The sequence below is a fragment of the Anabrus simplex genome, chromosome 1 (assembly GCF_040414725.1).
Source record: "Anabrus simplex isolate iqAnaSimp1 chromosome 1, ASM4041472v1, whole genome shotgun sequence".
NCBI lineage: Eukaryota > Metazoa > Arthropoda > Insecta > Orthoptera > Tettigoniidae > Anabrus > Anabrus simplex.
In genome coordinates this window covers 620387016-620459104 of record NC_090265.1, presented here as the reverse complement: position 1 = coordinate 620459104, position 72089 = coordinate 620387016, and the positions used below count along the sequence as shown (strand labels likewise).

Genomic DNA, 72089 nt, shown 5'->3' with positions numbered 1-72089 from the left:
ATGAGACTGAGACACATCAATGAAAGTATCAAATTTGTTGTATCCCACACCAGATCACATAGTGCGCTGTAAAAACTTGGTCGTGCCAGCAAAGGCATGCTGAAATCAAAAGCCAGTCGAAAATCAATGTTCTTTGTTGTGTCTCTCATTCATTGTTGGGGTGGGAATTACCTGAACAGTCTTCATAAAAGGCACCAGATCGTCTAAACGTGGAAACAATTACGGGGGCTGCGAGCATTCTCTTCATCTGAAAGGATATCTACAGTACAAGTAGAAAACCAATTATTTTCGAGAAGTACCTATAAATAACTGATGATTTTTGTCATCCTGGCATCTTTCTTCAAATTGAAAACTTAGATGGTATGCTGTGCCAATATTTTACACAATCCTGCAATTTAAATTCTTCGCAAGGCTCTTGAAAATTTCCTTACTATAATTCAAACGAGTTTGTTGCTGAACTAGAAGATACATAATAATAATAATAATAATAATAATAATAATAATAATAATAATAATAATCATACAAGGAAATAACGCCACGGGAAGTGATGTTTTACATTACGAGTGAGATACGGCTCGGCTGGAATTTCGAAACAGGTAAGGTAATTTTCTCACTTAAGTGGCTGTTCTGTACGACAGTTTATTGGTTACGTCTCAAAAATCTTATCTTTACTAAGTTATTCTGCTTGGTATCATCGAGCAGTACACAACATGGAATTCACTACTTCGCAAAAGAGTAAACCAAATTTAATGTACAGCGGTTACAGGTTTCATAAGCTGAGAGAAAACAAGTCGGACGAAACAGTATAGTTTTGTCATAAAAGACTGTCATACACGTGTTATAAATGCAAATGACAGTAGCGTTTTAAGTGAAACAGCCTACCAATATGTACCTAATGTCCGTGGGTTTCTCAACCTCCTGTCACGGGTACTTAGTACGATGTTACATGACAGGCCCACCTCTTGATGAGAGAGGTGCCAGTTACAAGAGGGCACGCAGTTCCGGCTGGCGCTAACAAAGGACCTTTCGCACAAATCTTATTACATGTTTAAATATTTAGAGTCGTTGTGTGGATAGGGTGGGCATTATCCATTCAAAGTAGAACTGGCCTGGCTCGTGAGTTTTGAAACTGGCCCAGGAACCTACTCTTACTAATCCTCTTCTTGGAACTCGTGAATTTTGATACTCGTGAGTTTTAAGACTCGTGAGTTCTGAGACGATACTATTTTATTCCATACTTTGGATCATCATAATTATCGTAAATCGATTTACTCATTTCTGAGTGTCGTGACCCCACTGGCTTTGCTGGTCACATCTCCGCAGTTGGTTCGCCATCCCGCATGATCTTCACTTTTCCTCAGGGCACACTAGAAATATAAACCGGTGATAGTCTTCACTTGTTCTGTTCATCTGTTCCTGTTCTTCTCCGTAGTCTACCGCCCTCAACATCCCCTTCCATGAACAACTTCTCTGAATTTTCCCGAGGGCGTCCCGCAATGCGTCCAAGGAACTGCAGTATTCTCTCTATGATAAGAGAAGAAGGGTAAGGTAAGGGTTATTCTGCCCGAAGGCAGGTCCGAACCTCCGCACAGGTGTTCCCGAGCCGGAGTTTACGTGCGGTAGGGTGGCCAGTTCCTTTCCGCTCCTCCATTCCCTTACCCCCCACCAACAGCGCGTGGCAACCCATCCAACTCCTGACCACGCCCAATGTTGCTTAACTTCGGAGATCTCACGAGATCCGGTGTTTCAACACGGTTAAGGCCGTTGGCATAAGAGAAGAAAGGCGTTTTAAAATCTTCAGCTCCTGAATAATGGACGCATTGGTTCTTCTTGCGGTGCAATGCACACGTAGCGTTCTATGCCAGCACCACGTTTCAAAGGCATCGATGTGTATTTTGTCCAAAGATTTTACGGTGCAGCTCTTACAGCCATATGAGAAAACATAGAATATAAGGGTTTCAACGAGACGGATATTTCTATTATTAGTAATTCCCCGGACGAAACTAATTTATCTTTACATCGGTCTGTTTCCAGACCAGCTTTGCTTTACGGGAGTGAAAACTGGATGGAATTCATATATCTTATTCACCTACTTGAAGTAAAAGACATGAAAGTAGCAAGAATATTTGCTGGTACAAACAGGTGGAAACAATGGCAGGAGGGTACTCGAAATGAGGAGATAAGTTAGGAATGCACTCGATGGATGAAGCTGTACGCATAAACCGGCTTCGGTGGTGGGTTCATGTGTAGCGAATGGACGAGTACAGGTTACCTAGGAGAATAATGGACTCTATTGTGGAAGGTAAGAGTAATAGTGATAGACCAAGACGACGACGGTTAGGCTCAGTCTCTAATGATTTAAAGATAAGAGGTATGGAACTAAACGAGGCCACAGAACTGGTTAAAAATAGAGGATTTTAGCGGCGGTTAACAAGTTCACAGAGGCTTGCAGACTGAACGCTGAAAGGCATAACGGTCTGTAATAAAAATGTACGTGCGTATGGAATTCACCTTATCTTCCAGATCTTAGTTAATTTCGTCATACTTAGGATAATTTACTTATTTTGAATTAACTATTTTATTGTACATAATTCTGACACGTCACCACCCAAATCATTCATGTTTGCCTCTTGTAATGATTTATTTGTGTTGTGTGTGTTGTTATGAAAGATGTGAGAGGTAGATACATGGAGTTACTGTATCTATCTATCTATATATATATATATAAATAAATTAATGTTTGTGCGCTTGTATGTACGTAAATGACACATCTCTTCCTAAACTCCGGAAGCAAAACCAATGAAAAGTGGTCCACTCATAACTACCTGTAAAAGAGCACTCTGGGGGTAAGCCCTCCCAAGCACCCTTAGGAGTGGGGGTCAGGTGCGTTATATATAAAATTAATCTAAAATCGTGTCGAATACATAGTTTTCAGGTTCGCTGAGATGAATAGTGACACTCGGGATATTTTAAAAGTGCAAGTTCAGCCCCCTTCGTGATGGGGGAGGGGTGAGGGGGAGTGATATATAAAAATAATCGAAAATAGTGTCGAATCCATTGATTTCGGTGATTGCGAGGTGTTTAAATTTTTCATTTTTACTCCCGAAAAATTTCGAAATATTGTGGCAATTTTAATGACGGTTCAGATAAATAGTAACACTCCATATTTTTAAAAGTAAAACTTCAGCCTCCTATTGAATGGGGGGCCGAAGGGGGAGTGATATTAAAAATAATCGAAAATAGTGTCGAATCCATAGATTTCGGGGTCGCTGAGATGAATAGTGACCCTCCGGATATATTTAAAGTACAAGTTCGGCCCGCTTTGGGATGGAAGGCGTACAAATATTACCTACTCTCTGGAAAATATACTGTGAGGGCAAGACGCCTAATGTGATCCAAAATAAATTATGTTTCTAGTTCCTCATTATCTGAATTATTCTGCAGTACTTTATTTAATCATATAACCCTAGGAGAGCTGGTGAAATATAATCTATATTAAGAAAGGGAAGGTATAAAAATTAAAATAGACGTGAATTAATGAGGCACACCCAGGCATCTTAGAAACGTAAAACTTGGTACCAGGGAAGCTGATGATTTCAGGATACCTAGAATAATCGAACATTTTCAAAATACCCTGAGGGGGTCTCACTGGAAGTCTCAAATTAGGGGCTCAGCATAAGAACACAGTCGGATATATTTATCCGAAATGATAACCTATAGGATTCATGGACTTAAACGTTTCCTGAAAGTCCTAATTTTAACCCCCTCCCCGAAATCAAGATGGCGGCACAATCTGCCAGACTAATTTTGGCAAAATTGTGGCTTTTAGCCTATCCGGTCCCGCGGTGTAGGGGTAACGTGTCCGCCTGTCACCCGGCGGCCCCGGGTTCGATTCCCAGCCATATCAGGGGCTTTTATTTGTAAATGAGTAATAATCCTTGGCCTGGGGACTGTGTGTTTGTGTCGTCCTTAACGTTCCTTTCCTCACATTCAACACTTTACACTTCCACCATTTACATAATACACGTAGGTTCCTCACATATGGTGCAAGTAGGGGCAAAAGATCTTCATAGGTCGACGCCCCGAACAAATAGCAAAAGGAAAAAAGAAAAAAAGCTTTTAGCCTGTAGAAAAAATTGCGAGGTGTTTAAATTGTTCATTATTACTCCCGAAAAATTTCGAAATATTGTGGCAAATTTAACGATGGTTCAGACCCTTCTTTCGAGGTATTTGGTGGCTAAACGGTAAGTCGTATCACAAAACGGATGGCACAACCTTAATTTAATATCGAGTGATCTACAATCGAAACCGTTAGTACGTGTTGAAGAGATGTTAAATACAGAACAAAAATGGCCAACCGGACACCAGTGGAATCCGAACCCACAACCTCCCGATTTCGCGTCGGTTGCTGTACCAATTGAGCTATGGTGACCTAGGCCCTCTTTGTTCTGTTGGAAAGGATCCTAGCTAAAGGTCTGGCACTACTGCCAACACACTGTAGAGTGCGTTTAAGTCGCCCGTTGAGGGCCAAGCCAATGAATATTGAATTTTTACGACCGTATTTTAATCGAAACCGACTTTCAACCTATTAGGTCGTGTTACGTACATTTAGTACACATGGAAGATGCAGCCCACCCTCATCCGAAGGTCTGCCTTACAAGGGCTGCACTCGGCTAGAAATAGCCACACGAAATTATTATTATTATATGTTAAATTTGGCCCTATTTCTGGATTGTACGTAAATTTTGCCCTTTTTGCATGTGCAATTATTAGTTTGATTCATTTATCTGAATTATAGTATCATCAAATTCTACGCGAACACTGGCCCACCCAGTAGCTATATGCTAGCCAAATTCTATGTTTGTATCTTTCACGCATGTATCCGAAAAATAATGCACTCTGAGAAAATCTTATCCAAATGCCAACCTACTCAACGTTTCTAACTAATTATTACCCATAAATAGATATGATACGAGAAAATTTCATAGTACAAGCTATTTAGACAGTTATATGATGCGTGTTATCGTACAATCCGTTTGTCCATATGATGTACCTTTTAGAGCAGTTAATCTTTAAATGAAGGTAAAAATGCACATACTTTCCTATGTCAATCTATATTTATTCATTGAAGTCGATTTGTAGTCATCTAGAAAGGGTGTGTGTGCCATTGGAATTAATACTTTACAAATCGATAATGACTCTCAGCAGGAGGGCGTCTGCTATTGTAATCAGTACTCCCCACATCGACTTTCACTTGCAGTATGAGTAGAGTATTCTACAACTCTTGTGTGCTATTGTAATCAGTACTTTCCTTCTCGATTTGACTGGCAGAAGGCTAGGGAGCATACATTATTTTCAAAACTCCTTTACCCGATTGTGTCTGGCAGTAGGCAAAGGAGTCCGCCATTATAAACAAATTTACCTATCTAAAAAGTGATTGACGTTAGGTATAGTGGCCTGCTATTATAAATGAATCTCACAAACTCGGTGTGACTGGCAGTAAGCTGACTGGTATTAGGAAAAGGGTCCCGTCATTGTATTGTTAACAGTACAACTCAATTTTAACTGACATTATGGAAGGTGTCTGCCATTATAATAAAAATTCCTCAATTATTATCTACCCTGAAGTATGAAATGGGGCCTGACATTGCAACGAAAACTCTCCAAATCGATTGTGACCGCGCAGCAGGCAATGGGGCCGCCATTATAATGAAGTTCCCCACTCGATTGAGAATGGCAGTAAGCAAGTGGACCTACCGTTATCGTCACAACTCCGCAACTCGCACTTTACTTTGGAAACAACGTATGTGGACCTCCCTATGGTGTTTCTGGGATAACGCTAAGAGATATAGAATTTTAAAAATCTTATTCACTGCATGTACAGTAATTTACTTCGATATCCGTATACAATATAGAATATCGCAGAGAAGCGCGGGTCTATTTTCTAGTATGGTAATAAAAGAAAAGCATTTTTGTTTGAAACAGTGAACTGTCCACTAAACTACCAGAGTTGTAAACATGTTCCTCCGTTCCTGGATTAATTATGGTGATACTAACGTTATGATATGTTGTGATATATGTGATATTTGTCTGATGGAAATGGGTTAACCTAGACAATAGTCAAGATGGTGATGATAGCAGATTACTTGAGATGAGAATGCAGAGACGGAACCACATTGCTCTGATCAAGGGGAAGAAACAATTCAACAAGGGTAAGTTTAGTGTTTGCTGATTCATACAGTTATATGGGAAATAGGATAGAACGCAAACGTATTTGAACAAGGTGCAAGTATAATCTAGCCTCTCTACAATTATGTGTGAGAGTTGCGTAAATTTTAGGGTTTCTGATAGTTCAGATCACCAATATTTATGCAATTCTCACTGCAGAACTGGTGTGTCGGCTAGGATACCCTTGCACCTTGGTTTCTGACGTATTAGTGCCTAAATTTCCGTTCCCTTTTCGTAATTCAGTAATTAACAGCAGTTTTTATCCTGTAAAGGGTTGTAGGATAAAAAAAATAGAGTACGACTAAGTAGTATTGTAGTGTAGTCGTAAATTATTGTTGTTGTTATTGTTATTGTTAATGTTATTGTTATTGTTGTGTGATCTTTCAGTACTATCCGAGACAATATATCCTTCCGTTCATTTATTATTTTGCAAATAAGTTATATTATTTTTATTTTCATTTTTCCGTAAAGAATGGCTAAGGAGCGCGAGTGTACGAACTGTGGGTGTGGCGAGGCATTGAGGGGTATGAGGGAGGAGTTGGAGAGTTTGAGGGAGGTAATTAGGATTCTCACAGAAGACGGGAAGGAAGATAGGACTCCCTCAAATAATGTACGGGTTACAGTAGGTGTACAAGAGGGAGGGGAAGGAAAGGGGGGAGTTGTAGAAGACAGGTGGTCAAATGTTCTAAGGGGAAGGAGATTGCACGCTAAGGGCTCTATTCAGGATCAGAATTCAGGACAGGTGTCTGTGCGAAATCGGAACGAGTCACTCCAGGTAGAAAAACAGAAGGAAGATGAGGGACAGGGAACTGTTGCTGAGATGTGTGGAAGTAAGAGGAAGGGAAAAGGTAGGAAAGGGAAATGTAGAGTAGGGGATAGGAAAAGACAGGTGGAACAGGGTCATGGGAAGGAGAAAAGGGAGGAGGAAGTAGCTTTTGCAGCTATCAGGAAAGATAGGGCTGACCAGGAGGGGAGGGGATCAAATGAGGTGGGTGGTTGAGGCTCTGGTCATGGGGGATTCCATTGTTAGACATGTGGGGAAAGTGTGTGGAGGAAAGGGAACCAGGGTAGAATGTTTTTTTTTTTGCTAGGGGCTTTACGTCGCACCGACACAGATAGGTCTTATGGCGACGATGGGATAGGAAAGGCCTAGGAGTTGGAAGGAAGCGGCCGTGGCCTTAATTAAGGTACAGCCCCAGCATTTGCCTGGTGTGAAAATGGGAAACCGCGGAAAACCATTTTCAGGGCTGCCGACCGTGGGATTCGAACCCACGATCTCCCGGATGCAAGCTCACAGCCGCGCGCCTCTACGCGCACGGCTAACTCGCCCGGTAGGGTAGAATGTTATCCAGGAATTAGGTTGAGGCAGATGTTGAGGAAAGTAGAAGAGAGGGAGGAGGGGAAGGAGAAGGAGAAGGTGGTAGTGTTTCACGTTGGTACCAACAACGTAAGGTAAGCTGATATAAGTGCCAACATACTGTAGTTGGAGATGTGTGGGATCTGGTAAATGCAGCACGGGTGAAGTTTAAGAAAGCGGAGAATGTTATTAGTGGAATACTGTGTAGGAGGGATACTGACTGGAGGGTGATTGGGGATTTAAATGAGACTATGGAGTGGGTATGTGGGACACTGGGAGTGAAATTTCTAGATCCTAATGGGTGGGTAGGGGATGGGGATCTGCGCTTAGATGGCCTTCACTTAAACCGCAGTGGTACGAATAAGTTAGGAAATTTGTTTGGAAGGGTAATAGGGAGGTACATTCAGGGAAACGGAGTGGCCTAGGGAGCGGGGAACTGGAAATCAAGTGGGGATGACATAAAATTGTTAGTCTTGAACTGTAGAAGTATTGTAAAGAAAGGAATAGAATTAAGTAATTTAATATATATATTTATTTACCAGATATTGTAATAGGAGTTGAATCATGGCTGAGAAATGATATAATGGATACAGAAATTTTCTCACGGCACTGGAGTGTGTATCGCAGAGATAGGATAGGAATGGTGGGAGGGGGAGTGTTCATTCTGGTGAAAGAAGAATTTGTAAGCTACGAAAAAGTTAAAGATGAGACACATGAAATTCTAGGTATAAGGCTCATTTCTAAAGATAATAGGCAACTCTATATATCTGGAGTGTACAGACCGGGAAAGGGTAGCACTGACACGGATTCAGAATTATTTGATAAGATAATCAGCTATGTAGGAAACGACATGGAAAGATACGTGATTGTAGCGGGAGATCAGAATTTACCAGATGTCAACTGGGAAGGAAATGCGAACGGCAGAAAGCATGGCCAACAAATGGCAAATAAGTTAATATGGGAAGGACAGCTGATTCAGAAAGTGATGGAACCAACCAGAGGGAAAAATATCCTGGATGTGGTGGAGATAAAACCAGATGAGCTCTATAGAGAAACTGAAGTAATAGATGGTATTAGTGATCATGAAGCTGTTTTTGTCGTGCCGTAGTTAAAAATAAATGTGATAGAAAGGAAGGTCTTAAAAGTAAGACTATTAGGCAGTACCATATGGCTGATAAAGCAGGCATGAGGCAGTTTCTAAAAAGTAAATATGATCGGTGGAAAATGGTAAATAAAAATGTAAACAGACTCTGGGATGGGTTAAAAGAAATTGTTGAGGAATGCGAAAAAAGGTTTGTACCTTTAAGGAAGGTATGGAATGGTAAAGACCCACCTTATTATAATAGAGAAATAAAGAGACTAAGAAGGAGGTGCAGACTGGAAAGAAATAGAGTTAGAAATGGCTGTGGATGTAAGGAGAAATTGAAGAAACTTACTAGAAAATTGAATCTAGCAAAGAAGGCAGCTAAGGATAACATGATGGCAAGCATAATTGGTGGTCATACAAATTTTAGTGAAAAATGGAAGGGTATGTATAGGAATTTTAAGGCAGAAACAGGTTCCAAGAAGGACATTCCAGGAATAATTAATGAACAAGGGGAGTGTGTATGTGAGGATCTTCAAAAGGTAGAAGTATTCAGTCAGCAGTATGTAAAGATTGTTGGTTACAAGGATAATGTCCAGATAGAGGAGGAGCCTAAGGCTAAAGAAGTATTAAAATTTACATATGATAACAATGACATTTACAATAAGATACAAAAATTGAAAACTAGAAAAGCGGCTGGAATTGATAAGATTTCTGGGGATATACTAAAGACAATGGGTTGGAATATAGTACCATATCTGAAGTACGTATTTAGTTATTGTTTGGTCGGAGGAGCTATACCAGATGAATGGAGAATTGCTATAGTAGCCCCTGTGTATAAAGGAAAGGGTGATAAACATAAAGCTGAAAATTACAGGCCAGTAAGTCTGACATGCATTGTATGTATGCTTTGGGAAGGCATTCTTTCTGATTATATTAGACATGTTTGTGAAATTAATAACTGGTTCGATAGAAGGCATTTCGGTTTTAGGAAAGGTTATTCAACTGAAGCTCAACTTGTAGGATTCCAGCAAGATATAGCAGATATCTTGGATTCAGGATGTCAAATGTACTGTATCGCGATTGACCTGTCTAATGCATTTGATAGGGTGGATCATGGGAGACTAATGGCAAAAATGAGTGCCATTGGACTAGATAAAAGAGTAACTGAATGGGTTGCTATATTTCTAGAATATAGATCTGAGATAATTAGAGTAGGTGAAGCTTTATCTGGCCCTGTAATAATTAACAGGGGAATTCCTCAAGGCAGTATTATCGGACCTTTATGTTTTCTTAAATGATATATGAGTAAAGGAGTGGAATCAGAGGTAAGGCTTTTTGCGGATGATGTTATTCTCTATAGAGTAATAAATAGGTTACAAGATTGTGAGCAACTGCAACGTGACCTAGATAATGTTGTGAGATGGACAGCAGGCAATGGTATGTTGATAAACGGGGTTAAAAGTCAGGTAGTGAGTTTCACAAATAGGAAAAGTCCTCTCAGTTTTAATTACTGCGTTGATGGGGTGAAAGTTCCTTTTTGGGGATCATTGTAAGTATCTAGGTGTTAGTATAAGGAAATATCTTCATTGGGGTAATCACATAAATGGGATTGTAAATAAAGGGTGCAGATCTCTGCACAAGGTTATTAGGGTGTTTAGGGGTTGTAGTAAGGATATAAAGTCTTTGGTAAGACCCCAACTAGAGTATGGTTCCAGTGTATGGGACCCTCACCAGGATAACCTGATTCAAGAATTGGAAAAAATCCAAAGAAAAGCAGCTTGATTTGTTCTGGGTGATTTTCGACAAAAGAGTAGCGTTACAAAAATATTGCAAAGTTTGGGCTGGGAAGAATTGAGAGAAGGAAGAAGAAGTGCTGCTCGACTAAGTGGTATGTTCCGAGCTGTCAGCGGAGAGATGGCGTGGAATGACATTAGTAGACGAATAAGTTTGAGTGGCGTTTATAAAAGTAGGAAAGATCACAATATGAAGATAAAGTTGGAATTCAAGAGGACAAACTGGGGCAAATATTCATTTATAGGACGGGGAGTTAAGGATTGGAATAATTTACCAAGTGTGATGTTCAATAAATTTCCAATTTCTTTGAACTCATTTAGGAAAAGGCTAGGAAAACAACAGATAGGGAATCTGCCACCTGGGCGACTGCCCTATATGCAGATCAGTATTGATTGATTGATCTCTCCGACTATCCATGTTTTACAATAGTGTGAACTAGAATTCAACCAATCGGATATGATTTCTAATCAAATTGTTCAGAAAATAATGATGATGATGATGTTTGTTGTTTAAAAGGGGCCTAACACTTAGGTCATCGGCCCCTAATGGTACGAAATGAGACGAAATGTAATGACAATTGTCCAAAATCATCCACTGACCAGAATTCAAAACGTGATGACGAGGAATGAATGGATGGATAAGAATTTAAAAATTTCAATGGATCCGACCCGCAATGCCCCAAATTCCCTGAAACTAGCGTTAAATAGTAGTATTGCTTACCAAGGGACTGCCTCTAAAGCAGAATTCTGAATCGAAGATGCTTGTAGTTTAAAGGGGTCCAAACCATGGTATTTGTCATGTTGTGGTACTAATCAAATGTAGCGTAGACTCGCCGTATTCCACACATTATGGCACTACTCACAGATAATGTAATGCGCACATCAACACAGACCTACGGTGTTTCTCACATTGCTGTGCCATTTAGGGGCAACGCAAACCTATGATGTTCATCACATAGGTGTACTAATCACTGGGATATCCCGTGGTGTTCCGCACATAGTGGGCACTTATCATAGGCGGGGCAGACCAGTGGTGTCGCTCACAGATGGTGTCGCTCATATAGTTGTACCAATCACAGATACCGTGAAACCCACCCGGATTAACACACTGTCTACTAATCACAAACCTATTGTGTACCTAACATAGTGGTACTACGCGCAAGTAAAAGCGACCCGTGGTGTTCCCCGCGTGATGGTACTAATTACAAGACAGTAGTCTCATGGTTCTAATTTATCATCCCTTGGTCGCCCCTTTTAGTCGCCTCTTACGACAGACAGGGGTACCGTGGGTGTATTCTTCGTCTGCGTCTCCACCCAGAGGGGGTTGTGTGTTTGGTCCGCAAGAGCTATTTTATTTCGCTCAAGTCCGCCGGCAAGCCGGTTAAGACTCCCCTATTCGCCACCTGGGACGCGCCACGTGGGAGTATCACCTCTCCCCCTGCTACGACAGCATAGTAGGTTCGTGATGTCCAGAAAATAATTGTTACTGTACTACAGAGAGAGTTGGCCGCGCGGTTAGGGGCGTGCAACTGTGAGCTTGCATCCGGGAGATAGTGGATTCGAACCCCACTGTCGGTAGCCCTGAAGATGGTTTTCCGTAGTTTCCCTTTTTCACACCAGGCAAATGCTGGGGTGTACCTCAATTAAGACCACGGCCACTTTCTTCCCACTCCTAGGTCTTTGCCATTCCCGCATCACCATAAGACCTATCTGTGTCGGTGTGACGAAAAACAAATTGTAAAATAATACATAAAAAATAACTGTACCGTAAAGTGTCATTTGACGCACACTTCTGAGTCTGGATAGGAATCATTTCGTCATAGTACGGAATAATACATATTTTCCGTAATGTTCCGGTATATTCAGATCGATCTAAAGCACTGAGCCCACTGTAATTTTTCCACCGAAAATGTTTGCAGAAGTGAAATATGCTTAGTTACTGTTACCAATAGCTGAAATGTTGGAGGGAGGAACACTACGTATATTTGACTGATTTGTACGTCTTTACTTCATCATACAAGATATTTTAAATCATCATTCATTCATTCATCATCTGTTTACCCTCCAGGTTCGGTTTTTCCCTCGGACTTAGCGAGGGATCCCACCTCCACCGCCTCAAGGGCAGCGTCCTGGAGCTTCAGACTCTTGGTCGGGGGATACAACTGGGGAGTATGACCAGTACCTCGCCCAGGCGGCCTCACCTGCTATGCTGAACAACAGGGGCCTTGTGGAGGGATGGGAAGATTGGAAGGGATAGGCAAGGAAGAGGGAAGGAAGCGGCCGTGGCCTTAAGTTAGGTACCATCCCGGCATTCGCCTGGAGGGGAAGTGGGAAACCACGGAAAACCACTTCGAGGATGGCTGAGGTGGGAATTGAACCCACCTCTACTCAGTTGACCTTCCGAGGCTGAGTGGACCCCGTTCCAGCCCTCGTACCACTTTTCAAATTTCGTGGCAGAGCCGGGAATCGAACCCGGACTCCGGGGGTGGCAGCTAATCACGCTAACCACTACACCACAGAGGCGGACTTTTAAATCATCGTGTTAGTAATGTGCGAGTGCAGCTCCTTGACTGAGTGATCAGCGTGTTCATTGGCCTACACATCTTCATTTAACGTACAACACTTCATGCTACCAACCACTACATAATCACACAATAATGAAAACATCCCTCCACCAAGCGTTGGCGTCAAGAAGGGCTTCCGGCCCTCAAACTGGGTTTAATCCGCATCTAGTGCCGAACTCCAGTTAATTGGTAAAAGTGATCTGTGTGTGTGTGTGTGTGTGTGTGTGTGCGTGAAGTTAATTCAATAACCCATTCAGTTCTAGCGTCTGTGCTAAGCCGCGTATTTGCAATTTCACTCTTCCGCCATTCACTTGACATTGAAATGACAAAATATTTGTTAAGAAGGAAGCCATACTTATCAAGGTCGATTCAGTTGAATGTAACTTAAAAGCTTTTCAGTCTCTCGAGTGCACAAGTTCAATATAAATATTACACTACAGTATAGTTGCAAAAGCTGGCCCCGTGGTGTACGGGTAGCGTGCCTGCCTTTTACCCGGAGGCCCCGGGTTCGATTCCCGGCCAGGTCAGGGATTTTTACCTGGACCTGAGGGCTGGTTCGAGGTCCACTCAGCCTACGTGATTAGAATTGAGGAGCTATCTGACGGTGAGATAGCGGCCCCGGTCTAGAAAGCCAAGAATAACGGCCGAGAGGATTCGTCGTGTTGACCACACGACACCTCGTAATCTGCAGGCCTTTGGGCTGAGCAGCGGTCGCTTGGTAGGCTAAGGCCCTTCAAGGGCTGTAGTGCCATGGGGTTTGGTTTGGTTTATAGTTGCAAAAGATCATACCTTACTACTAAGCACGGAATAAAAATATACACTATTAAGCAAAGAATGACACGTTTCGTTCTTAAAGGAACATCAGCAGAGTCTATCAAGTCACACTCAATACTTGGAAATATTTATGTTTATTTTTGTCTAAATGTCTAGGTATTTGAAATTTGGAGATAATCATTAAGATAATTGCCAAATTTCAAATTCCCAGGTGATTAGACAGAAATAAGCATAAATTTTTCGAAATACTGAGTGTGACTTGGTAGAATTTGATGATGTTTTCAAACCGAGATACGCCATTTTTTGTTTAATAGTGTTTTTTTACAGGTACTGTACTTTGTATTGTAATATTTATATAGAACTTGAGTGTTCTACGGACTGAAAAAAGCTTTTAAGTTAAATTTGATAAAAATATGTTGAAGCACTTGTTCGATAGGATTGTAACCCACTTCTCTTTACAATATTGACTCAAACGGGCTGAATGTTCATGTCTTTTAATTTCGCATTAAAATATAATTTTTCAATAGAACAAAGGAAAATGTGAGAGTTTCAATTTTGTTGAAAACTGATCAGGACTGATTGGACTCAGGATGACACGATAGGAATCAATCAATCAATCAATCAATCAATCAATCAATCAATCAATCAATCAATCAATCAATCAATCAATCAATCAATCAATCAATCAATCAATCAATCAATCAATCAATCAATCAATCAATCAATCAATCAATCAATCAATCAATCAATCAATCAATCAATCAATCAATCACCACTGATTTGCATTTAGGGCTGTCGCCCAGGTCACAGATTCCCTATCATTTTTTTTACTACTATTTTCTGAAATGATTGAAACACTTCCCTTGGTGAATTATTCCAATATCTCTATATTCTACGTAGTCTACCCCTTAGGATCATTTCCAGATGTAGGGTCGGGGATGAGATGAGATGAAATTATATGACATGTTTCTACGGCCGGATGCTCTTTCTGAGGCCAATCTCAGTTGGGGAGCTAATGAAGATGAACGATGGTGAATGGAGTTGGGTAAGGAGGGGGCAAGGAATCGGTCGTGGCATATGAATAGGAAATGTCCCGGCCTTTACCTGGAAGTGAAAATGGGAAACCACATGGCACCATTTTCAGGACAGCCAACGGTAGGTTCCGAACTCACTCGTCTCCAGAGTACAAAGTTTAGTTCCATAGACACAGCGTATTAACACGCGCGGCGTCTGGCTCCATGGCTATATGGTTAGCGTGCTGGCCTTTGGTCACAGGGAACCCGGGTTCGATTCCCGGCAGGGTCGCGAATTTTAACCATCATTGGTTAATTTCGCTGGCACGGGGACAGGGTGTATAAGTTGTCTTCATCATCATTTTATCCTAATCACGACGTGCAGGTCGCCTACGGGAATCAAATCAAATCACCTGCACCTGGCGAGGCGAACATGTCCTCGGACACTCCCGGCACTAAAAGCCATACCCCATTTCATTTCATTACAACACGCGCGGCCACTTCGCTCGGTTCCTAGTTTCTATGTATTTATCTTCCTTTCTCTCTTTCTTTGCTAATCCGTTTACTGTCCAGGCTTGTTTTTCCGTCGGACTTAGCGAGGGATCCAACCTCTACCACCTCATGGGCAGTGTTCTGGAGCGTGAGACTTTGGTCGGGGATACAACTGAGGAGGTGGATCGGCCTTGCCAAGGCGGCTTAACCTGCTATGCTGAACAGGGGCCTTGTAACGGGATGGAAATATTGGAAGGGTTAGACGAAGAAGAGGGAAGGAAGCGGCATTTGAATGGACGGGAAGTTTCAAACCGCGGAAAACCACTTCGAGGATGGCTGAGGTGGGAATCGAACGCTCCTCTACCTAGCTGACCTTTCGAGGATGAGTGGACCCCGTTTCAGTCCTCGTACCACTTTTCAAGTTTCATGGCATAGTTGGGAATCGAACTCGGGCCTCCGGGGCTGTCAGATAATCACTCTAACCACTACAACACGGAGGCAGACCTCTATGTATTTACAATAAATAATAGTTTAGACTTCTAACGCTCACTAACTTTTCATAGTCATCATAAAATGATGTAGTCAAATTTTAAATCAGAGATGATTAATAAAACAGTAGTAAATAAATAGAGAAATGCTAGAGTTTCACTTTAGCAGTTGACCCTCGCTGTCTTATGTTCGACCAGTCTTACCACCATTAGATCAAAACGAACTGGTCTCCAATGTAATTTCTAATCAACGTCACACTTTTTGTGAACATCTTTGAAGATTCAGTCTCCAGCCGAGCCGAGTGGGTTGCAAACAGAAGTGAAGGTCGGGCCAGGTGATTAGTAGCTTGCGAGACTTAAGATGCTTACTGAAGAGGAGCGGAGTGGGCTTTACGGGAAGGTGACAAATACACGGACGCAGTGGAAAGAAGATTTCGCTATCAGTTCTACCATATCGTGCTACTGTGCGAGATTTAATATTTCGTAACGTCGGTGCCGTATTCGATGCTCCAATGAGCGGTAGATCACCAAATATCACGGAAGAGAAACTTTTGAATACTTGCAACAAGGTTCCGTCAAAGTCCGTCAAAATTATCTTTACAGAGCACAGAGCAGCAAGAAAGAAGCTACAGAAAATCTTTATCCGTACAAATTTTCTGTCGTTCAGGAGTTGAATTTGACGGACCCAGAGAAGGGGATTTCTTTAGTAGGGAATAGTTTGAGGGGTTTGTTAGTCACCATGGAAAGAGAGCGTTTAATTTTAACGATGGTGCTTGGTTTCATTTAACTGGTTACATAAACAGTCAAAATATCCAACTACGGACCTTTGAAAATGCACAAACAATTCGTGAAACACAACTTCATTCTGAAAAGATTTGCGCGTGGATTGCAATCTTATATTCACGAATTGTTGGGCTGATATATTTTAACAGCGTCCTCATCTGTAGTGTAGTGGTTAGTGTGATTAGCTGCCACCCCCGGAGGCCCGGGTTCGATTCCCGGCCCTGCCACGAAATTTGAAAAGTGGTACGAGGGACGGAACGGGGTCCACTCAGCCTCGGTAGGTCACCTGAGTAGAGATGGGTTCGATTCCCACCTCAGCCATCCTGGAAGTGGTTTTCCGTGGTTTCCCACTTCTCCTCCAGGCAAATGCCGGGATGATAACTAACTTAAGGCCACGGCCGCTTCCTTCCCTCTTCCTTGTCTATCCCTTCTAATCTTCCCATCCCCCCGCAAAGCCCCTGTTCAGCATAGCAGGTGAGGCCCCCTGGGCGTGGTACTGGTTATCCTCCCCAATTGTATTCTCCGGCCCAAAGTCTGAAGTTCCAGGACACTACCCTTGAGGCGGTAAAGGTGGTATCCCTCCCTGAGTCCTAGGGAAAAACCAACCCTGGAGGGTAAACAGATTAAAGAAAGAAAGAAATATTTTAACAGCACGGTAGATTCGGAAGTTTACTGTAATGATATCTTGCAACCGTTCATTACGGAACTGACTGAAACACAAATGATGGGCTCATTCTTCCAACAAGACGTAGCAACAGCTCATACCTTCTCCAATCGTTTCATGCAACTTTTAAATGATATATTCGGGGAACGAATAATTTCGCGAGGGCTGTGGCAACCACATAGTCCCGATTTCTCACCTCCTGACATGTCCGGCTCCATGGCTAAATGGCTAGCCTGCTGGCCTTTGGTTTTTGATAATATGTACAAACGCGTTCCCCTATTCTTAGAACTTCATTGTAAATATTTTCAACATCTCCTGTGAACCTGGTAAATGAAAACAATCTTTAGGCATAGAGATCACTCATTTACAGCTTGTTTTGTCATTAGCTTTGTTAAAAGTCCATTTTTGTGTAACACGTTTTTACAGAAACCCTTGTACTTTATTTACTGCGTTGCGCAATCTCTCGAAATGCCCGCTCTCATCTGACCCCGAACAGATATTGCTGCCACCCAAACTGTGCACTCGGATAAGCCACAGCTACACTGCTTGCTGTTGGGAGCCATTACCAGGTGAGTTGGCCGTGCAAGCTGTGAGCTTGCATCTAGGAGATACTAGGTTCGAACCCCACTGTCGGCAGCCATGAAGATGGTTTTCCAAGGTTTCCCATTTTCACACCAGGCAAATGCTGGGGGCTGTACCTTAATTAACGCCACAGAAGCTTCCTTCCAACTTCTAGGCCTTTCCTATCGCATCGTCGCCATAAGACCTATCTGTGTCGGTGCGAGGTAAAGCAAATAGCAAACGTCCCACTAACTACTTTTACTATTTTCGGAGGCCGCGAGGTGCTGGAATTTAGTCCTGCAGGAGTTCTTTTACGTGCTAGTAAATCTACAGACACGAGGCTGACGTATTTGATTACCTTCAAAACCACCGGGCTGAGCTAGGATCGAACCTGCCAAGTTGGGGTCAGAAGACCAGCCATTCAGCCCGGCTCCAAAGGTTTAAAAAAGTGATCACTTCACCAGTATTTAACATAGTCGTTGTTGTTACATCAAGTGGCGACTCCTATTTCATTATAATGATCTCATTAATTAGTATATGAAAAAACATACAACCTGTTTTCCAGTCAGTGACCGGGCCAGGAATGGAATGAATGAAGCCGCCATCTTCCGGTGAGGATAGGAATTGTGCCGGCTGCCGAGGCCTGTCTCAGTCCTCTGGGACAATGATTAATGACTGACAGATGAAATTAAATAATAATGGAGAGTGTTGCTGGAATGAAAGATGACAGGGAAAACCGGAGTACCCGGAGAAAAACCTGTCCCGCCTCCGCATTGACCAGCACAAATCTCACATGGAGTGACCGGGATTTGAACCACGGAAGCCAGCGGTGAGAGGCCGACGCACTGCCAGCTGAGCCACGGAGGCTCTGTATCATTAAATAGTATATATACTGTTGTATTCTAAATTTGTAAAATGTACTCTCTTTTGGGAGTTGTGGACTGAAGAGGAAGTAGGGTTCACTCAGCTTCGTGAGATCGATTGAGGAGCTGTCTGATATGAGAAGTAGAGGACCTACTCACACAAAGGAAACCAATACGGCTGAGGATGTCACACGGTTCACGTCGCACTCGAGCAGGTCAAGGAACTTCATGAGCCCAGGGGTTGTTTTAGGCATTACCGTCGATCATCACGTGATATACTTTCAAATTAATTTTAGGTGGTTGGTCATTTAAAAAAATATTTCAACACACTCATTAATAACAGCAATATTGATATGAAAGTAAAATGAAAAATAAAAGGATGTGAGGGATTAAACAATTCTTTGATGTAAAGCAAAAAGCAAAGTCGCCTCCGTACAGGCCATGAAGGCCCTTGGAGAAGTGGGAGGTAAAGGCTTCCACCATTGTTTAACCTGGCACGTGATGGGGTAGAGTGGTTAGATCTACGCCCGGCCGCCTTTGCCCCCAGGAATTAACCTGGTACTCATTTTTGGTGTAGGCTGAGTGAACCTCAAGGCCATATGCACCTCCGGAAGTGGAAATCTAGTTTCTTAAATTTTACGACTTCCTGACGGGGATTCGAAGCCACGTCCTTCCGTGCGAACCGAGCATGCCTTTACCGCCTCGGCCAGTAATCGTGAAAGTTACCTTAATATGTAATATGGGTCATTATCTTTCAGGTACGTATTATTTTTTAATATTTATTTAATTCTCATATTTTTCTGCATTTTATAAATTCCATTTGAGTCTTCTAATTAACTGATATGATTAATTTTATGTTTAATTTTCTCCTAACGTATCATCCTATATTACATTTTTTAACTGACCAACTACGCAGTTAATTTGAACATTTGTGGCAGGTTTACAACCGAAGACCCAACTTATTACATAACTAAGGGAAATTACTTTTTGAAAGGCAAGATGAGATGGGAAGGTTTTGAAGAAGGCAGGTGTGGGAAATTAACTAGCCAAGTAGTGATGTTGCAAGAATAAGGTGGGATATAAGCTTACTGTATGGGCAGTAGGCCACACCAAATCGACGTGGATATATTCCACCCGTTAACAACCAGAGGCCTTCATTCATGGGGTGATCAATTATGTTGAATTATCAACAGGGCAATCAATTTAACATGAGGGTCGTAACATACTGATCGGCATGCATGCTTAATTGGCACTGGCTCGCCGGCGATGTTGAGGTATCCGGGCCAAATATTGTCATATATATAGTTGTTAAACTTGCAAGTGGGACGTAAGTTAATGACATATTCATTTGTAGATACAATGCGAATATCACATTATTTAAATTATCATGTGTTAAATGGAATGGAAAAGTTTAGAGTGGACTGGACTTCATTTAGGCTTCCGCTGCATTGATTGGAGTATCAAACCGGTCTGATATTAATTTACACGTCCGTCAATAAACATTGTGTATTTTTATTATATAAACATATTGCTACATTGTCTTCCCATTTAGAACATACGCATCGAGCTTATAATCTTTCAGATGATTCACCATTCCTCTGAAATATAATTAAATTGTCCTTCAGAGCGGTCTTTTGTATAATCGGAAATGGAATGATCCTCACATTACGGTAACTAATCTGCGACTCTATATAGGTCTACATAAAGTCCCTATTCTGTGTCTCATTCACAGTGATATTGAGGAAATTAAAACGTTTCAACAGCTTAAATGTCCGACTCGTTGGCTGAATGGTCAGCGTACTGGCCTTCGGTTCAGAGGGCCCCAGGTTCGATTCCCGACTGGGTGGGGGAATTTAACCTTCAATGGTTAATTCCAATGGCCTGGGAGCTGCGTGTTTGTGCTGTCCCCAACATCCCTGCAACTCACACACCACACATAACACTATCCTCCAACACAATAACACGCAGTTACCTACACATGGCAGATGCCGCCCACCCTCATCGGAGGGTCTGCCTTACAAGGGCTGCATCCGGCTAGAAATAGCCACACGAAATTATTATTATTAACAGCTTAAATTGGTATCAGTTAAACACTGTTACATCATATTTACAAGAAAAATACCATGAATCTCTCAAGACCACGACTTTTGTACTTGTTACAGAAAGATACGTTTCCTTCTGCGAAGTGTTTGTTTCATATTCACCACGATGAGATATATCGGTATGAGTTCAAACTACATGCATCGTAATGTTCAGATTGATCTTTCATGGCCCGTAATTTTAGACCTGATAACAACCTTTTAGGCGTTTGCCATGTGAAGAAAACAAGGTGAAATTCTTTACGTTTCTCAGAGAACTTTGCTTCGCGTCTTCAGAAAAAAATCTGGACTGTGCACGAGGAAGACTTCTCCAATAAACGTAAATAATTTTATCTTGATTTCTCGACACAGCTAAAACCTCAAAAATTATTATTACGTACATCCTGACTTCTATTGCCTTCCAGAGAGATATTGAGAAAACGGGAATGTTTGAAAGAGTGAATCTGTCACCAGATTTAGGTTATACTAGTTGCTTTACGTCGCACCGACACAGATAGGTCTTATGGCGACGATGGGACAGGGGAGGGCTAGGAGTGGGAAGGAAGCGGCCGTGGCCTTAATTAAGGTACAGCTCCAGCATTTGCCTGGTGTGAAAATGTTAAACCACAAAAAACCATCTTCAGGGCTGCCGACAGTGGGATTCGAACCTACTATCTCCCGAATACTGGATACTGGCCGCACTTAAGCGACTGCAGCTATCGAGCTCGGTGATATAGGTTATAGGAACAATGAGATTATGAACCTCATACTTCAACGGTTAAGTGATAAATATCATCTTTCAGTGAAGTGATTTGATCATTTTCACCATACGGGCTTATGCAACTACGTAATCCCCATCTATAACAACGAGGCAGAAAGCCTTCCGCCGAGTTTGGGAAGTGACATCTATCATATTTTGATCATCGATGCTTCGTTGTAGGTGTTTCCATAGTAGAGATATGATTTGGGGGAGATGGAATTTCTCATGTTTGGTTCTCGATAAAGTGCGTTTCATTCAGCGAGGTGAGATGATAATTTTATTGCACGGAATAACATTAACGTCATCTATTGACATAACACTGAACGAAGTCCTACCGCCTGATTTGAACTTACTTACTTACTTACTTAGTTACTGAAAGCGATAACTGACATGTGAACTTCGTTAATAACTCCAGTCAGGGAAGTGAGCTTGTCATTTAGGAGTAAGTAGCACATTAACATTTTCTCCTGGCATCAGATGCCTGCTTTGAAGTGTTCGCATTACCATCGTCCCATGAGGCAACGCCTCTACGATGGCAAGACCGTCTACAATATCAGACGTTAATGCAGCTATGGATATTAACTAGAACGGCGCCGCGTCCGGTTTGTTCAAATGTAAACAGGAGCATGTGTGAAGCTTCAGTTTCATTTTATCTGTTGGTTAAATCAGTGATGTTTTCTTTTATTTTATTGAAATTTGGTTTAAAAATAATATGATGTTCGTGTTGTGTGCCTGGATGTAACTCATGTTAACGTAGATGAACACACATTCAGATCAATGTTCATAGTGTTGATATCGTAGTTACAAATAATTCATTAGGGTGCATTAAAACATTCGAGGATAAATTTGTCATTAGAGAAAATGTTTTCCGTACATACACTTGATGAGCTAATTTTTCCGGATAAGGCCAAAACTATGTCTTGGTGTCTATACTGGTATTCTCAACTACGATATCGTTTGAGGTTTTTAAATGTGAGTTTATAAAAAGTGAGAAAGCCGTTTAGTTTATCTGTGAATGATTTTTTTTGTTAAATTACATGCCAAGGTATCAACTGATATGCTGTCATTTACAGTAAGTACTTACGTGGCCAACGATTTGGGTGTTAATTTTCTTTATCTTTGCTTTCCTACGAAAATGCATTTGCCACCAGAGAACTTCAAATGTATTCCCCTACTGGGAGACAAACATTATCTGAAGTATAATAGATGGAGTATAACAGTTTTCAGAACCACTGTTATGACAGAATTGAAATTCGTAACAGCGTTATACATTTCTAATGAATTTCTTTAACGAATTAGGCTACTGTATTTAAAAGCTTATGGTAATAGAAAGGTCATTTAAATATGTTAATTTTAGATCAAGTATTGATTTATAGGAAGAATTACGGACTGGAATAATTTACCAAGTGTGCCCCCTACTATATCTACACCTGTTCGATGAATTTCCAACTTCTCTGAAATAATTTAAGAAAAAGCTAGGTAAACAGCTGATAGGTATTCTGCACTTGGAAGACAGTTCTAAATTCAGATCATTGTTGATTGATTGACAGATTGATTGATTGATTGATTGATTGATTGATTGATTGATTAAAACTGCCTATCTTCGAAACCCATCAGATATTACCCAGGACTGTTACTTTGGAATGCAGTCGTATCTTATCTAATTCCCAAACCACATTAGTTCATAGAAAAGACATATTTTGGATCTTCCACATGTTGCTTATCTAAATTTCTAGATAGAATTAGTTCTGTTACCCCAAGTTATGCATTCTTGATTGAAAATAGTAAGTTGCTTTAAGAATTAGGAATGTCGTGTGATATTACGTACAGAAGATGAAATGTATTGCGTATGGCAGAAAATAGAGTAGATGTCCGTTTTTATTTCTTCAGTATCATATCCATGAAGTAAGGATAATATTGACCTCCCCTGATAAATATTTTTCCAACTGTACACCATATAACATCATAACTGACGTTTTACATGTAATGCATTAGCTTGAGAGAATTCTAGTGATACAATTAGTGTCCAATATCGATGATGTATCAATGTCATTAGTGTACGAATACTTTACATGCAAACAGGCCTCTGCATTACATGTGTCTAGTGTCGACATTTGGTTTAAAATGTTCTGTATTTTCAGATGGATATCCTTATTTTGTTATTCTAACTTAAAATGATATATTTAAATGTGTACGTCATTATTGGCAGTTTAGCAATTCAATACGATAATCAAAAGGCTATGTTTATGAATCACAGGCTTGTTTACATTCAACCGATGCGTCGGCAATGTTGATTTTGTATTAAGGTCTGATACTATTGGAGATGGTCTTGGCGTTGGCATTACAGGGAGCGATATTAGCAAGTGACAGTCATTCAATATATTAGTGTACTGTATATTTATGTTGTTGTGTAGTAGAACGGTAGTAGACATCATATCTATTTATTCGTATTGCAATGGCTGATTTAATTAGTGAATTAGAATCTGGTGATTATTTATCGGGAGAACATGTTCATTATTAGTTCCCCGATATTACGTCCAGGAAATAAATTTTAGGCCAAGAAGTGCTTTCTCTCAGTGGAGCTCTGAGTTTCACTTAGCCGGTTATACTGTGCCGTTTTCCCGTGGTTCAAATTAAAAATACCAACTGAAACAGCGAGAATGGAGGCGCGAAGATTCGAGCGCGACGAAATTTCCTCAAACATGGCGCCGGACTTGAAAGGGCTTCTTCTTTGGTACAGTTATAACTGACGGCAATAATGTAAATAATACGGACAGGAAATTTTAACAGTAAGATTTGGACTATTAGACTATAATAGCAGTTTAATCGTGCGTATAGTAATCATTTAGTATTAATTTGAATATTTAGTACTTTTAATTAGCATATTATATTAGACGAAACCATTGAAAGTAAGTGATGAAGGCCAAGGAAAAGAAAAATATCTAAGTCGTGACAGTACGCTGCTGGTGTCACGTATGTCGAAATCTCTGAAAAAATTAGAAAAGGCGTATTTAGTACAGATTAATTTATTCTATTATTTTGCTGTGTTTAAAAGAGCAGAGGATCAATCTGTTGTTGTTGTTGTTGTTGTTGCTAAAAGGTAAAGCTTTCGGCGTTCAAACTCCAAGTTAGAACTGAATGGAATGATTGACGATAACTAATAGCAATATATCGTAGTTATATGAAAGTATAACTTACACAAGAATGTTTCAGGTTCATTATGGAGAAGATTATACACGATGGTCCGTAATCTGGTCTAAATTGATACCGGGCGAGTTTGCTGTGCGGTTAGGGGTGCGCGGCTGTGAGCTCGCATCCGGGAGATAGTGGGTTCGAACCCCGGCAGCCCTGAAGATGCTTTTCAGTAGTTTCCCGTTTTTACACCAGGCAAATGCTGGGGCTGTACCTTAATAAAGGTCACGGCCGCTTTCTTCCCATTCGGCCTTTCCTATACCATCGTCGCCATTAGACCTATCTGTGTCGGTGCGACGTAAAGCAAATAGCTAAATTGATATAATGTGCTTCTAAACGTAACGGTGAACCCCAAGTGCCGTATATCCCGTGACAGTGAAGAGGAAACATAAGACATGTGCGACCTGGATGCTGGCAACCAGTCAGTAACCTATTTTGTAATCATAATGGGAAATAACATTCTTCTTGTTTTATTTTTAGCTTTATGAAGATGTGAGACACATAAAACCTAAGTTGTTCTGAGGTAATCGAAGCGATGAAGAGAGCAAACACATAACGTTTTATTGCGAGTGATAATAAGAATTACAATATTTCGGTGTGTATTTACCCGAGTTTGGCTTTATAAATTAGCTATTTCGATTGGCGTACGTGTGATTATTCTGTGGTGGTATTTCGATCTTGGTAGTTTGAATAATATATAATGTCATGAGTTATTGGTGTACCGTGTGGTGATTTTCGTGTTCTGTGTGAATTACTTTACCTATTATTTATGTAGGCCTAATTTGGGATGTAGTAGTAACATGGGAGAAGTTGTTCGATACATTTCATGGTACGTGTTAGTCCAGGCAGATATTAAGCGATCGGAGCCTAGAACATGCCAGTCTATTATAATTCAAGTTATAATCAAGTATGTCATAACTGTGTCGTGTGTTTCTTGTTGAATTTTCTTCGGAATCTATATATATAAAATTGGATGTTGGTATGTTTGAAGTTAATAGACTCAAATACTACTGGAGCAATTTCGCTGAAATTTTCACAGTTTGTTCTTATTACATCTGAGAGGGATTATGAAGTGGTTTGAACGAAATCTGATTGGTAGTTCGGCACTAAGGGGTAAAAAATAAAATCGGGGAAGATGAGCAAACCGCAAGACAAATCCGATCAGCGGGTTGCCTACCCAACAGTATGGGAAGATTATGATGTGTTCCTTAAAACTTATTTCTGCTTTTATCTGGAAAAATTACTGTAGGGGCAAGAAATCCCTAACGCCCCTAAAGGAAGGGGTTGAAACTAAAAAATCCGAATATGACGATATTAGTGACGAATTCATAGTCTTTGGGGTAGCTGAGATGAACTGTGACACTATGAATGCCGTTTAAGTCAAAGTTCGTTCCCAGTCGGTATGGTGAACATATTGTGACTTACTGTTTGGGAAAGAAAAGTGTAGAGTAAGACACACATACGGACGGGATCGTACAACTGAATATGTTACAGACGTTAAAATTGGCATCTTCTTTAAAAACAAACACATTTTTTATTTTTGGAAAATCCATAAACTCTATTATCGTTATTAAATGTTCATAAAATTATTGAAAAGGGTAGGAAACACAATATGACTATGACAGGCGTATCAAGATGAGTTATCTGACCTGCTGTGGGGCAGTGCACGTGTCCACTAGTATATCATATAATTGGTAAGTTACATGCGAAGTGTTATACGTGTGGTTGTATTTGGCACATATATGTTTGTTCGTCTTCGTTTTAATGATGTACTGGACGAGGTAATGTGCTAATGAATACCGATATTGATGGAAACGACGATTATTCTTATGTTGGTAGCAACACTTTCTTCGAGATATATCAAATGTATAGATTATATTTGGACTTGAACTACGTGAAATTAGTAATGAAGTACAATATGTGAGATGTTCTTGAGTTTGTGACATATTTCAGTTTAAGCCTGAGTGTCTGATGTTCCTCATTCGAGTCCCTGTGTTACGTTATACGTATTTTGACGCGTACATACACCCTAACGCGAGGAGTTACCCCATACACCACGTTCATGTTCCACACAATAGAAGCCTTGAACACCTGTATTCCACAATTCTGGACGCGTTGAGTAACACGTTAACGCAACCGAGGTCATGAATTATCATTTGTAAGCCACCTCCAGCCCAACTGTAGGGTCATTTACTTGTTAATCACGTGTCTCTGCTGAAGATGGTACATTATTTAATTACTACCGCTATCGAAACAGACTTTCAACGTATTAGGTCGTGTTACGTACATGTAGTACGTGTTGAAGAGATGTTAAGTACAGAACAAAAATGGCCAGCCGGACACCAGTGGGATACGAACCCACAACCCAGGCCACCATAGCTCAATTGGTAGAGCAACCGACGCGAAATCGGGAGTAGATAGTAAGTCATATGTGCACCAATTTTGTGTGAGGTCTATGCTGGAAGAAACACACATACATCCGTAATTTTGGTCATTTTGAACATTTTGTTTTCCACCCCTTCTCATCTCCATGCCAATGGGGGCTGAACAACGACATTCGGAGTGTCATTATTCACCTCAGGAACTCCTAAAGCTATGGACTGTACATTAATATTTGTCGTTGTCTATTATTTCATGTTTCACCCTTTTTTCTGTGTTTCTTTTATAATTCATCCCCACCCCTTGGGATGCTAGGGGTATCTTACCCCTATAGCAATTTCTTCCAAGTTATTCAAATATATAACGTTTTAGCTCCGGAACATATCAAAATATGAAGGCAATTTCAATGACGGTGTAGACCTTCGTTTCGGGATAATTGGTGGCTAAACGGTACATCGTACCACAAAAGAGAAAGCACTATTGGTTTTCAATTTCGAGAGATCTACAACTTTAGACCTATGACATATTGTAGTATCTCGATCCCTTATACGTTAGATAGAGCTGCATTTCTCAATTTTGTGTTCATTTTGTACTTTTTTCACGGATATCTTATCGTTTGGCATACTTATAGGAAAGGTAGAATCATCAAATGCTGTACGCATATTAACACAACCAGTAGTCATATGTTAGCCAAATTTTATGATTCCAGCTGCTGCATAAGTATCCGAAAAATAAAGTAATGTGTGAAAACTCTACCCAAATTTCAGCCTATTTATTGTTTTTAACTCAATCTAATCCATCAATATAGGATATACGAGAAAATGTCATAGGACCAACCATGTAGAACAATAAACGGGGCGTCTGATGGCGGAATCCGTTTGTTGATATGATTGATCTACCTTTTAAAAGCAGTAAATCTCGAATAGAAGGTCTGCACTTATAAACGTGCCGATGCTTATCTATATAAATAAAGTTGTAGGGGTCCGCTGTTTGTAATTTCGTTTGTTTTGCCGATTTTCTATACATTTATCTGATTTACATAAACTCAAGGCCGTATCAGTGGTTTTTATCTTTCGTGTCTGTTTGTGCTTCTGTTCCACTATCTTGGCGAAATGGCTGGATAGATTTCGACCAAACTTCATGTAGAATATACTCATCCAGAGAAAGGTTTATATATGCATATGATCTAAAAATCACTGAACAGAATGGGGGTTTATAGGGAAACCACAACAGTTTTTTTTCTTTTTCTCTTATACTATTGATTTTCTGTAAAATCCGTGGACTAAATGTAAAACGTCCCTTTGTTATGTAGGCCCTACATAATTTCGCTTGGTTACTGCATACTCTTTCCTTTGAGGGAATACTGCATGCTGTTCAAATGTATTACTTCTAGGCACCGAAAAATGTCGAAATATGGAGGCAATTTCAGTGACGGTTCAGACCTTCGTTTCGTGGTAAATGTTTTCTAAACGGTAAGTTATTTCACCAAGCAGATTACACAATCGCTGCTCAATTTGGAGAGATCTTCAACTTTGGTCCCAAACCTTATTGTTTTATCTCGATTCTTCAGACTTGAGATAGCGCAGCATTTCTCGATTACAATAAAATCTCTCCAACCCGATTGCGACTGGCATTAGGAAAGGGGGGCTGTCATTATAAGGACAATTTTCCATGACTCTTGCGGATGGCAGCTGGCAAGTGAGCCTGCCGTTACCGAAAAACATGCCGAACTCTATTGTGAATGGCAGTAGAAAATGTGGCCTCCCATTATCATCTAAATTTCCCCAACGTGCACCTTACAGCGAAAACAACATATGGGGTCTTCCCCGTTTTGTTTCTCGGATAGCGCTATGAGGAGTGCAATAATATAACGTTACTCACTGCGTGTGCAGTAACTTACGTAGAACTCCGTATACAAGGTATAATACCTTAGCGAAGCGCGGGAACATACTATATAAAAAAATGGATGTGTGTGTGTGTGTGTAAAAGACGCATCTCCTCCTAAAACACTGGAGCTATTTCAACCAAATTTGTTGCACTTACGATTTACCACCTGGAGACGAGCACTGTGGGGGTAAGCCATCCCAAGCACCCCTAGGGGTGGGCGTCAGGGGGTTAGGTATAGCAATAATCGAAAATGGTGTCGATCCAATAGTTTTCGGGGTCGCTGATATGAACAGTGATAATGCCCGATTTTTTAAAGTCCGAAGTTCAGCCCCTTTTGGGTGGGGGAAAGGGCGGACTGAGAAATAAAAATAATTGGAAATAGTGTCGAATTCATAGTTTTCGGGGTCGCTGAGACAAAAGAAACACTCCGAAATTTTTAAAGTCCAAGTTCAGCCCCATTTTCGTTGGGGGTGCTGAGGTGGGAGTGAGATATAAAACTAATCGAAAATAGTGTCGAATCCACAATGTTCGGAGTCGTTGAGATGACTTCGGACTTTTTAAAGTCCAAGTTCAGCCCAAATGGTGAAACATAATATGACCAAAATGACCGAGATTATAGAGGTTTGTGTGTATTCTCCAGAATAGCTGTCAACTAAATTTGGTACAAATATTACTTACTATCTGTGAAAAATGTTGCTGGGGACAAGATACCCCTAGAACCCCCAGATGAGGGAGTGAAATATAATTATAACTAAACACGACCGATATTAGTGTCGAATCCATAGTTTTGAAGACTACTGGAGCGATCTCAACCAAACTTAGTACACGTATGATTTATTATCAGAAGAACAACCGCGTAGTGGTAAAGACACACCTAGCATCCTTAGCGCCAGGGAGTGAGGGGGTGGGATATAAATATAAAAATAATCGAAGATAGTGTTGAATACATAATTTTCGGGGTCTCTGAGATGATTAGTGACACTACGGATATTTTATAAGTCCAAATTCTGACCCTTTGGGGTGCGAGGATTAGGGGGTGTGCGATATAATTTTAGCTTCTTACTCATGTACATAGATCACTTTTATGGCCATACTTATATTTCCATTTACTTTATTACTTATTGTGTTCTCTTTTGCATTTGTTTTTTTTTTCAGTTTGTATCTTACTTTTTCATTATGACTTTGTCTCTCGTTATATATACGCTCCAAATTTTATTCTATTTTGTTTGTTGAACTCTGCTTTCTTTCTTCATAATATGTTGTCCAAGTCTGTAATTTTTAGCTTATCTTTGATTTTATGATAGAATAGTACATTTCTTTTATATATGTATTATCTGTAGATTAATTATGTGGTTAAGTGTAAGAGAGGGCCACGAGCCCTAACTTCGCCACTGCTAAAGTCAATAAATAAATAAATAAATAAATAAATAAATAAATAAATAAATAAATAAATAAATAAATAAATAAATAAATAAATAAATAAATAAATAAATAAATAAATAAATAAATAAATAAATAAATAAATAAATAAATAAATAAATAAATAAATAAATAAATAAATAAATAAATAAATAAATAAATAAATAAATAAATAAATAAATAAATAAATAAATAAATAAATAAATAAATAAATAAATAAATAAATAAATAAATAAATAAATAAATAAATAAATAAATAAATAAATAAATAAATAAATAAATAAATAAATAAATAAATAAATAAATAAATAAATAAATAAATAAATAAATAAATAAATAAATAAATAAATAAATAAATAAATAAATAAATAAATAAATAAATAAATAAATAAATAAATAAATAAATAAATAAATAAATAAATAAATAAATAAATAAATAAATAAATAAATAAATAAATAAATAAATAAATAAATAAATAAATAAATAAATAAATAAATAAATAAATAAATAAATAAATAAATAAATAAATAAATAAATAAATAAATAAATAAATAAATAAATAAATAAATAAATAAATAAATAAATAAATAAATAAATAAATAAATAAATAAATAAATAAATAAATAAATAAATAAATAAATAAATAAATAAATAAATAAATAAATAAATAAATAAATAAATAAATAAATAAAAGAATAATCGAAAATAATGTCGAATCCATAGTTTTCGGGGTCGCTGAAATGAACAGTGACACTCCGGGTTGTTTTGAAGTCCAAGTTAAGCCCCTTTGTGGTGGAGGTTAAGGGGGTAGTGAGAGACAAAAAAATAATCGATAATAGTGTCGAATCGATACTTTTCGCGGTGACTGAGGTGAAAAGTGTCACTCCGGAATTTTCATGTCCCCCTTTGTGGTAGAGGTGAGTGAGATATAAAAATAATAAAAAAAGAGTCGAATTCAAAGTCTTCAGGATCGCTGAAATGATTAGTAACTCTCTGGATGTTTAAAAAAAATCAAATTCTGGCCCCTTTGGGGTGGGAGCGAAGGGAGAGTGATATATAAAAATAATCGCAAATAGTGTCACATCCATAATTTTTGGGGTAGCTGAGATGAATAATGAAATTCCGGCGTTTTTAATAACATTACCAACATGGCCGAGATTATGGATGTGTCTGTATATTTTCCAGCGTAGCTGACAACTAAATTTGGTGCAAATATTACTTACTATGTGTGACAAGTGGTGTGGTGGCAAGACACCCATAGAAACCCTATGGCAAGGGGTGAAATATCAATAAGAAATGACCAATAATAGCACCGAATCCATTGTTTTTAGGACTACTGGGGCTATTTGAACCAAACTGGTACACTTATGTCTTGTTATCAGCAGACTAACCGCATGGCGGCAAGAAGACACACCAAGCATCTTTAGGGGTATGGATGGGGTTGGAATATAACGATAATCGAAAATAGTGGCGTATCTATAGTTTTCGTGGTCACTGAGATGAATAATAACACTCAGGAATGTTTAAAGTCCAAGTTCAGCCTCCTTTGGTTTGGGAACGGGGGGAGAGTGATGTATAAAAATAATCGAAAATAATTTCGAATCGGTAGTTTTTGGGGACGCTGATATAATTAGTTTCACTCCGAATTTTTTGTAAGTTCAAGTTAAGCCCCATTTGCGGTGAGAGTGAATGGGTATTGATACAAAAAAATAATCGAGAATAGTGTTCAATCCATAATAGTTTTTTGGGTCGCTGAGATGAACTGTGATAATCTGATTGTCGTTTAAGATAAAGTTCTGTTCCAACCGGCAGAATTGCGAAACGGATGAAGAAAAGAGAATGTTCAAAGTGACCGAGTTTAAGGACGTATGTGTATGTTATAGCATACATCTCAACCAAATTTGATACACATGTGACTTACTATATAGAAGGAATTGCTATAGGGGTAAAATACCCCTAGCCCCCCTCCCCCAGGGGCGGGGATGAATTATAGAAAACACAGAAAGACGGGTGAAGTATGAAAATAATAGACAACGACAAATATTATTATTTTTTTACAATTTGTTTTACGTCGCCTCGACACAGATAGATCTTGTGGTGACGATGAGATAGGAAAGGCCTAGGAGTGGGAAGGAAGCGACCGTGGCATTAATTAAGGTACAGCCCCAGCATTTGCCTAGTGTGAAAATGGGAAACCACGGAAAACCATCTTCAGGGCTGCCAACAGTAGGGTTCGAACCTACTATCTCCCGGATGCAAGCTCACAGCTGCGCGCCCCTAACCGCACGGCCAACTTGCCCGATAAATATGAATGTACAGTCCATAGTTTTCAGAGTCCCTGAGGTGAATGATGACACTCCGGATGTTGTTGTTCAGCCCCCCATTTGCATGGAGATGAGAAGGGGTGGAAAAGAAAATGTTCAAAAGATCGAAATTACGGATGTATGTGCATTTCTTCCAGCATAGCCCTCACAGAAATTTGGTGCACATATGACTTACTATCTAAAAAACATATTTTGGGGTATAAAATTCCCCTAGAACTCCTAAGGGAGGTGGTGAAATATAAAAATAAACAAAAATGACTAATTTATGTCGAATACATTGTTTTAGAGGTCGCTGAGTTGAACTGTGACACTCTGCGTGGTTGTCATACTTCAGCCGCAATCAGTATGGAGGTTGAGAAGGTGTGAGAATGAATGTAAAATTAACCAAGATTCCCATTTTCACACCAGGCAAATGCTGGGGATATACTTTAATTAAGGCCACGGCCGCTTCCTTCCCACTCCTAGCCCTTTCTTAGCACATCGTCGCCACAAGATCTATCTGTGTCGAGGCGACGTAAAACAAATTGTAATCTTGGTATGTTCCAGAATAGCTCTCAACGAAACTTGGTACACTTACTATCTGAAACATCACAGCCACGGCTGAGGTGAGGAGTGGGAGGGGATGACGTGTAAAAATAATGGAAAATAACCTATATTTATGTCGAATATATTGTTTATGTGTCACTGATATGAATTTTGACGCTCTGGACGCCGCTTAAGTCACGTTCTGGCTCCACTGAGACGAGGTACTGAGAGGGACTTAAAATTAAATAGTCCAGTATTACAGAAATTAGTGTTGAATCCACTCCTTTTGAGGTCACAAGACTGGTTGGTGACAGTTTCAATAACAGTTAAAATCGTGTTCATCATATCTATAGCGCTACGGGTAAATACATATAGTTATCACTTTGTTTTAAAAGGATCAAATACTTCCCAGTCAATTCGAGCTTCCACAAGGACAAAGTGTTACTCTAAAATTAAATAATATGAAACTTGAAGTCAAATAGATAATCTATTCTTGGAATAAAGCAGTTCTGTTATATCTGTACAGAAGGCAAACTTAGGCCTACTTCTTACGATGTGGGACATGAAAGGGGTGCAGAGGAGATAAGATAATTAAGAAATTATTCAACACGTATGTTCCATGTCTTAAAGCCTTTTATTTAAAAAAGAAAACACGTACAACGAAAACACACAGAAGCGGTAGACCGATAGTCCAATATTTTAGGTTACCTAAGTAGCTCCATGTAAAGTTGTAATGAGTGCGGAAGTTCTACAACTCATGCTCACTTACATCTGCCCATTTATTTTGTTTTGTGCTTCTTCCATTGCGGTTGGTTTCCACCAATATCAAACTAATTATTTCAAAGAGTTGCACCAAACCCGAGCATTACTTGTGGACAATGAGATCCGCAGGGAGGTCTCAGCACACAATGCACCTTAACGCCTCATGGCAGTACTAAATATCGAATAAATCCATTAGAGTTCAAGTAACCCAGAGTTTTTACTACATTACTAATGAATAAATTGTGAAAACACTTAGCCGTCTTCAACTTGTTTGCCATGCGTGCACTTGGACGAACCATTTGTCCTCATACAGTAAGCCAAATAATTTATATTTATTAGGATTTTCTTGGCGAGACCTAGCGTTTACAGTGAACTGTGTTTTCTGGTATAGTCCAAAGCAATTTTCTTACTTTCATTGCCCTGTCTCTGTATTATCCTTGGCTGTGACAATATGAAAGTGACTGAGGTATGAGTGATGATAGTAATGCTATTTCTTATGCAGCTAGTCCCTGCTATGAATGGTATAAAAATGTTGCTTGCTGCATGCATCTGAGTAGGCTTGGCAAACTTATATAGAATTGCAACTTCTGGCTCAGTGAAGAAAGCAACGGGAAACCATTTCACTCATCATTTCAATAGTGTGCCTCCTCTTTAATACCTAAGCCATCTATGACGGCTAGTGGTGGAGCTGTTGAGGATCGAACTATCCTTCGGGCTGAGGACTGACCATACATATGTTTAGGCCCTATTCTGAAAGTACGTTCGTTAATTATAATATTAAAACTTTTCTCAATTTTTGGGCTTTGTCACGGCCATAATGTACCAGATCAATGTTTTTGGAATAGATTTCTCCAGGAAAAATTGAAGAAGGAAGAAGGAAGGTACGAACTATGGACAAATGAAGGTATCGGCAAAAGGGGAAGAGCCGTGAAAGGTGACTTCGAATGGGAACGTTCGACAATGAAGAACCTCAATATAAATCCGCACTTTCTGAAGATTACAAGGGATCATGTTAAATGTTGTAAACCATGAAAAGCCAGTAATTCTTCAAAACTTTCCCCATGAAATTAAGCATTCACCCTGTTAACGTTGACACGTGTTATACAAGAGTCAAAATTATTAACAGAATCAAAACTGCAAATATTATAATTTCAGATTTTATGTAAACACTTGATGAAGTATGCGTTATTCGCGCGGATTTATGAGCTAAGATTAAAGCAGGTAACTTAAGGTGGCCCGCAAGTATGTGTGCAACTTACAACACGTTCTTATAGACAGTGTTTATGACTTTCTCATCAATAATTAGGTTATGCTCACTCGACAGTAGAATAATGAAGCAACTCGAAGGAGAAAGAAGGTACGAACCTTCGACAAATTAAGGTATCGGCAAAAGGAACGAGTCGTGAAAGGTGGGAGAACTAGGGCCTCCTTAGTCCTCGAATGCTAAATTAAATGTGAATTATAAACCCATTACATATGGATCCTAAACCTACACAATATTAATATTAAAATATAGAATGATAGAATAGGATGATGATGATGATGATGATGATAATAAAGTAGCTTAAGAAATAAACTACAGTCCAGAGCATTTCTCCAATATGGATGAGCACGCTTAGCACTCTCAACAATTCAACTTAGCGTCCAAAGGCTTTGTACAAAAAGACGCGCTCAATTCTTCAGCTGGCCTCTTCACAAATGAATGAGTTTTTACACAAATGATGAAGTATTTGGCTTCAAGTGACTTCTACTTTCACGCGAAATGATCAGCCTATTCGTTAGTGAAGGTCACCAACAACCATAAACAAAAGAAAGCTCATTTTTCTCGAAAACCATAGAGTTACGAAAAACATTCATTCGAAGCTTCTTGTAGATAATCTGATTCACGCCCACATAGCGCACTTCGTTTCTCGATAGAGCCAATCCTTAACCCTATATTTTAGTTGATGTAGTGCAAAAATTGCTCAAATTTGGGACATACCCCTGTAAAATCACCCACTAGTTGGAAATAAATTATATATCAGAATCAAAACTATGCCTTGAATGACACGGGATATCAAGCTATTAATATCCTTACCAGATTTGAGCTCAATCGGTCCTGTAATTTTTGAGCATATCTGGAACAAACAAACACCATCTCACTTTTGAAGTAAATTCTGTCGACGCGTTCAATCACTACTGTGATCTTTAAGTGCCGGAGATCAGTACAGCATAACACATTCTGAAATTCGACTCTTCAAGTTACTTTTTAATTTATAACCCCAATCTTTTAGTTAATTTCAACGAGCTCGATAGCTGCAGTCGCTTAATTGCGGCCAGTATCCAGTATTCGGGAGATAGTAGGTTCGAACCCCACTGTCGGCAGCCCTGAAAATGGTTTTCCGTAGTTTCCCATTTCACACCAGGCAAATGCTGGGGCTGTGCCTTAATTAAGGCCACGGCCGCTTCCGTCCCACTCCTAGACCTGTATTGTTCTATCGTCGCCATAATACCTATCTGTGTCGGTGCGACGTAAATCAACTAGCAAAGAAAAAAATTTCGGTGAAATAATTATTTTAATATCTCTACTAGTTCAGGAGTTATGACATAAGAGTTAGACATTGCATAAGCTATTTAAAGAGTTCTGCGGCACACACGACTCATTTTCTCAAAACTGTATTTTTCAAATTCTTAAGTGCACGTAGTTGAGCCCTCAAAACAAGAGGTTCATATGGGGAGAGGCTGCATCATCGCACTGAATTTATTACTGTAACATTTTTCTGAGGCTTTGAGTTACGTAGTGATATCGGAATAACTAATATGTATCACTCACAGTTTGCCAGAAACGGCCTGTGATCGACACAAACACGCGCCAGGCCAGTAATGGACACGCGAAATTAATAATAATAATAATAATAATAATAATAATAATAATAATAATAATAATAATAATAATAATAATAATAATAAACACCGACCTCGATAGCTGCAGTCGCTTAAGTGCGGCCAGTATCCAGTATTCGGGAGATAGTAGGTTCGAACCCCACTGTCAGCAGCCCTGAAGATGGTTTTCCGTGGTTTCCCATTTTCACACCTTAATTAAGGCCACGCCTGCTTCCTTCCTAGTCCTAGCCTTTTCCTGTCACATTGTTGCCGTAAGACCTATCTGTGTCGGTGCGACGTAAAGCAAGTTGTAAAAATAATAACAAACTGCCATCTAAGTTACGACTTGCCGGGCTGAGTGGCTCAGACGATTGAGGTGCTGGCCTTCTGATCCCAACTTGGCACGTTCGATCCTGGCTCAGTCCGGTGGTATTTGAAGGTGGGCATATACGTCAGCCTCGTGTCGGTAGTTTTACTGACACGTACAAGAATTCCAGCGGGACTAAATTTCGGCACCTCGGCGTCTCCGAAGACCGTTAAAAGTCGTTAGTGGGACGTAAAACAAATAACATTAATATTAAATTACGACTTAATCTCGTTGAATGTTACGTATTGTAGGAAGGTATGTTGGGTGAAGTCGATGAAATGTTCAACAAATATCTTTAAAGAGACGTGCTTGAAGTTACCACCTCTTTAAATTCCTACTTCTTACACGGAGGCTCCGTGTTCTGTTCTAGGCCACTCCGGCGATTTTATTTTTGGACTGAGGGTTGTAACGGGGTTCACTCCGCCCCCATGAGACCAATTTAGGTCCTGTTTGATCCGAGAGGCAGTGTACCTGGTCAATAAAGCCTAGCAATAAGGCTGAGGAGTCGTCACGTTGATTACGTGGCATCTCAATATCTGCAGGCCCTCAGGCTGGGCAGTAGTTGTATCGACACGTCAAGGCCCTAATCAGCTGTTACGCCACGCGTTTGGTTTTTTATTTATTATGGTTAGTATATGTATATCTGAGTCCAATTCCCTGGCTGGATGATCATCGTTGTGGTCTACATTTCAGAGGGTCTCGGGATCGATTCCCGGCCGGGATTTTAATCGAGTCTGATTAATTCTTCTGGCTCGGTGGGTGGGTGTTGGTTTTTTTCACAATACTCACCTCTTCATATTCAGACAACACACGACACTACCAACCAGCACAGAAACACGCAATAGTAAATACATCCCTCTAATTAGGGTCGGTGTCAAGAAGGGAATCGGTCGTAAAATAGGGTCAAAATTCACATGTGTGACACAGATCTCACCCGCTACCCCACTCGTGTGGAGAAAGCGGTAGAAGGAGACTTATGCATATCTGAAAGATGATTCAGTGAAAGTTCATTGTAGTATTACCACGCTAGAAAACACAGGCTTAGAAAGATACTTACTTTAACATTCTAGAGATTTCGGACTTAGAAAGATACTTTACCACGCTAGAAAACGCGGGCTTAGAAAGATACTTTACCACGCTAGAAAATGTGGGCTTAGAAATACTTCACCACGCTAAAAAACGCGGGCTTAGAAAGATACTTCACCGCAATAGAAAACGTGGGCTTAGAAAGATAGTTACTTTACCACGCTAGAAAACGGGGGCTTAAAAAGATACTTACTTTACCACGCTAGAAAACGGGGGCTTAGAACGATACTTACTTTACCACGCTAGAAAACGTGGGCTTAGAAAGATACTTTATCACGCTAGAAAACGGGGTCTTAGAAAGATACTTCCTTTACCACGCTAGAAAACGTGAGCTTAGAAAGATACTTACTTTACCGCGTTAGAAAACGGGGGCTTAGAAAGATACTTACTTTACCACGCTAGAAAACGGGGGCTTAGAAAGATACTTAATTTATCACGCTAGAAAACGTGGGCTTAGAAAGACTTACTTTACCACGCTAGAAAATGGGGGCTTAGAAAGATACAAAAAGTTAGCTGTCTGAAGAACAGAAAGAATCTCTCTGACGAACATTTTTGCTCTCAACTGAAGAGCAGGTCATTAGTTGAAGAGCACTTACCTGCAATTACACGAGTTCTGTCTACTGCTTTCCTCATTTTCTTGAATGTTCACCATGTCCTTCTACATGTTACTGTAATATTACTGTCACGTGAGTGACGCATAACTTTCTTTAACTTACACAAGACATGCCATACGCGCACCACTTAGCATGTTCGGTCCACAAAAGCGTCGGTACTGTTCTGCTCTAAATAGATGTGAAAGTCGAAATAATTAAAGCATATTTCCGTCAAGGTTGTCATTCATGTCAATACACGGTTTGTTTGAGCTGCCTACTCTTTTGATTTATGCATGTTTCTCGAGAGGAAATAGTATATAAGTTACTGGGCTTCAGGATCTCAGGACACTATTGACCGAACGAAGAATAGGACTCCTGCAACGCTGAGCCTTACACTACGATGAACATGAAGAATGGACAGATATATGTGAGTGATAATGATTTCAGTTGACTACTAGCTACACTACTCGTGGTTCACGATTCATTGATTTTTTGATATTTCCATGCCAGCAATGTTCGCCTTTGATGGCAAAAAAAAAAAAAAAATCTTCCCTAATTTCTCCACGAAAAGACTTTATGCGGAAATAATGTTTGTTTTGTAAAGATATTACAGAGAACTGATATTTGCCGAGACAACTGGAGGTTCGTCACAAATGTGATAATCACAATTATCTCGGTTATAATTCCTCGTTCGTTAACAGAGCAAAATTCGGGCATTATATTTTTCGATGAAGTTCATATAATGGAGAATGTTCATATTTTCCTTTGTGGCCCTCTCAGCATTGCTCCGCCATTGTATACTAGCTCAATTCTGCAATAAGATACCAAATTTTGAGATATTACGTTAAACAGTTTTTCCGTGATCTCGAATCAATCAATCAATCAATCAATCAATCAATCAATCAATCAATCAATCAATCAATCAATCAATCAATCAATCAATAGCCGAGCTGACATACAAAAATTCAACTAAACCAATTTTCGAGTTATACCAAATTTGGAATGCAGCAAAAACGAAGCTCTGCTGCTAGTGGCTTTACGTCGCACCGACACAGATAGGTCTTATGGCGATTATGGGATAGGAAAGGCCTAGGAGTTGGAAGGAAGTGGCCGTGGTCTTAATTAAGGTACAGCCCCAGCATTTGCCCGGTGTGAAAATGGGAAACCAGGGAAAACCATCTTCAGGGCTGCCGCCAGTGGGATTCGAACCCACTATTTCCCGGATGCAAGCTCACAGGCGCGCGTTCCTAACCGCACGGCCAACTCGCCCGGTTAAGCGAAGCTTGAGGAAGAAATTAGAAATGTACAGACAAAATTAGTATTGTATTTATATAGATTTGCTGCCCCGTAGTGTACGGTTTTCGTGCCTGTCTCTTAACTTAAAGCTCCGGGTTCGACTTTTTGCCAGTCAAGGTGTTATAATTCTCGACTGAGGGTTGGAACGAGAGTTCATTCAGCTTCATGAGGGTAACTGAAGAGCTGCTGATATGAAAGGCAGAGAATCAGGTCAGGAAAGCAAAATGATATGGTTGAGGATATAACGCTGACCACTTGTCACTCCAATATCTGCAGGCAACCTGACAAATCGAAATACAAGAAAGACTCTACGTGCCACAGAGTAGAATAAAGAGCTTATATTAGAAATTTTGTGCAATTTACGCAGGGAAATTCCACAATCGTCCGACTCCTCAGCTTAAACCTTCTGTTCAGAAGATCCAGGCTGTATTTCAGGTCGGGGTGGGGATTTTAATCACGTCGAATTAATGCCTTTGGCTCGGGGACTGGGTGTATATGATAATCGTAATACACTCTTCTTCAAAGACACTCAACCTCCAGATCGGTAGCTACCTGGTTATCATGCTTGCTTTGGGCCCAAGAGGTCCCGGGTTCATTTCCTGACTGCGTCGGTAACTTTAACTTGCCCTTTAAACTTTCCTCCGGCTTGGGGGCTAGGTGTTTGTGACGTATTCAACTGATTCATCCTAGGTAGGGTCACTACATGGTAAAGTAAACTCGTGTCCTCATCCCGAGGTGGTGCAATGGAGGTGAGCTGCATGTACCATTTCAGCCACATACTGTAACAGCCCTCCTGCCAGTTTTAAATGTCAGGCAGTACCGGAAATCGAACTCGGGCCCCCGAGGACGGCAGCTAATAACACTAACCGTTACGCAACGGAGGCGGACACTACATAGTGTCAACTCGAAAGACCTTCATCAAGCTATTCCTGAGGCAGTACATCATTGATTGTTTATACACGGAACACATGACGCTATCAATCAGCACAGGTACGCACAATAGTGATTGGCCTACATTTCCTCTCATAAATTTGTGTCGGGAAGGGCTTGCAATCGGAAAACAGGGCAAAGTCCGAATGTGGTACACATTTCACACCCGTCAACCCCTCAGGTTGTAGGAAATGTGGCAGAACATGATGGAATATCTATTCCAAATTCTGAGTACGGAATGAAAATCTATAATCACCGAACAAATTGAAGTATTTCCTCTCAAAGCGCTGAATATGAAATATTGCAAAGGTCTATTATAACTATAACATTATGATAGCTTTAATTCTAGCTGTATTACAACGGATAGTATATCGATATTAATAGTCGTAATATCCGAGAGTGTGCAATACTATAACAATATATTAAAGTGACAGTTCATGGAATTGCGCTATATTGGTGTAGTTAATCTGTCAGTGGTCGCGTAGGAGAGGAGCTCACATGTGTTCAGTTCTAATTCGCGCGTGATGTAATTGCAGAGCTGCAGGATTTAATTCAGTAGCAAATACAGGAAAATACTCACAAAGAACAAATGGAAGCCTCATATACAGTAAGGTTTATTGAGTGCCAGTTGACAAATACGCAGGATTAAATTACGGTACGTCGTATCAATACTGACATTGAACTGTGCAAGTCTACAATCAGCTTTCGATACAGTTTATTAACTCGGTGAAGAAGAGAAGGAGTCAGCTTAGAAATACACCAGAGTAAATTGGGATTAAATTGTTGTTCGATTAAACCAGAGATGGCGAACCTTTTCTAGCTAGTGTGCCACTTAGTCCGGTTTATTATTCTCAACTGCTTATTGTGCCACTTGTTAGTTTCCTTTAAGGAATGGCTACAACACCCATCCCCCCTTCCGACTTCATTTCTTAATTCCCAATTATGTTTCATAATATGTTATTTATTTATTTATTTAATTGATATATATCTTGTAAATACATTTAATTGCATGTTTCGTGGTCATATTTTTCAAATACATCAAAAAATACATTTTGAATTATGTAAATTTTGAGAATACCTAACATTATTTGTAATAAATTGTATACATAATAAGCTCCCATTGTAGCACACTTCGTCGTTATATATTATTAGATATAACAATCAAAAATACTAATATTGCCAACGGACTTTAAGTGAAATATCGTTCTCACATTTAGTATGAAACTTGTTGCTGAATGTTAGTAGCCATGTCATTTATGTTAGGTTCATAACTTGTTGTCTTCAATACCACATAAGAATCACTTAGATCTGAACAAAGACTATTGACTTCAAAACGTTCATTGTAGAAAATAAATGTTCGTAGGCATACGATGGCCCAAACAAAGTAAGTAATGCTGTAGCAAGTTTCTTCATTGCCAGGAACTTTTGTGGGAGGCTGTCCCACTGATCATGTATTAAGTTTTCTAGCTTCTGAAGAGAGTATTCATCATCAACAGCGCACTCGATTTTTACCCATGCTTCACCAAGTTGTACGGATTTTTTCACCCATGAAATCCTTTCTTGACATTCAATCAACTCCATTTCTAAATGGTCAGTAACGAAATTGACCTTAATGTCACTAATTTGTGCAATATGAGGTTTTTCAATAAAGTGCAATGATTTCTTAAAATGGCGAAATTGGGAAAATCTCTTGGAAATTATTTGTCTTCAAATGAGTGAGACGTTCACATACTCCTTACAAATACTGTCTGTGTCTTCAAAAGTTAATTGATCTGTTAAATTTGACATCAGTTCAAGTTGTACAAGGTCTTCGTTTCAATATCCCTGACGAATTCTTCACGTTTTCTCTGGAATTATTTTATGATCTTAAACAATCTATCTGCAGTATATCCCTTTCCATGCATTTCCATATTCATATCATTGTATACTGCTGTAAAATCACGGAGAAACTTTGAATCGCACAGCCAATTAAGGTCCGTGAGTTCTGGGAATTCTTCGTGCTTTTCTATCGTGAAGAAGCAGTTTTCGTCCAAGAGCTCGACAAGCCTCTGGAGTACTTGCCCAAGACTTAGCCAGTGAACATTATTGTACATTACAAGTACGCCATAGTGATATTCCACTTCGTGTAACATTTCCATGAACTGGCGATTATTTAGAGGACGTACAGGTATGAAGGTCACAAATTTAGTTACCCCCGAGAGTCAAAAGACAAAGACAAAGACACCTCCGTAGAGGCCATGAAGGCCCTGGGAGGAGTGGAAGGTAAAGGCTTCCACCATTGTAAACCGCAGCACGTGATGGGGTAGAGTGGTTAGCTCTACGCCCGACCGCCTTTGCCCCCAGGAATTAACCTGGTACGCATTTTTGGTGTAGGCTGAGTGAATCTCAGGGCCATATGCACCTCCGGAAGTGGAAATCTCCTTTCTTAAATTTTACGACTTCCTGACGGGGATTCGAACCCACGTCCTTCCGGGCGAACCGAGCACGCCGTTACTGCCTCGGCCAGGCAGCCCCTACCACCGAGAGTACTCTTGAAGATTACTTCATAAGATCTTTCGCGCATAGAGCTTCCTGGTACATGGGCGCCCATATGACAGTTTTTAGAGGGGGTGCCTGACCTGGGGGTGTGTAGTATTTTAAACATTTTGGAAGATGAATGGTGACTTGTATTCCACAGTAGAATAACACCCACGTTATCCCCTGCCTGTTAATGGCGTGCGGTACTACCGCTTCTCCGTAATCATCATCATCATCTGTTTACCCTCCAGGTTCGGCTTTTCCCTCGGACTCGGCGAGGGATCCCACCTCTACCGCCTCAAGGGCAGTGTCCTGGAGCTTCAGACTCTTGGTCGGGGGATACAACTGCGGAGTATGACCAGTACCTCGCCCAGGCGGCCTCACCTGCTATGCTGAACAGGGGACTTGTGGGGGGATGGGAAGATTGGAAGGGATAGGCAAGGAAGAGGGAAGGAAGCGGCCGTGGCCTTAAGTTAGGTACCATCCCGGCATTCGCCTGGAGGAGAAGTGGGAAACCACGGAAAACCAGGATGGCTGAGGTGGGAATCGAACCCACCTCTACTCAGTTGACCTCCCGAGGCTGAGTGGACCCCGTTCCAGCCCTCATACCACTTTTCAAATTTCGTGGCAGAGCCGGGAATCGAACCCGGGCCTCCGGGGGTGGCAGCTAATCACACTAACCACTACACCACAGAGGCGGACGCTTCTCCGTAATACCGACTTTTAAATCATTTTCTTAAAAGAAAAACACCTGACTACGTTAGATTTTTGCCTTTCCCTGAGAGCTAGAGGGGGGCCGTGGAACTGTAAGATAGGGTGTTTTGCTTTTTCTTTAAGTAAGACATTTCACACACCCATTATGAATACCTACCATACTTGAGGGAGCATTAGTTGTCACAGATACAATATTCTGTAAATCAAACCCCAATTTTAATACAAGTCCTTGCTTCACTTCGTTCATTATATATCTGTTGTCGTAGTTCGTAAGGTCAGCAATGGAACTAACTCCTCCGTCATGACATTTACACAAGGAAATCTGACAAAAACAGCTACCCTTTCTTGTAAGGTCACATCCGTGCTTTCATCAAGACATACTGAATTCATCCTAATCAGCTTTCAATTGCTGCGAAACGCCTTCACTCGTTCTTATTATTGCAATATGTCCGATTCCCGGCCGGGTCGGGGATTTTAATCTTCATTGGTTAATTCTATTGTCCCGGCAACTGGGTGTTTGTGTTGTCCCCAACTTCCCTGCAACTCACACACAACACATAACACTATCCTCCACCACAATAACACGCAGTTACCTACACATGGCAGATGCCTTCCACCCTCATCAGAGGGTCTGCCTTACAAGGGCTGCACTCGGTTAGAAATAGCCCCACGAATTTTTTTTTAAAAACCTCTGAATTTCCTCTTCCACTGTACTTGAAGAATCCGGTCACTACCTTTCAGTTTCTGTTTTTTTCGGGAGCGAAAACATGTTTGTGAGGTTTGTATTCAAACGACATTCAATAAACAGTCACACTCAAAGAATTATTACGCGCTACTGCCTATCATACACAAGTCAAACTTCACTCACTCACCGACTGACTGACTGACTGACTGACGGCCAGATTATCTATATCTACTTCTTATACGTGAAATACTATGACTATACGATACACGAAATATGTATAGTCTGTAGTAAAGGACGTATATAAAATCTTTAATACGTTCATGTTGCGTGCCACCGAAAAAGTGTTCGCGTGTCACCTAGTGACACGCGTGGCATAGGTTCGGCATCCCTGCCTTAGACAGTAGGCCTATAGCATACTAAGATTGGAACGTCTAAGCCAACAGTCTCATGAATTTTGGTGTGTAATATCCTGTCACATGGAGGTAACTCTGTTACTGATTATATCTATAATACATTTGCAGGATGGTCGGAAACAACGTGAACCGGATATATGAGCGTTAGAGGGTTGGTCATACTGATAAATAACTGGAAAAAATAATTCGTTACCACGAGTCGTTGTCATTCTATCAGCTGCTGAACTTAGCCAATCAGATCTCAACAACAAAACAGAGAAATCGGAAAGCTATATTTTCTTCACAGCTATATTGTCCTTTTATTTGGACAGGGTTGCATTGCATTATTCCTAACTAAGCGTTCTAATTTAATCCACACATCAACTGTTTAGTATAAAATACCACTAGTGCAGTACAGGTGATTAGCATACGTCATTTACTTCATTTTAAAATATTAAGGCTTAATGATTATCAATCACGTCATTTAGCTTTTGGAATGGTTGGCTTATTATAGTACGCTAAATATCGTGGTAAATATACAACTAAAATAAACTACTTGTGTACATAAAATTGTAGATATCGCTGCAGATATCGATGGACTATTTGAATTACGAAGCTCACCAATTCTCTTTACGCAGAGGGACTCGTTATTACAGGAGGTAATCCCTGTATTATTCGAAAGCCATTACGGATTAAATATGACACACAATTAATAAAGCATTATAGATGAAGTGCAATGTAATTATTCTTCCAATTTTAAGAGATATAATATCTAGTAACCATTAAAACATCCCACTACATTTACACATGAATCACATTACTGTTTGAAGATATCAACTATTTATTACTATATGTCAGCTGAATTCTTGGCTTGCTGAATGCACAGGAGAAATTCGATAATGCCATGGTAACTGCATTAGTGTACTATATGAAGCAAAATGTGAAAACTGGACTACAATTCTATTCAAGTGTCCGATATGAATAATTAATGTTATGAAAATCAGAATGCACGAAATAGACCATCTTAGAAATAACAGCATTGGAAAATGATCAAATGATTAAATATATCCTCGTCTTCCTTACTATATCACTTTATTGTATGTGCACCTAATTTATAGTCCGACCCGTTGGCTTAATGATCAGCGTACTGGCCTTCGGCTCAGAGCGTCCTGGGTTCGATTTCCAGCCGGGTCGAGGATTTTAATCGTCATTGGTTAATTCCAAAGGCTTGGGGTCTGGGTGTTTATACTGTCCCCAACATCCCTGCAACTCACACACCACACATAACACTATCCTCCACCACAATAACACGCAGTTACCTACACATGGCAGATGTCGCCTACCCTCATCGGAGGGTCTGCCTTACAATGGCTGCACTCGGCTAGAAATAGCCACACGAGATTATTATTATTACCTAATTTATAAAAGTGATCACTTCACCTTTATGTGTTTGAATATCCGTTAAATATTTCAAGAGTAAATCCCAACATTCTACATGAATTTTCAGAGGCATGACGTCATCAGTTCATTTTTCGGCTCTATTGTACCAAATTTCCCAATCAACGATTATTACCTTCCTAGGACGAGGGTAGTGGCTCTGGTGTTCTGAGGTGGTGGGTTCATTCCTGGCTCAGTCCAGTGGTGATTTGAAATTGCTAAAATTCGCCAGCCTCACGTTGGTAGATTTGCCAGGGCGTAAAAGAACTCCAGAATTCCAGGGACTCCGACAATTGTAAACGTAGTTAAAAGCCAGAAAACTATTATTATTATTATTATTATTATTATTATTATTATTATTATTATTATTATTATTATTATTATTATTATCATTATTATTATTATTCCCTTCCTCTAATACTGCTATTAGTTTCATGTCTTTCACCTTTCACCGGGCGAGTTGGCCATGCGTTTATGGGTGCACAGCTGTGAGCTTGCATCCGGGATATAGTGGGTTCGAACCCCACTGTCGGCAGCCCTGAAGATCGGTTTCCGTGGTTTCCCATTTTCACACCAGGAAAATGCTGGGGATGTACCTTAATTAAGTCCAGGGCCGCTTCCTTCTCACTCCTAGGCCTTTCCCATCGCATCGTCAATATAAGACCTGTCCGTGTCGGTGTGACGTAAACCAAATTGTAAAAAATTGTAAACTTTCATCTTTCACTCTTTGTAACAATCTAAGTAATAGCAGAGATCGTCGAATTTCTCCTTCACATCACTGGAACACACATCGAGTTCAACTCCTTAAAAGTTTCAATGTTAAGCAATTACCTACTTATTACAATATGAACATCATAATTATGTAGCTTGAAAGCCGAGTGAATTAGTCACTGCCTTCTCATCCAGGATTTATGTCAGTTTTTTGAAATTATATGTCTCCTCCCTGACATTCGAAATCCACGTAAAATTAAATGTCCCGGGGCTGTTATATTCATATCAAGAGTCAAGTAAACCGTTAAGCTCACTTGCTCACTCGTGTATGCTTTATTTTCTACTATATAATTCATATATTCTTCTTCTTCTTCTTCTTCTTCTTCTTCTTGTGCCGTCTCGCGTTCCTCACACAGCCTGTGTTCCTGCGTTTTGCGAGGGTTAATATTTCAAATGATTTACTGTGTCTTCGCGTTCATGACGTGATCTACCCATAGCACATTAAACATTCTGTGATAAATCTACACAAAGATCTTGACGAAGTCTTTAGTGTCCATCTTTCGACACAATAATGCAGTACTTGGAACACAACACTTCACAATACGCGAACAATTTTTTAATCGGAGGTCACTTTTGCTCACAATATTTTAGGCTTTAAGAACACACTCCTTGCGGTGTTAGTTCTGGTTTTGATTTCTACATACGGGCCATTTCTGTGTTAACGAGCATCGTAGATACTAGCGAGGGAGCAAAAAAGACTGTCCCAGAAAATATTTAGATTAGGGCTGACGGGGGATTGACCATTGTTAAGGAACAACATAGAAGAACCTGGAAGTGGCCACCGTTGACGAAAATGCAGCGCTATGCTCGATTTATCAAACCGTGAGACACGCGTAGAAATAGCTGTAGGATTATTGCAGTACATAAGTTGCTCCGTCCTGCTGAAAATATCCATACAGTTGTTCATCTATTGTGAGTTGATACACATATTGGATTAAACCGTGTCTGGGCATACCAGTTAGGATTAACAGTTTGGTGAAAGAATCGTGTTACGATGAGGACACCAGACATTGCGTACCACACACCAAACTTGAGATTATGCAACGGATTTTCTTCCTACTGATGAGGATTTTCTGATGCATAATGCCGTGTGTTTTGTGAGTTCATATATCCTGACAGGCCTCATTTGAAGACTAAAATACTGAGGATTCAAAAGTCCTGATTCCACTTCAATCAGAAAAAATGGCGTATGGCTTTTAGTGCCGGGATTGCCCGAGGACAAATTCGGCTCGCCAGATGCAGGTCTTTTGATTCGACTCCCGTAGGCGACCTGCGCGTCGTGATGAGGATGAAATGATGATGAAGACGACACATACACCCAGCCCCAGTGCCAGCGGAATTAACCAATTATGGTTAAAATTCCTGACCCTGCCGGGAACCGAACCCGGGACTCCTGTGGCCAAAGGCCAGCACGCTAACCATTTAGCCATGGAGCCGGACACTTCAATCAGAAACAACCGGCAACACGAAGGTTCATTTGGACGTTTTAACGCATGCGCAAAAATAAATTTGTAAGGATAGAGATGCAAGTCCTTTTCGATAAAATTTCGACACAACGAGCTCTTAATTCCCAATTGCAGAGAAAAATGGTGTTGTGATTTCGTCGGACTTCGTTCCAGGCATTCCTTCAGTCGAGTAATGGAGTACCGATAATGCTTTATGGTGTTCGAACTCGCAGACATTTGACGTGTGACAACAACCGATTGACGCACCGAAATCAGGGTTTCCAGCATTTCCTGTGATGGGAAGTTTTTCCATTCATTTACAAGAGTCAAATGCGCGCCAGTCTTATAAATATTTTCTGGGCCAGTTTTATTGTGCACACCCTGTACAATTGTGACAATGCATAGTATATTTTGCGTCTGTAACCTTATTGGGTGTGAGGAAGGATCAGGGGCGCACTCACCTATCAATGTTTCTAGTAAATCATCACGGAAGTATAAAATATGGATCGTGATGTGACTTGCGACCTGGCTGGTAGCCAGTGCCTCGACGTTTTCAGGCTTAGAGGTGTGAAGAGGTTTACCGACCAAGAAGCGGTGGGAATCAGGCCTCACTTGGAAGGCATGCGAATGGTGAACACATTTTAAATTAAAACAAAACCCCTGTCACAAGACAAGGGTGGTAGCCAACCCTATTAGGGATATAGGTGGATCGGCCTCCTAATTAGTTCCTCTCTTTTTACAACTCATTTCATGTCGCCCAAACACAAATAGGTCTTATGGCAACAATGGGATAGGAAAGGGAAGAATTCGGTCGTGGGCTTAATTAAGGTACAGTCTGGTGTGAAAATGGGGAACTACGGAAAACCAAAACCATCTTCAGAATTGCCGATAGTGGGGTCGAACCCACTATCTCCCGAAGACATTAATCAGCTCATATTAACAATATTTCGTTTGTCTATTTTTTAGATGTAAGCGGGGTTTAAGCTAAAACTCAAGATCAAAATTGTCAACCATTAGACGGATTTTCTCTTTCGGATTTTATTGGAAAAATAAGATCCAACACATGGTATTTCAGGTTATGGTGTACAAATGGTGTCGACAAATCGCCAATGAATTTTTCAACACGGAGTCCGCTATGGTCTGGATAATGGTGGCTGGGATTTTGTTTATTCTTAGGGAGCTCAGTGTCTCCTTAGGAATCATCCCTCTGGTGCCAATCATAAGCCCAGTGACTTCCCATTTTGTAACATCGTACTTCCTTCCGATATCCTGAGTTTGTGGTTCATATATGACCTTTTTCTCCTCACATACTAATCGATGTTGCTGTTCGTTTTCCTGGAATTTTATAGTGGGATCAATCACCTTCCCATACCTTTCGCTCGGTCGATGGAAGCATTAACAGCTCGTCTTGTGGTCCATTTGTGGAGAGATGGATAGATAAGGAATGGGTGAGCCCTGCCTTCGCAGGGCTTCACACGTAGGTCTGTGAAGACCCTTTGTGTCCCTTAAACGGGTTTGCCTAGTCCAGCCCTATTGCTCCTATAAAGGATACCAGTGTCCGGATGTTGGCATTCCTGATGTCTTCCAGGCTCAGAAATGTGAGCCAAGATATCGATGTGTAGTGCTTGCAAGAGCCTCGCACTGGCACAACACATGGCGGAGGTCCCTTCCTGCCTACCGCATCTTCTATACATCGGATCCTGACTGATTTTCATGATGTGCAGGTGTCTCTGTAAGGTATTGTGGCCTGTCAACTGTCCAACTACCATTCGCATTCTGGTCCTATTCAAATTCATCAGGACCGTTTTATAACTTTGGCTAGGCCCTTTGATAAGTTCACGTGCCTGCCTTAACCATTTTTGAAAAGACAACATACTTCATAGGTCTTCTTTCTTTCTTCTATTTTCTATTTAAGAGGGTGTTTAACACCACATCGACCATTTCAAAACGAAATCTTAGTTCCTCACTACACTCATTTGTTTTAAGAAAATTAACGTTTTCTGGCATAAGAACTGTTTGTTAAAACCTAATTCTTTGAGGAATTTGGAAAACAAATGAGGAATAGTTTCTTTAACTACTGTCAGTACTTCTTTGATAGTTAATTCAGACAACTGGTACTTATCTTTGTAATATGGAAGTGTAGGTGAGTAGATCTGCAGCCTTCAGCTCCTATTCATAAAGGTTTTCTAATGGCACGGTGCGATCGATAATCGTTCTAGTCATGGTCGTCGGTGAGGTTGCAATACAGCAAATGTTTCTAGTAACTGCTATAGCATACTTAAGAATCATATGATGTCCGAGGCATCTCATGTCATTGAAGTCTTTAACAGAAGCCGTCTATTAACAAGGGAACGTCAAAACGTGTGTGTAAGTTTCAGCTATATACCATAATCACCATGAGCAAGTTTATATTTCAATTACATGGATAATATTTTTCATTCACAAAATACATTTACCATTCATGAAGCTATGTTCTTGAATCATTGTATAACGTGAGCTTGGAGGCTATTGTGACTATAACTCAATACTTGTACTTATTCTGAGAAATGCATATATGCTAAAGATGTAGGGTGGTAGGATAAGAGAAAATTTGAAACCATCTTCAGATCTAGCTATATTTCTCTGATAATTACGCATTCGATTGTATGCAGACGAACAACATAATAAAGTAATATTGATTTTCAGAAAATGTACCGCTAAGAATAAAAGAATTGAGACTCTACATGATATCTCATATATTCTTGGGGGTGAAGCTACTGCATTCAGAGAGCCCAATTTTAACTTTTTCTGTTAATATTAACAGTTATATTTTTGAAATTCTTGAGGAGTTAGATATAAATAGATGGTTACGTGGACGAATATTATCCATGAAATTTCATTGTAATTTTTCTCCTAAATGGTGGATAATAATAACTTTCACGCAAAGTAATAAAATCCATTACTACTAGACAACTATACATACGTACCTTACGGCGGCTATTTCGTTGTAGAAACGACTCTCTTCTGTGGCTTTATCATGCCGTCTTTTGTTTCCTTTCTGAGGTCCAGGGCTAGCACCAACGAAATAAAGTGCTATTCAAAATTAGAACTGGGAAAGATATTCATGTTAATGTGGTTATGGGACGCGTTTCAGCAGCTGCCAAGATCCTATGTCACCAAGCACTGTGCGGTCCAATTCATCGTGCCGTCCTTTGTTTTTTACTCGAGTTCCAGGGATAGAATCGACGAATGGGATTGCTATGGCTGCGAATGTTCAATATATTTGTCCATTATGACTAGCGGGGGAAGTTCTAACGGGAAAATGGTGGTCAAAATTATATCGTAAGTAATACAAAAATGATTTTTGTCGATAGAAAAATAGCATGTTGCCTGAACCAATAATTATTTTAATTAATGGGCTACGGGCACAAATCAACAATTCACCCCACCAAGTAACATCAAGCAAATCAAAGCAAAGAAATTCAAAGAAGTGAGCAGAGACTTCACACACAGAAGTGTTACATGAACAAAATGCATATTGAAGCCCTGTGACGAAATAGAATTCAGGGTCGTAATGTAGCAAAGTATGTATATATATATCTAGTATTACGGGTATTTATCAATTTAATGATAATTTTACTGTTGATTTGGGTAAAAGCAATTAACTTCCATTTAGGACAAAAATTATAATGACATTTCATGGAAATGATTCGTTCACGTACGTTACCAAATAGATTTCAGCTAAGTGATCTTTGAGTTTGATGTGATGTGGGGAGAACTCAGGAAATGAAAGACAATACTAAACAATAATTCTTTCTCGATACGAACATTCCCATCATTCATCTCACTATGAAGTAATTAAAAAGTAAATATCTGGAACTACATGCGAAATAAATATTGTTGGTAAATATTGTTACCTTGGTATGGTAATAGGATAACTAAAGATGGCAGAAGTAATCAGGTCTCTTTTAAGAAAAGACGTTTGCTTAATTAAAACGTAGGAATTCTGAAGACGAAGAGGTGGAGGGGAAAATCATTGTAAAATAAATTAAGAGACTCAGAATCTGATTGATGAAAGGATAATAATTAGTTGAAATTAAACCAGAAGAAGTGATTGATTGCTCATTGAATTTTCTCCAGAGATACCAACACCTAGCAGACAATGTGGAGGGTAGTTTCTGGATGATTCCGAGGTCTGTCTAGTTCGGTGTTTCCAGTATTTTAATTAACCTCGGAGTGGACAGAGACGCATAAGGTTTTCTTCCAAGTTTCCTACCATTTTTCTTTCTACTTATGTTCTTTCTTTAACAGGTTATTTATATTTTTTCTCTTACTAACCTGCTAGCGTTTTTTCCTCAAATAACTTTTATGTGTGTTGGAAAACTGATTGTCTGAACTCATGACACTTATAAAATTCATGAAATATTACGTTTAAATATCTCATTTATGATGACAATTTTATTAATTCCTAACGGAACATTTTAGATTCATTCCATTCATCTCTTGGCATCTCAATAACATTTTTGTAAATTACTCTGTTGTTGACAGCTTCGGTCTAATTTTGCTCATATGAGGAGGTGATCCTTATCTTCAACTGTTTGCATATCGTGCCGGTGATATTAAGAAGTATTCGATGTAGATTTGCAGCAAGATATTCATGTCATGTAATATTACTAAAATTCACTATTCTGTCCTTCATTTACTTTTTGTGATTTCCCAAGTAGAGCCGATATTTTGCCTTTGTTTTCTGTTGATAAATTGCGATGGTACCCTGGTTGTATTCTTGTTATGCTTTGAAATTGACAAGTCTCTTGACGATCTCAAAGTTTAGTGGTGTTGATGTTGTCTGAAATGTGATGATAGTGCATATTGTTTTAAGGGGAAGTGAAACTAGGCAACCATTCCATGTTTCCAAGAAAGTCAGCGGTTTCATTTCAAATCATGAGAGGGTACCAACTGGAACACCATCATCTTGTATATTTTTAAAAGAAATGATCAATCGCTTCTTCTACTCTTCGTGTTACAGGTTGTTTGTTCAACGCAATTGTATACATTCTAACTTCGCAATCCACTGGGAAGGCGGTCTTCTCGAAAGCAAATCGTCTGAAGAGAAGTTGTTCACACGTCACTGCAATCGCTGATGATGATTTTGTTTTAGGTTATATTTTGGTTTTGAGAACCTGTACCAAAATATTTATTCATAAGATATACATTAATGTGAATCCTCATGTATAACCTAAACTCTGTAATTTCAAACAGCTGATGCTGGTGATATGCGCCATGGTACCGTACGTAGCAGCGCAGAAGGGTGAATTACGCAGCACGAGCAGCTCCGAGAGAGATTTGCAAGTTGCTGGATCCAGCCCAGGTATGTACGGTAGAGAGATTCTACCTTTAGGAACACACATAAAACTTTTCAGACAGTCCAGTGGAACGACATCTGTATGAACTGAATATTATTAGCACGGAGTTATTTCAAGATATTCACTAAAGCTAGTGATGATTGGAATGATTGTAACGAATTTGGTTGATGTATAGAGATGTAACAGAAAAGCTACTGTAGCAGTATGTTTTCTAAGAAAATGTATTTTGAGGTCTGAACTCCAAAGAAGTAATCAAATCGCAAAATTTAAATCAGCCAATTAATTTGAAAAATAATCAACTCCTGAAAATTTCAATTTATTATATTTCGTTATTGTAAACTTTGGAGACTGCATTCACACAATAAACCATTAGGATATAGTTAAAATAACTTCTGAAAATTAAAGAAACACTAAATCAAAACTCATCAAATTAATCTAAAATGAATCACCGGCTTACAATTTCAGAAACTGTATATATTTCGAAAGGAATTCTTACATTTCGTCATCGAATTGAAGATATCAGCATTTGCTTGGTGTGAAAATGGTAAACCATGGAAAACCATCTTCAGGGCTGCCGACAGTGGGGCTCGAACCCGTTATCTACCAGATGCAAGCCCACAGCTGCGCTCCCATTTTAAGCCGGTGATTAATTTTCGATTTAATTGAGTAAGTTTAGTTTTGGGGTTTGATTACTTCTTTGGAGTTCGATGATGATGATGGTGTTTGTTGTTTAAAGGGTCCTAACATCTAAGGGCATCGGCCCCTCTTTGGAGTTTTTTAACTATACGTTCATAGTTTACATGGTTTGCAGTACGTATTAGATGTGCGGTACTTTCGAACTTTACAATTATACAAAGTAGAACAAATTTATAATATTTTTATTTGTTTTTTACGTCCCACTAACTACTTCTACGGTTTTCTGAGACGCCGAGGTGCTGGAATTTAGTCCAGAAGGAGTTATTTTACGTGCCAGTAAATCTACCGACATGAGGCTGACGTATTTGAGCACCTTCAAATATTACCGGACTTTTTTCTTAAGTTGCGTTACGTCGCACCGACACAGATAGGCCTTATGGCAACGATGGGACAGGAAAAGGCTAGGAGTGGGAAGGAAGCAGCCGTGGACTTAATCAAGGTACAGCCCCAGCATTTGCCTGGTGTAAAAATAGGAAACCACGGAAAACTATTTTCAGGGCTGCCGACAGTGGGGTTCGAACCCAGTATCTCCCGAATACTGGATACTGCCTGCACTTACGCGATTGCAGCTATCGAGCTGGGTATATTACCGGACTGAGCCTGGATCGAACGTGCCAAGTTGCGGTCAGAAGGCCAGCGTCTCAACCGTCTGAGCCACTCAGCCCGGCAATTTTTTCTGTCATGGAGATATAGGCGATACGAGCGATTTCCGGGTGGCAGATTACAGCATTGTACACATAATACCGTTTATCTTAGCTGCCTCTGTGTATCAGTGGGAGAGTTTCGGCCTCCGGATCATAATATAGCGGGTTCAAACCCGGCAGAGGTAGTCGGATTTTTGAAGGGCGGAGAAAAGTCCATTCGACACTCCATGTCGTACGATGTAAAAGAACTCTGATGGCACATTTGGAGTTTTCCCGACAAAATTAATTAAATCTCAGCCATAGACGCCCAAGAGAGTTTCGGTTTACTCGGTCTGCCATTTAGTGGGCCTAGAGTAAAACGGAACGTCGAAATTGACGAGCAGACAGCCAGATGGCGTCAACTTGAAATGTCTGCATACGATAGCTGAGGCCATACGATTATTATTATTATTATTATTATTATTATTATTATTATTATTATTATTATTATTATTATTATTATTATTATTATTACCGTTTATCTTATCGTGATTTGATCCGGGTGAGAAACGACCAATCATCGTCGACATTATCGATCACGTCCATACAATGGTCATTTGATTGTCAAAATGGTCTTGCGTCAGGACGCGTGGTTCACATTGACGGATAATAAGGGATATGTTCAGGTCATCAGCAAAAAGTTTATGACACAGGCCGTGCCGTGCGTAAACCTCCTAAACTACTGCTACAAGATCGTCAGTCGTTGGCAAGTACCAACGATGCAAAGTAGGTTCATTTAGGCTTGGTCGTGGCTGCCCAGTACGCACACTGTCATACAACTGCGCAAAGCATTGGTATTAATAAACACACCACTACGACTCAAGACGTTGTCTCACCGAGCTCGATAGCTGCAGTCGCTTAAGTGCGGCCAGTATCCAGTATTCGGGAGATAGTGGGTTCGAACCCCACTGTCGGCAGCCCTGAAAATGGTTTTCCGTGGTTGTCCATTTTCACACCAGGCAAATGCTGGGGCCACGGCCACGGCCGCTTCCTTCCCACTCCTAGTCCTTTCCTGTCCCATCGTCGCCATAAGACCTATCTGTGTCGGTGCGACGTAAAGCAAAAAAAAAAAATCTCGCTTTCCTACGATCACATTCAACTGCACTTCACAACAGACATTGTATGGACACAACTGGCACTGCAACATTACCATCTCGTGTTGTAACCTATCCCCTATAGTGCATCCCAGCGACACACTGTGGGGGGCGCGCAGCCGTGAGCTTGCATTCGGGAGATAGTGGGTTCGAACCCCATTGTCGACAGCAGTGAAGATGGTTTTCCGTGGTTTCCCCATTTCAACACCAAGAAAATGCTTAGGATGTACCTTAATTAAGTACCACGGTCGCTTCCTTTCCACTCATAACCCCTCCTATTACATCGTCGCCATAAGACCTACAGTATCTGTGTCGGGGGACGTAAACAACTGGTTAAAAAATAACATACTCTGCGGCCAATCCACTACTCTTCACGACTGAACTATATTTATATGAACGACTTTATATCCATACTAAGCAACTTAACAAGTTTCGGTGTTTTGATGACGAATATGAAAATGGCTAATAATGGATAATGGCTAACGCCGTCCAACAAATTTATGTACATTACCTGCAAAGTCCGTAGAAAATATTTACGAAAGCTTCCCTTAGCAGACTCACTGTAATAGTGAATGTTACTTCTACATTGGACTGAGAATCCAATTCATTTCATCATATAATGTAAATTACAAACATCAAATACTGAATTTCAGCTCAAGTGTTATTAATTAATCTACCAACACGTATTCCATTCCAGGCTGGATATGAAACACCGCCAGAAGAGCTCTTTAGATTAAAGCCGCAGATTTACTGTCCGCTTTTCATTTGATGAAACACTTCAGGAGTCGACTTACAGTGTGTGTACCAGAATAGAGCTCTCCAAGATTCCATCATATTCTATGTTCATCAAAGTTATTATTATTTTTCCATTTTTGCATTGAATACGCGTGCATTCAAAAGAAAAATTCGTGATTACTGATTTGTTCTGATGATCGGAATGTGTTTGCCTATCAAAGTTGCAGCCAAGAAAATTTTATTTTGGTCCACCATATAAGAACAAATATTACACTGAACTGGCAATATCAACAAAATGTCCAAGTAATTGGTGATATTTAGGAGCTCGGAGCACCATTCCTTCTGTATTTGTGAACGTATGTTCACTGGGAATTCCACACTCCACCATTCAGGAAGTTTCAAGAATTGCCCGAAATGGATCGTACATAATTTGCGACATCATTTGCAGGATTACGATTTTGACTTTTTTTGAATTTTTTTTACGGTTCTAATGTTTTATACTTTCTTTCATAAGTCAATAATTTTATAATTTGTTTTCTAGTTTTTTTGTTTTGTTCTTTGGATTCTGGACGTATATTATTCCATCGTTCATGGCAGAACGTATTTATCTTTGTAGCTGTGTAGATTTCATTTTTACAAATTTTAAAATTCAATTTGTATTGTATAATTTTAATAAAATGTTGTAAGATTTGTCAGTCTTAGGAATCTCGTAATTTAAGAAATCAAGATAAATCGAAAATATATATCTCTTTAAAGAACTCTTAATCTTTTTAAAAGACAACGAATGTTTAAGAAAGTAGTTTGCAGGGAGAGTATTAAACATTTCTTTGCTGTAAATACTTTCATACAAATGCACTGCTTCTGTTCACAACATATTTTGAAAGTGTTAAAACTAAAATGAATGCCATTCTATGAACAATATTAAACAAATACTGTTGTTAAATTTTCCTGAAAACTTAACGACTTGCAGCTTGTCTCATCTGTATTTATATCTTGCCTTGCGTTTCAGTTCAGACACCTTTATGACCGCGTAAAGAAAACGGTGAATGGAAGTTGGCACTGAATGGTGATTACTGGTATTATTTAAATTATTATAATTATTGTCATGACGTAAAAATGATCATTATTTACTTTTGTGGTTAGATTTCACTTGCCGAAGTGAAAGTATTATTATTATTATTATTATTATTATTATTATTATTATTATTATTATTATTATTATTATTATTATTATTATTAACTGCGACGATTCTCGCTTTCCGAATATTTTCAATTATGACCAAGGAGTTAGCGAATGTCTCGTTAGACTAAATGAACTGGGAGTTAAACAACAACAATAAAAAGAACAACGAGAACATCATTATCAACAACAACATAAAAAATAACAAGCAACTACCTAAGTTACTGAGAGTAATGCCATTTGAAGACTGGTTGCTGATGCCATGGCAAGACATAGGGCCGCTGCATTTTAAAGAAGTCGTATCATGCAACAACTTTACATCAGATAATATACACCTTACTTCATCAAAGTGGACATACGTAAATTACATTAACATTCACGGAGTTGGTGGTAATTATAATGGAATGAATGAAACGTCCCTTTACAGAAGATGTGCAATGGGAAAAAACTCTAAGCTATGAGTTTGAATCATACTCTTCAACGTCCCTTTGCAGACGATGTGCAATGGGAAAAAACTCTAAGCTATGAGTTTGAATCGTGCTCTTCAATTGATATTTTGTAAACAGGTAACACCATAAAGTGAAACATATACTTACCCAGCTGTTGAAAAATAACGGATAAACAACTATGAAGAATCCTATCCCGTAGAGGTAAACCATTTCTAAATAGTGTAGCGACGAAATAAGATTCTAACACTGTCCATGCTCTTATATCTGACAATACGCAATGAGACAAACACTATAGACCAATAAGAAAAACATCTACAGTATAAGAAAAATAGACCATCTGTGAAAGCTACACTACATTGCTTTTTCGAATTAGAAATATCGTACAATAACGGCAACAGATACTTCGTCCCTCGTGGCCTCCCGTTCTGTGCGAGGGCAACATTTTATCGACTGATGGCAAACGTACAGTTTGGTCAATAATAATAATAATAATAATAATAATAATAATAATAATAATAATAATAATAATAATAATCGTATGGCCTCAGCTACCGTGTGCAGACATTTCAATTTGACGCCATCTGGCTGTCTGCTCGTCGATTTCGACGTTCCGTTTTACTCTAGGCCCCCACTAGGTGGCAGACCGAGTAAACTGAAACTCTCTTGGGCGTCTATGGCTGAGATTTAATGAATTTTGTCGGGTAAACACCAAATGTGTCACCAGAGATCTTTTACATGCCGACATCGTACGACATGGAGTGTAGAATGGACTTTTTTCTGCCCTTCAAAAATCCGACTACCTCTGCCGAGTTTCAACCCGCTATCTTGGGATCCGGAGGCCGACACTCTACCGCTGATCCACATAGGCAGCTACAGTTTGGTTTAAGAATAAATAAGGAAAGCCTTTGCTCCTTAGTAGAAGATATTGTCGCTGACTCTGTAGTAATTGTTCAACATCATATTTCTAAAAGCTGTTAACACATATTATAATTATTTATGATGATGATAATAATAATAATAATAATAATAATAATAATAATAATAATAATAATAATAATAATAATAATAATAATAATAATAATGGCATATGATTTCCGGAGAGGCTTTTTGCAGGTCTTTTCGTGGCAGGAGACCTATAGGCAACCTGCATGCCTGTGAGCTTGGGGCCCTACCTAATACGATTTCTAATTATCAAGACAGCACCCATCCACCCACCCACCCACCCACCCACCCACACACACAGCACCGAGCCAGACGAATTAACCAATTAAGATTAAAATCCCCGACCCGTTCAGGTATCAAACACGGGATCCTATGGACCAAAGGCCAGAACGCTGACTATTTAACTATGGGGACACATGTTATTTATGATAGATTTGGTAAACTGTGCTTTGGATTTGTTATCGAAACAAGCAGCAACATTTTACCATTATTATTATTATTATTATTATTATTATTATTATTATTATTATTATTATGCATAAGTGATTAATAGTAATGTTGTCATAAACATGAATCTTATCTGCCGCACTGCTATGCCGATGAACCTGCTGTTCTCGCTTCAACTGCCCTGAACTTTTACATTTGCACTCTATATGTTCTGGTGGCATTTGTGTTTGCCATGATTAATCTATGCTTAATAACTATTACACTAGCCCATATGATGAAAATATGGCTGGAGATGCGCGGAGGACTGTCCCTTTGGGTTTTCGGACAATTTTCCCGGTGTATGTGCGACTGGCTGTAAACTAGAAGACATGTTAGTAAAATAGATACTATTTCATTTACAAGTGGCTGATAATGCTCTGAAGTAGGAGACGAATGGCATCATGGTAGGCAACTGTCTCGTCATTTAATAAATACAAAGCAAGAAAGCAAAGTCACCTCCGTGCAGGCCATGAAGACCCTGGGAGGGGAGAAAGGTGAAGGCTTCCACTATCTGTAACCTCGGCACATGATAGGGTAGTGTGTTAGTTCTACGCTCAGTCCCTACGTCCCCCAGGAATTAACGTGGTACTCATTTTTGATAGGCTGAGTGAACCTCAGGGACATGTACACCTCCGGAAGTGGAAATCTCGTTTCTTAATTTTCTTATTTCTGACGGAGAATCGAACCCACGTCCTTCCGGGTGAATCAATAAATAAAGTGAAAAAGCAACTTATTCTACGTACCGTATCTTTACGGCTGCTATGTTATTGATATTACAGTATTTATCTGCTTGGTAGCCTTACGACACGATTGGCTAATTATATAGGGCCTATAGCCAAAGCATGCATGTTATAAATTTCAAAATTTTGTAAACCATTCAAGTTCTGCCTCAATTGCCCTAAGTCTATTCCTGTGGGTGGGGGCGGTAGAACAACACCCATGATGCCTGTTGTAAGAAGCGACTAAAAGGGGCCCCCGGGCCTCTTAACTTGAGAGTGTAGGTTGACGACCCTTAGGTGAGTCCTGGCATTGTTTCCACTTACTTGTGCCACTTCAGTCACTTTCATGTACCCTATCCGAGCTCCGACCCCGACGGTATTAGAGCATTCGAGGCATAGGGAGCGTTTCATTTGCACGCTCGTCGTGGCCGTTGTCTTTCCTTGGCCGATACCTTCATTTTTAAGTGTCGGATCCATTTGTCCTTTTCTCTCTCTGATTAGTGTTATATAGGTGATAGTTGCCTAATTGTACTTCCTCTTAAAACAATAATCACCACCACCTCCCAATGGCATCATAATGTCGGGCGCAAGACTCTCTATTCAATGATAAACACATCAAGGATTGGAATTGTCATTCAGAAGTCGATATGACAAAATATCGGAAATTTTTACATTTTTGCTCATTCCTCAGTGTCGTGGGGCAATCGTTGTGGCAATTTTGGCCTCAGAGAGACCTTTACCCAACATGAGAGATCGGAATTGATATTTAGACGGTCAAATCACTGATTTTTCAATATTGTTCCTGAAATAATTCAGTCTTCTCAATCACCTATAACTGAAATCTTTTAAATTGGTCGACATGTTCACTGGCTATGTCTCTTCGAAGTGTACTGTACTGGAGGCATGTGACTATGCACTGAAAGCACGAGACTTCTGCAGGGAGAGGTTACATTATTGCGTTAAATTGACATTTAGCTGACACTTTACTGTAAGTTACGTAGCGATATCAGAATATGGAATGTGTCAGAAATGATCTGTGATAAACAGCCTGATTTACGTAAGGCATGCAGGCCTGTGGAGTGAGGCGTCACCTTTAAAGATCTTGAATGTCTCGAATGGCGGGTTCAGCAACCTGAGATACGCCGAACACACAGCCACATCTCAGTGGCAAGTGTCAGGTTAATATGGTCCGATTGGTAAGAGTGCGGTGGGAGAGGAAATCAGTGATGAGAGAAGACACAAAACACATCTCAATTAACAATAGTCAGGGTAAGTTTTGGTTGATCAGTTAGAGACGGGTCTGCCTCCTTGGCTGATTGTTCAGTAAAGTGGTCCTCGGTTCGATTCCTTCGATTCGATTTTATTTGCTATTTGCTTTACGTCGCACCGACACAGATAGGTCTTACGGCGACGATGGGATAGGAAGGGCTTAGGAATGGGAAGGAAGCGACCGTGGCCTTATTTAAGGTACAACCCCAGCATTTGTCTGGTGTGAAAATGGGAAACCACGGAAAACCATCTTCAGGGCTGCAGACAGTGGGGTACGAACCCACTATCTCTCGGATGCAAGGAACAGATACGCGCCCCTAACCGCACGGCCAACTCACCTGGTCGATTTAATTTAAAGTAGTTAATGCTCGTGTCTCGGCGACTGAGCATTTGTACTGTAACTCATTCACCACACACAACACTATTTTTCAGCAAACTAGCACGTAGTTTACCATATATAGCAGATTGCCACCTACACTCGCTGGAGTGTCTGCGGTACGAGATCTGCTCTACACTAGTCGGAGAAGGATTTTGTTAACGTAAGACGTGGCAAACTTATTTGACGTACAGTTGTGAAGCAGATGCAATGGTTTACTCCTCATTTATAAGAACACAGGATATCCTTGCATGGCATTTGGTCGTTGCGCCTAATAATACTGTTATGTGACAATGTTGAGGGGAGAAATACTGACCCGCATCACATGTCACAGAAAGAAAATTCGTTATTATAGTTCATGCAATAATGAATTGAGGAAAGCAATGGGAAACTACCTCACTCCTCATTTCCCTAGTACACCTCTTCAGTGACACCTAGGCCATCTATGACAGCTAATGGTGAACCTGTTGAGGATCCAACCAGCCTTCGGGCTGAATACCCAACATACAATAATGAACCTTAGATGGCAGAACCTTTCTAGTCAGAGCTCAAAGCTGAAATATTATCACATAGCGGTTTTTCTAGGTGCAACAATGATATAGGCCCTATTGTTTGATTGTTTGTCTGTGTGTTTTTGTTCGTTTTAGCCTTTCTTTAAAATATTTGTAATATGTAATGCCATACGCCAAACAATCGAATAAATAAACGACAATTAACATCTGGAGCAGAAATGGAACTTAAGTCTTAAATTCACACAATATTTCTACTCAGCTGAGGCTACCTGGTTAACTGGCTCGGACCCACAACAACCGCTTTGTATATCCAAAAATAAAGTACGCCTTTGTTTTGCATAAACTAAACAAATATTTATTTCTCCAATGTCATTCTTGAAATCAATTTATACATGAGCATAGTGGGACAAAATATTGGGGAAAAACGTCAATTTTTGAGACAACTATACGTACTTCCGTTCCGAGGCCGACAGTCGTAAATATTTATTGCTTATTTCACGCTGCCATTTCATTTCCTTCTTATCATCCTCTCCAGTTTATCATAGTCAAATGCGAGGGTATTTCATATTTCTCATCCGGTATACATATTTTGTTAATGGTGTGTGGCCTCCGTACAGGCCTGGTGCAGGTCTTTCGATATGACGCCTGTCTCTGAGGAAGGGGTCCTACATATGATGAATTCTAATGTTGAAGACGGCACATACACCCAGTCCCTAAGCCTGAGGAATTAACCAATTAAAGGTTAAAACCTCGACCCAGCCGGAAATTGAAACCCAGGTCCAAACCCAAATCCCATGGCACAACAGCCCCGAAGGGTCATGGCCTATCAAGCGACCGCTGATCAGCCCGAAGATCTGCAGATTACGGGGTGTCGTGCGGTCGGCACGACGAATCCTCTCGGCCGTTATTCTTGGATTTCTATACCAGGCCACCAACTCGCCGTCAGATAGCTCCTCTGTTGTAATCACATAGGCTGAGTAGATCTCGAATCAGCTCTCACATCCAAGAAAAAAATGCCTGGCTTGGCCGAGAATTAAACCCGGGTCTCCAGGTAAAAGTCAGGCACACTACCCCTGCACCACGGGCCCGGATCGTAGCCCCTCTTGGACCAAAGGCCAGCACGCAAACCATTTAGCCATGGAGCTGGACTTAATCCAGTAAAATATCAAGAAAGCCGATTTTAATGCTTGTTTTGGATTAAAACATTTCAATGCAAATTTTACAGTTCCTGTACTTTCCATTTCTTTCTACTGCTAGGCAAGTTGTGTCAAAGACTCGTGTGGTATGCATAAGGTTTAGGGGTCGAAAGCAAAATTAATCGGTTGGCAGTTAAGGGGCTCCGTACGAAAGATTCAAGTCATTATATTTACTCACACATTACAGATAATACACGACAAATTTCCAACACTGCTTCGTTTCCTAACACCTATAACTAAAAGAACACTAAACTCTCTGAATGATTATTTACTACAGTTTCTTACGGTTCGATTGCAGCAGATAAAGGCCAATAATTGCGTAGATTTTTCCCTTCAAACAAACGTTTATACGACCAATGACCATCATTATCACCCCTACCCATACAATACAGATCATGGAGCCGAAAACTGAACATTGCGTTTCTTCCCCTGACTTATATAACGCTTCTCAACTTCCGCTTTTACCTCCAAACATCCCCTGGTCAACTCCTAGTTTTCCAGACCTCTGTAATAAGCCGGTAGTATTACGTGACGGTTGATATCGACCACAGGGCTACGAGATATCAAGTTTTAAGTAGAGCCAGTCACACACTACAGGTATTTCCGTGAAATTAGGATTTTGTTTACATTGATATTGTGAAAGTGAAGCGTAGCCTACATTGTCACGTAGTTAATTTTAAAGGTAATGGTACATATCATGATTCTTCCTGCATACTCAATATCCCGAAAATGAATACATTTCAAGATTTCTTCATCTCAATGGAAATTATTTTTAGACGTCACTCTAACGTAAAAGTCACGCGTATTGCATTCCGTGAAATTCAGTTATTGAGGTCTGTACTGAACTTTCAGTATGTGTTTATATAGGTAGTCACAAGGTTTACGTGGCTGTAAAATATTAAACAAAGCTTTTCGGTATCCCTATGATACAAGATGAAAATGAAATCATATAATTTGTCGTTAGTAATGATGATAATAACAATAATAATAAAACCTAATGTTAGCAAATACAGTGCCTATCAGCAATGTACAAAAGTAATCATGTCCATTCTCATAAAGAAGACACAGTGTCATCTGGATCAAAACAGCCTCGTGGAGTAACAAAGAAGAAGCCACAAAAGTACAGCGATGTACAGTAAGGAGGAGCTCATAACTGTCACAAAATAGCAAGTGAGATGAAAAAGCCTTTGTTTAATGCGTACGTCGATTATTACCGAACCAGGAGGCATTTGACAATACCCATCACATGCAGCTTTCTATCAAAATGGCAGACCAGTCTGAAGGTAAACCATCAAGGGATGCTAGAGACATCTGCATCAAGTAAGGCATATTTAAAGGAAATGTATCGAGTGTCCTGTAGTTCTACTTAACTTTAAACACACTGTCTGAGATACATAATGGGAGAAACAAAGTGGATATACTATTGCAAGCACAGGAATCTATGTAACGCACAGGCTACTCTTAGACGACCCTAAATTATGCGGCAAGACCGACCAAGGAATACAATCACAAGTAAGGCGCACAGAGGAGTTTTCAACATTCATTCAGATGAGTTTTGGATTATGTGAACTTTTCATGAACGTCTTAAAAGAATGGTCGATCAGGCCGGGCGCAAACGCAGCAGTACAACTGGAAAAATTGATGCGATGTGGAAAAAAGAATGCCAAAAGTATCTTGGATACCTACATACCTAGAGAATCATCATCAGCCAATTATACCGAAATGATGTGGCGGATTATTTGATTCTGAAACGTGGACATCGAACGAATTTTCAAAAAGAAAATTTAGAACGATCCAAAGTTGTACGGAGAGCTCAATGCTGGGTTTTGCACGGAAAGACAGGAAGAGGGCAGAACACATCAGATCGATAAAACAGGTTAAAGACGTTGTAGAGAGTACAGCTACCTTGACATGGCAATAGGCCATCCATGTTGCTAGTATGAAACAATAGAGATAGATAAAACTCTTATTGGAGTGGAGTCCTCGAGACCAACTGAGACCAACAGGAATGCCATTCTAAAGACATTCTAAAGATCACTGGCAGAGAACCGCATAAAACCGTTCCATCTGGAGAAAAGTAATAAAAAAATGATTTCAACTCAAGATTATAAAAGGCCATGTATTCAGAGCATAGAGCACGATATATTGTTCAGGTAGTTGGCGATGAATTACCAATACCATGCTTATTTTCGATAAGCGAACAAATTTCCGGCTACAACTACCAAAAAACCGTCTTAATTTCTACAACAGGTAAGGAACAAATTCACTAAGTAAGATCTTGAAATTATTTTAAAAAATAGGATCCATCGCTGATATGCTCGCAGACATTGACTAAGCAGCGAACATGTTCGAAAGCAACATAGACAGCCTGATACAGGCAATTCAGGAAAAGCAACGCCAGACGCAAGCAGTGATTCGGAACCTGAGCGAGCGGAACGACATCATCGCTCCTTTTTCAAAACAAGATGAAGAAGATCACCCACCAGACAACGCACAGAACTACCCAGCCGGTCCAGCTCTGTCTCCCCGATCAGGATGCTGGCGTGCAATCCAGCAGACATCCTGCACCAAGTGACCCTAATCCCACCAGATTTTCGAGCTAACCCACGGATTCCAGACCAAATTGATGCTGACTGGAGAAGGCAGGGATCATTACGACGTCTCCACTACAATCTGTCTTCTCTCGACATGGAGACACTTAGGGGTAGCAATCCTGTACGTCGTGATGACAAAGGGTTGGGCTTATGCCGTCTGGTTGGACTCCGTTACCGGGGACGAGGTAATCGATATACCTCCATGGTTCTATTCTCCGGGTCACCTTTTGAGTAGACTAAAGCGGAGGAAGGATATACGCCAGGGAAAGACGCGGGTGAGAGGGGCAAGGGTGTGCGCGTTTCATGCCTACTGTCAGTACGAGTTATGGCAATAGTGTACCCAACGCGAAGCTGTACGTATTCGTTAGATGTCTTGACCACGTGGGTGCAGTAACTATCATAGTCCGTTTAAAACAGCGGTGACTGTATGGGGCTCAACTAATACGAATACGATAATTCATAACCCGACAGCGTGGCGCGATGTGTAGCACACGTCATGCAGTAGCCGCCCGCTGCTGTGGAGTGACGTGTCAGACACGCATTGCGCCGCATGTGCATTGTCGTTCCATCTCGTGAGTTTCTTTCGAACTATGTCCGAGGTCTCTTCACAGCCTTCTAAATAAAGCTTCATTATTTCGTTTCATCATCTATCGATCCATTTTAACGATTTTTCACCAAGTTATCGATATTAAAAGTTCATCGACTATTTGCTCGTATACTTTTCTCGCAATGGCGTCGGTAAACAAGGATAATTTTTCTAGCGATGCTATACAAGGCATATTAAATTAGGGTAGTAGTTGTAATTTTATCGCTAATTCTGATGACAGCGATGTTGATATTGCCGAATTATACCGTGATGAGGCTGAAATGTTACAGAAGAGACCATTGTTTTGAGACACTATTCGTACTAGATGTGTTAGTGTACTTTTTACAGGGATGACATAGATTAATACGTAAGAAACAAACATGTTGTAAAGTCTTTAAATCCCAAGGTTTAGCTCTAATTATCGTGCAACCAGTAAAGTCTTTCAAGCGTTTCTTTTTCACTTGAACTCGTCCAGTTGAATGTAACGGAAACAATCACTGCACTTAGCGTTACATGAAGTCTCGAGGAATGTTATTTCAGTTTCTACCCAGGGTAAGAGAATTGATTCCAGTTAATAAACAATGAGATGTACGTTACCTTAGCCTTCCAAATTTTAGGTCTTACTTCTCGAAAAATTGTACCATTGCCACACCCCTTATTTGATTGATATCTTTAGACAAACTTGAATCCATATGCAAATTACTTCACTTCACCGACAACGAGCATAAACACACTATATATGGTGGACCGAAAAGCTATTTCCAATGTAATCAGAATTGGTTGGAAATTAACAGAGATATGGTATCATAAAGCAGTTTGGTGCATAGGTATTCTAGCCTTTAGACGCCCAGTGAAAGCTCCTCCAGTCAGAACCGGTAAGCTCTGCTGTGTTATAGTGTTGGAGTACAATTTTCAATCGTGCGCCGGTTATTTTGGCAATCAAGGCGAGTGTGACGATGCAATGGTGTTACTTCCACTTTAATCTGTTCAGAAGATGGCCCGGAGTACAGTTCCCGAGGCCCACCATTTCTCAGTTAGTTGTGGTGGTGCTCGTCGGGTGACAGGTCTCGTTGGTCGAAGGGTCCGTGGGGCACCAGCGGTAGGGGCCACACAAATTCGAAGCAGGCCGGCTCACTGTCCCGCGTCGAAATCCTCGACTGACTACCAGAGCGGCAACCAGGACAGTTACTATATCAAGCCGCAAGTGATGAAGGAAATTGTGATCTTAACCTATTTTCTGTTTACCTGTTCAACATGTATTCCTATTGTGTGTAATGCTTGTATTTCATAACACTTCTAATTGCTCTTTAATGGTTGGATCAATCCGGTATATCTATGTTTGTACACAACCAGCACAACTCAATGTATGTTTTTTTTTTAGAAAAGCGCGCAGGTCCACATTTGCGAACCTCGTCTGTCTCCTAGCTGCGCCAGTAATGTCTTTAAAATTTGTCACTAGACTTGCATGGCTTAATTACAACTAGTTAAATGAAATTATTTTCCTTTGTTTCAGGTTTAGGATATGGCTACTCGGGGGCCCCAAGCAGCGTTCTCTACAGTGGTTATACTGGTGGCCTAGGATACAACAATGGAGGTTATCCCAATGGAATATTACTGAACAACCTTGGATATAATAATGGATTAGGGTACTATAATCCCGGTTATGGAAACCAGGCATACACCAACGGGCTTGGCTATAATGGACTCAATGGGCTTGGCTATAATGGACTTGGGTACAGTGGTCTCAGCTACTCCAATCGAGTGGGATACAGCAATTTCGGTGGGCTTGGCTATGGTGGAGGACTACCCTATGGGAATGGTGTTGGAGGATATAGCGCCCCTTACGGCACTGCAGGAGGATACTACAGCAATTCCGCATTATATGGATAATAAATACATATGTTTTAAAACTTAACAAGTAACTGAGGTTTTGTTAGAAGGAATATCGGTCAGATTCAACGCTAAAAGCACCAACGTGCGGCACAAAGTACCTTAAAAACAGGTTTTCCTTTTTTGTCACTGTAAATACCAAGGAATTAATATTGAAATATATTTATTAATCCTCAGTAAGACACTTTCATCATTTTGCTACACCCTCTTTAATCCATTAAAATTAGCTTTCTTTGATGATTTCTGAATTTGGTTAAAAAATACCACTCCTTTAGAATGAACTGTATTCGTAATATATCTTGTTAGCTCAGTTCATTTGAATGATATGGAGTGGAGATGCGGTCAGAAAGAAATACCGTAGTAAAATGTTCAGATTACAGTGTGACATCTGCCGAATAATGCATTGTAAATCATGATTGTAATATAGTAGTTGTTGGAAGAGTAGTTTATTTACTTTAGAATATTTGAAAAATGGTATTAGGAGGAATATTTAAATTTTTGGATATGAGTAACAGTGAATAAACAGCCCCCGAAAAATTCAGAAAGCTTAGGTACCGGTATTTTCAATATTTTTAACATTATTATTATTATTATTATTACTGTAATTAATATCTCATTTCACATACTGTATTTGTATTTGGGTTTGAGAATGTAATACTGTATTTAGAAATTTATTAAAGTACATCCAACATTTTTTAGAAAAATATCCTGTTTGTTATTACCTCATATTAAGCCCCAACACGTGACTGAAAATTGAACGGTTAAGATAATATTTTTAAGTGTTGCGATTTATAAACGGGTGTTTATCAGAGTCGACAACGTACCATGTGTGTGAGGATTAGTCGAAACATATATAGGAGGATGAAGCCATTCGTCCTTGCTGTAAAAACTTTTTCAAATTCATTGGCAATACAACACAGTTTCCTTACGTAGAATAAAAATAAAGATGAAGATACAATGTTTAGATTTGTCTTTATATTGATATTATTTTACATAGGTAACGTAGAATGCTGAGTTAAATATGACAGAATTGCTGGACAGCAACCTTTGTACGATTTTCAATGTACGGACACTTATTGGTGGCTGTAATGGGGTGGGGAGATGGGGGATCTAGTGCAGTTCATATTTTAAACATATATCACACCATAATGCAGGCCAGACTTTAGCATCCTCAACAGCAGTGAGGTATGGAAAGCTGTGAAACTTGTCATTGCTAAGTGAGCTTTAACCGCAAACAATTTAGAAATATTATATCACATAACATAGGGATTCAAAAGCTTCTATTTTATTTATATTTATATTTATAAAATATGAATACAAAATATCGTCTTCCAAAACCTGGGCATAAGCCCCGTCACAACATGCTGAAGTAAGATATGAACTAATACCGTATCTTAAACTTTTCCGCGTGTAAAATGGGGCTAGTATTATTTTTCTGGATTGCACGTCTGTTATACACCGGTTTAAGCAACTACTGTAACACCTTCATGTCCTCGTTTAACATCCTACTTTTAATTATCGCTGTTTCATCAAGACGGACAAAGGGTGGGTCCCGCAGCAGTCTTTGAATACTCCCACGTAAACACGTAAACACAATAAGCTTCCAGTACCGCACATAATGAAACAGATATGCCATTTTAACATCAGTGTAGCTGTGACACTGCACATTGTACATACTGTACAGTATAGCACGTATGACAACCGAGCTGCGGCTTGCAAGTACAACTGAATGCTGAGACATGCCGTTGGTTTTGGAAGAGAATGGCAATCGTGCTGTTTTCACCACTAGGTGTTAAATAGAACGTTATCGATGCCCTCGCTACCTCGATCCAGCGACTAGATAGACGCGAGAGATGGGGTTAGATGTATTACCTGCCGTTGACAATCGGGGAAGACCACCGATTCATCACACTCTGCAACTGGGTATGTTTTCCGCGGATCGCATTCTCAGTTCTCGACAGACTGCCCAGAGCTCCATAACGTTCTGCATAACGATGACTTGAAACTCAACTACTACGCTCAAATCCACCATTTTCAATCTGTCGGGGGTGTTTAATGAACGGGAGAGAGATCCGGACTTCCTGGACTGAGGAGGCAATAACCGTGCGGGCGTATGTAATGCGCACAACAGTCATGCTTGGGTCCACAAAAACCCACACGCCACTCGTGACTGTGGGCATCAGGTGAACTGGCAGATTAATGTGTGGGCCGGGATCATCAGCAGTCAACTTGAGGAGCCGTATCTTTTCT

The 72089-nt window shown here is 39.9% G+C and overlaps 1 protein-coding gene across 1 annotated transcript; it reads left to right on the top strand.

Annotated features, from left to right (window-relative positions):
• The first annotated feature begins 39263 nt into the window (after positions 1 to 39263).
• On the top strand, positions 39264 to 70399 carry LOC136871126 (keratin-associated protein 19-2). The gene is made up of 3 exons (XM_067144961.2): positions 39264 to 39330; positions 54329 to 54437; positions 69463 to 70399. The coding sequence occupies exons 1-3, from the start codon at positions 39304 to 39306 to the stop codon at positions 69837 to 69839; spliced, it is 513 nt and encodes a 170-aa protein (XP_067001062.2). The 5' UTR covers positions 39264 to 39303; the 3' UTR covers positions 69840 to 70399.
• Positions 70400 to 72089: the final 1690 nt, after the last annotated feature.

Excerpts from the sequence above, each read along its gene's own strand:
- LOC136871126 (XM_067144961.2), top strand. The coding sequence starts at position 39,304 with ATGAACATGAAGAATGGACAGATATAT. Across the intron at positions 39,331-54,328 it reads TGAAGAATGGACAGATATAT|CTGATGCTGGTGATATGCGC; the intron begins GTGAGTGATAAT and ends AATTTCAAACAG. Across the intron at positions 54,438-69,462 it reads AGTTGCTGGATCCAGCCCAG|GTTTAGGATATGGCTACTCG; the intron begins GTATGTACGGTA and ends CCTTTGTTTCAG.